The sequence below is a fragment of the Nicotiana sylvestris genome, chromosome 2 (assembly GCF_000393655.2).
Source record: "Nicotiana sylvestris chromosome 2, ASM39365v2, whole genome shotgun sequence".
Classification (NCBI taxonomy): Eukaryota; Viridiplantae; Streptophyta; class Magnoliopsida; order Solanales; family Solanaceae; genus Nicotiana; species Nicotiana sylvestris.
In genome coordinates this window covers 155,293,700-155,365,788 of record NC_091058.1, presented here as the reverse complement: position 1 = coordinate 155,365,788, position 72,089 = coordinate 155,293,700, and the positions used below count along the sequence as shown (strand labels likewise).

The window sequence follows — 72,089 nt, the reverse complement described above, 5'->3', positions numbered from 1 at the left end:
CATCTTTTTGCTTCAAAAACAATGTGTTTTTTATTCTCGGACCTTGTATTTAGCAGTCTTAGACCGTCTGTGACACTGTGACATCAGGTTTTGGGTGATTAAGGCTTAAGTAGTTGTAATAGCTACAGAATCAGATATTTTATTTTTTTCTTCCGCTTAATTAAATATTCAGATGTTTATACGTTATCGCTTTATATCTGTTAACAAGAATTAATTGAATAATGGAGTAATTAGTTTAAAGGATTGGCTTGCCTAGCTCACATTAGTAAGCGCCATCACGACTCTCGAGGGTAAAAAATCTGGGTCGTGACATAATGTCTTCTCAGGTAGAGTCTCCTCATGTCATTTATAGCCTATTTGCTCAATTTTTTAAAATTAATCTATTTTGAGAAGTACTTTTTAAAAATATTTTTTTTAACGAGAAGTAATTTGTATGTCTAATTAATTTGTAAAATTCTTTTGAGGAGTAATTAGTATTTTACTTTTAAAAAATACTACGAAGTGTATTTTCTCAAAAGTGCTTTTTAAAAAAAATACTTTTGGGAAGTTACTTTTCTCAGCTTCTCAAAAATAGCTTCTGCTTTTATTCAAAAAAAAAATTCCTTCTAAAATCTTGGACAAAAACCTTAACTTTGAAAAAAAGCATTTTTAACTACACCAAAAAAAAAACTTTTAGCTCCAAATTTTTTTTACCAAACAGGCTATTATTTTTATTTGTCCAAACTTTGGTGGATAGAGTTTTCTGATACTTGTACTAGTAGGAAGTGATAAGTATTCTATTAAATTAGTCGAAGTGCTCCCAAGTTGACCCGAACATTACAATTATCAATAAAATTATGTTATCAGGGTCAAATCAGAACATCTAACTGTTAAAAGAAAATACTTGTTACTTTCTCTTTTTTATTTTAGATAAACTTATTCCCATTTTAGTTTGTTTAAAAAAGAATAATACCTTTTTAAATTAAAAAATAATTTAGTTTAAATTTCTCATTTTACTTTTTGTAGCTATACAATACTTAACAGCTTGTTTGGATGGTTGGTACACATCATTTCATAATGTATGGTATTATATTGTATTGTATCGTTTGATGAATACAATGTTTGGATAGATTATATCGTTTGTCGTTGTTTCATGATATCATGCACCAGCAATATGAAGAATAAATTTGTAATATTATAAAAAAAATTATGATGCGGAGTAAATTTATCATATAAAAAGGTTGGGTAAATGATAAAATAAAATTATTTAATAATAGTGAAGGGTGAGATGAGAGAAAAAGACAAGATAATGCTGCAACCACACCAAATCGGTCGTTACATAAAGTGGCATATTTCGTTGTTACGTAATGACGGATTTAATGATACGATACAATAAAATTTAAGTAACAACCAAAACAAACATCGTATTTAAAGTAACAATACGATACAATACAATAGGTAACGACCATCCAAACAAGTTGTAAGACAATAAGTTTTAAAATTTTATAGCCACATAAATATATATGTAATGAAATATTTAAAATCATAAATTTTAATAACTTTTATTTATTTCTTTATCCGTGCACAGTTAAATAAATTCATAATTTTTTATAAATTGAGAATATTTATTTATTTTTGATGTGTAACTAGGGCTGTGCACAGATCGGATCGGATCAGATCAGATCAGATTTAGCACATTTCAGATTCGAATTTCGGATTCTAGAAAATGCAATCCGAATCCGATCCGAATTATATCGGATTAGATCATATTTTAAAGTTTGAATCGGATCGGATTTCAGATCGTATTATTATTATGCCTCAACGGCAATACATTAAGAAAAATTTATGTTTATGCAATTATGAGAGTAATATGGTGCCAATATAGCTAAATCTAGCAATTGTAAAGGTAATAACTTGGATGTTGATGTAAAAGAAGTACTGACTATCCGAAATTAAAGTGTAGTATTACATGCCCTAATAATTTCAGATTTCGGATCGGATCGGATTAAAATATACCAATCCAAATCTCATCCGAAATCCAAAATTTTAAAAAATACAATCTGAAATCTGATCTAATCCGAAATTCGAAATCTGATCTAATCCGAAATTTGAAATCCGAAATTGAATGAATCGGTTTGGATTTCGAATATCCGATCCGAATGAATAGCCCCACGTGTACCATTAAGAAGTGTTCGGACCAAACAAAAAGCATTTAGAAATATGATTTGGTGAAGGGTAGATAGATGATGATGAATTTATAGTTGGGCACAGATATTTTGGAGGGTGGACCCTTAAGAGAGTAGATATATAGGTCATGATGTTTTCATAAGGAAAGTTAGGTACTGATATTTTCTTTTTAGTGTGTGTGGACCCCCTAAAGAATGACAAATTGATTCTGATGGGATTGAAATCATCATTATCTCTCAGATTGTATATTGACACACAGCTTTCTGTATTCTTGTGATTATTATTATTACAAAAAATGACCAAATATATCTGTTACTATTAGAAAAGGTTTAAATATATTCTTTTTATATTTTAAGTTCAAATATACTCATGTTGTTATACTATTGGTTCAAATATATCCTTTTTTCGTTAAGTTTATCCACAGTGAACATATAATCCTACGTGACACTAACATTTGATGAGGTGGATGCCACATGGCTTGCCATTTCAGCGCCCCTAACCCATTTTACCCCTCCCCTTCTATTTTTTTCCACCACTAAATTTTTTTCCCCTCATTTTCACCATTACCACTATCATAAAAAATATTATATTTCAAATTTTAATCTTTTATATATGGATTAGGCATGTCATGTGACATTCACCTCATCAAATATCAGTGTCACGTATGATTGAATGTTCATATTGAACAAACTTAACAGAAGATGGGTATATTTGAACCAATAGTATTATGGTAGGGATATATTTTGACCCAAAGTATAACGAAGAATATATGTAAACCTTTTCTTATGGTACAAGAGCATATTTGGCCATTTGTCATTATTATGATTATGAAATTCTTATCTCTTCCATTATTCTGTCAAGGGAAAAGGGTCTAAACTACCCCTATCATTTGCTAAATGGTTTACAGATACCCTCCATCCATCTATCCATCTAAAAAAGCACACGACGTTAATTAGATTAACAAAATTTCCCCCGCATCTAACGGTAGAATTTGTGGGCATTTAATTTAGTGGCGTGACAGTTTCTCATTGGGACACGTGGCAATCTCGGACTGAAACAAAAAATTAACCTTATTTTCTTACCCGGATCATAAATACATTAACCCATCCGACAAACTCCCATGTTTAAATTAGAACGACCCGTGTTTCACTAAGAAATCCATACTCAAGATTGTTTTTTTGGGAAATTGATGGAGGGAAAATCTAATTTATAATTCTGATTTCATCTTCACACCAACTGAAATTACAAATTGAGCACTAACACTTTTTCCCTTAAATCGAAATATACAAGCTTTATAAATGCTTGCAATAGTGAGAAGGTTCAAGATCTCAGAGACAAATTGATCAATTTTATGGAGGATTAGTGAGTGTTCCAAGCTTGCACAGTCTACCATGCGCTGGATAGTTCACCCGGACGAGGAGAAATTAAAGGAGTTAGCAAAACGAGTAGGCCAGTAGAATCTGTGGATACCAGTGAGTTTGCAAGGATTTTTTTTTGGCTTAAAAGAGATTCTAGAAGATTTTATCTTTTAGATATCTATGAGATACATTATTTACACATTATGCAGTTTGATAGTTGCACGGACAAGAAAACTGATATTTGGCCGCAGAAGCGACGCTCTAGTCGAAAACAAATTCGATCACTTATTAGGTGCAGGCTTTCAAATCTTGTGTATGGATATTTTTGTAAAATTATGGGTAAATGTATTATTTTATGACCTAGTTAAAAAACCTTAGATCGAATTAAGTGGGTCGAAATAAGACCCATTTTTTGTTTCAGCTGAGATTGTCACGTGACCCAATAAGAAACTGCCATGTCACTAAATTGAACGCCCCCAAATTATGCCATTAGATACGAGGACAATTTTGTTAATGTAATTAACATTGTGTGTTTTTTTTACGAATAGGTGGATGAATGGTATTTGTAAAGTATTTAATAAATGATAGGGGTTGTTTAGGCCTTTTTCTGTTTTGTCAATGACGCAGGGAGTGCAGAACCAAAATGTGGTTTTTTTTTACTCATAATACGCAAATAAGTGTAAAAAAAAAGTTATCACTATATATAACGCCACAAATAGTGGCGCTATACAGTAACGTTAACTGCACCGTTACTGTATAGCGCCACTATTTGTGGCGTTATACTGACACACCTTACATAGCGCCATTAATAGTGGCGCTATACCCCTTATTACCTGAACACATAGCGCCATTAATAGTGGCGCTATACGCCTTAATAAAAATCCTCCGTCTTCTTCTTTTTCGTTCTATCTCCCTCATTTCTCATTTCTAGTCCCCCACCACCACCACCACCACCACCACCACCGATTCTGCCCCAATTTTTTTTTTAAAAAAAATTTTTTGGGTCCCCCCGTCACATAAAAGTTGAATATTTGTGGTCCCACTGTCGAGTAGAGCTTCGTGTTATTGTGGATTCACTATTCCGGAGTCAAAATTTCGATCTATTTACATTCCGAAAATTCTAAATCGAGGTATTTCGATTTATTTTAAGTTGAAACTTTTATAACAATGCATATTACTTGATTTGTATGTGTTCTATTTCGGTTTGTGTTTATTTTTTCCGAAACTAGCATGTTAAATTTTATCCGGATTTAATTTTAGTGTTGTATAAAAATATGTAAATTAGTCTAAAAAATGTGTTTGTTAATATCCTCATGTATATTTATGTATTTTTATGCCGTTTAGTTTAGATTATTTTTTAGCGTAGTAAAACGTAGACCATTTTAGCGTAGTAAAATGTAGAGCCTTGTAGCTTAGTATTGTGTAGTAATTGTTTAATTATCTTATATTCTAGCACGAAACCGATAATTATATATATATATATATATATATATATATATATATATATATATATATAATTCTTACAATTAATTTATTAAAAAATATGAATAAAAATTATAAAAAAAAACATAAAATTATTAATGATAGTTTGGTACTACTGGGCCTCAGAAAATCTAGCACGAAACCCATAATTATAAAAATTATATATATATATATATATATATATATATATATATATATATATATATATATAATTTTTACAATTAATTTATTAAAAAATATGAATAAAAATTATAAAAAAAATATAAAATTATTAATGATAGTTTGGTACTACTGGGCCTCAGAAAATCTAGCACAAAACCCATAAGTATATATATAATTTTTATATATATATATATATATATATATATATATATATATATACATATAATTTTTACAATTAATTTATTAAAAAATATGAATAAAAATTATAAAAAAAACATAAAATTATTAATGATAGTTTGGTACTACTGGGCCTCAGAAAATCTAGCACGAAACCCATAATTATAATATATATATATATATATATATATATATATTTACAATTAAGTTATTAAATAAATATGAATAAAAATTATTAAAAAAACATAAAATTATTAATGATAGTTTGGTACCACTGAGCTTCAGAAAATCTAGCACGAAACCCATAATTATAAAAATTATATATATATATATATATATATATATAATTTTTACAATTAAGTTATTAAAAAATATGAATAAAAATTATTAAAAAAACATAAAATTATTAATGATAGTTTGGTACCAATGGGCCTCAGAAAATCTAGCACGAAACCCATAAGTATATATATAATTTTTACAATTTAGTTGTTAAAAATATGAATTTAAATTATAAAAAACACACATAAATTTTAATGATAGTTATTAAAAATTATGAATTTGCAGTTGACGACATGGATGCACCTATACATCCCGACCCTCGGACGTCGGAGCTACTACCCCTACAGCCCCAGCATAAATCCGAGCATATATTGGGGGGAGAGTTGCTTACGCAGACTTTTCGGGGCAGGAGAGTGCATTTATTGTGGGAGTTTTTGACTCCTCCCCGCATTCTATATCCCCGTGTGGTCCATCACCTGGAGGAGATGGGATTATATAGGATCATTAGCATTGGCCGGATACAGCTCGACTATGTTTTGATCACGGCGTTGATTGAGCGGTGGCGACCGGAGACGCACACTTTCCATCTGCCCATCGGCGAAGCCACCATCACACTCCAGGATGTCGAGATTTTATATGGCCTGTCCACCGATGGCTTGCCAGTTTTACTGCCTGGGAATATGAGATATTTTAACCGGGATTCATATATGGATATGCTGCACAGGCTCACGGGCTTCAGGTCCGAGGACGCAGATGTAGCAATTGGGAGCAGTCGTACGCAGTTGGTCCCCATTAGAGACCACTTGGTGCAGATCCACGATACTATCACCGACGACTTAGCGGAGGTGGATGTGGAGAAATATACGAGGCTGTTGTTGCTCCTTCTATTTGGGGGGGTCTTGTTCCCGAACACTTCGGGGAACCTACTGAGCCTCCGTTTTCTGCATCATATTGCGGACCTCGATGATACAATCAGCTACAGCTGGGGTGGTGTTGTCCTATCTTTTTTGTACAGGCAGATGTGCCGGGCATCCATGGGCACACAAAGAGACGTTTCTGGCTTTCTGCCACTTCTACAGGTGACAACTTATTCAAATAATTTGTCGTTTAGTTACAATTCTACCTAGTTATAGTTAATCTTTACGTCAACTTTGTGTTTTTGGTTTGGGTGTGGGAGCGATTTCTGCAACTTCGGCCACCTCTACCACAGCTACCGGCTAATGTACATATTCTTGATCTCCCTCTAGCTTGTAGGTGGGTATTGCGTCGTAGACTTGCACGAGAGTATCATGGCCATCACAATCTCCCCTTCTGTAGGGATGTGTTGGATTTTCTGGAGGATGCACAGGTGAATATCTAACTAAACTTACCAATTATTGTTTAACTAGGTGTTGCGCATACTAACGGTTTGTGTTATTATTTGATAGTTCATCTGGACGTCGTACAACGAAGAGCTGATAGGTACCTTGCCAGCGTATTGCACGCACGACCGCCATATTTAGAGGGCTTCCGTCCCTCTCACGTGCCTCGATATTGTTTAGCATCATGCCTCAGAGCGAGTATTTCGTCAGTTTGGATTTCCGCAGTCTATACCGACTCGGCCTGCATGGGATCCTTTACATTATGACAGGGATGATCGGATGAGAGTGGACGACACATTTATTGATTGGCTGACAGCGCAGTTGGGTATTTGGGACAGCCGAGGGGACTTGACCCCAGCTCCGCAACACTTTCCTATCGAAGTTTATATGGCATGGTACCGTACTGTTTCCCGACATTTTATCGGGAACCCAGTTCATCAGGTAGATGGTCGGTACGTCTCATACGCCGGGAGACATGAGGCTCTGGTATGTTTTCTGTTATTATTAATTACATTAATAGTAATTTCTAGTCAAATACGTAGTTTATATTAAAAACTTTTGTGCAGGCGATTGGATTGCATACCGTATATCGTATGGGGCAGGAGATGCAGAGTTATGTCCATGATCCTGTGATCATGCAGGACTATAGTCGTCGCTTAATGGATGTGGCTGCCCAGACACTGCAGCGAGGCCGATCGGATCAGCGTTTGGCACACCAGCCAGATTATGTTGACCCAGCCACGTACCAGCGAGGTCGTGGTATGCCACGGGGTGGTGGCCGACGAGCTGCTGCTGCTCCACGACGACCTGCTGGTGTTGGACGACGTGGTCGTGGGCGGAGAGGAGGTCCCTAGCAAGGGGGCTTTGAGGCTCCTGCTGATGATGTTGCTGCTGATATGGGAGGTGGCATGCATGAGACCGACATGCCGTCTTACAGCCTTGGCATTTATGACACTCCAGGGACGTCGCAGGTGACCCCATCGGGTCAATTCTTGATCACGGGCTCGGATTTTCAAGGAGTGGAGTTGGGTAGATATTTCCCTGGCCCGTCTACCACTGATGAGTCTCGACCGATCCGAGATTTTGATAGTGGGCACCGACTGAGTTATGGCAGCTCATCACATGCGCAGGTATGAGTTTATTAGTATTAATTTTATTACTGTTTTTACTATAACTTATTTATTTTCTTTAACTTTATTAATTTACTTTTTTAGGCTTCATGCGATGCTGCGACAGATGACTACATTCAGGATCCAGACACGATTATGGTAAGACAATATAAATTTTTGTGAATTGTTATGTAGTTTTCTATACTAAGTTTGATATTATTATGTAGCCTTCTACTGGACCTGACAGCACCACCGACACATGTCATCCTGTACCGCATCCGGCCATAAGGAGACGACTTGATGATGATGATCCTAATAGCGTACCCGGGCGGCAGGGGATGCGCCTCAGGCCAACGACTACTTTGAGACACACCGGATGCGGGACACATTGATTCGGTCTTCCATTTTTATGTTTTTTTTGTGTAAATAATATTTTTGTATACATTAACAACAATATTTAGTCGAATATGACAATTACTTTTTTTTAGTTCTCATTTCGTTTTATAGTATTTGGTATAGTAACACAACAACTTAAACTTAACTTCCACTTAAATTAAAATAAAATTTAGTACAACAAACAAGGAAAACATTACTACAACACAAACACAAACATAACAGGCCAACATAATAAAAATACATGACATATGAAAATGACACTAAACACATACACGCCAATGCTCCATCCTCAGTTGTCATTTATTCTTCGCTCCAACCACTTAAATCGTTCTTCCATTTGTTCTTTTTCTTCTTCTAACTCTTTCACTCTCGCCTTCACCTCCGCAAGTTCCCGTTTATATTTTTCGTTGCGTTCCTTGTGTGCTTCACAATTCCATTCTGCTCTCCATTTTTTATCTTCCACCTCCTTCAGTTTCTCCCTCATTTCTGTAATAATTCTATCTCCCTCCTTTTGTATTCTATGCTGGTATAACCACATATTATGAAATTCCTGTAATCTATCCCTGTAGCTTTCCTGATAACATGGTTCCTCAGCCCATTCATCAAATTCACAAGTAGGTTCGTCGGGTTGCTTGTACAACTTGTTCATACAGCACCAATAGCGGCGTCCAACGTTAGCACCTTCCCACCCACAATCCATCATGCATGGTTTTCCACATAAGCAAATTGGTGGATGACCAGGTTGAGCCATTTGTGAAATATTTGCTTATAATAAAAATCTTACTTACTTTTAATGAAATATTTCTCGGGGAAAATTTTTAGCACACAAAATAACTACAATGACCCCATTATTTATAGGCTAAACAACACACATATAGCGCCATATCTAATGGAGCTATATTAGATAGCGCCATATCTAATGACGCCATATCATGATGTTGACAAGACGACTTTATGTCAGCCGGTCACACATATCTAATGGCGCCATATCATGATGTTTTCAGCTTTTTCAGTTTGACAAGACAAGACACACATAGCGCCATATGTATATTTTGTGTATTAAATATCGTGATAGCGACAAGACAACACACATAATAAATATACCGATAATTATATTAAATTATTATTTAAATAGGTAAAAAGGGAAAGTACAAATCATAATTAACAAACAAGAAAATATTATTTCATAAATACTTAAATCGTATACATAACAACTAATTATTACAACATGAACTCATGGGTAGTTAGGTACAATAGAAGAACACCCGCCCTGAGCTTGATTATTGTTGCCACCCAAAGGACATTTTCTACGGTCGTGGCCTGTTTGCGAGCATATACCACATTTGCGTGCATATACGATATCACTAACATCCATTTGGTTCCGTATACGCGTTCTCTTCTGCACCTGTCTTTTACGCAAATAGGACTTGTTACACACCATTTTAAATGGTTCTGGGGGCCAGTAATGCTCAGAACCCACTGGTTGCAACTGACCACTATATGTGTTTAGGTATTTGGAAACACTATATTGTTGATCAATATAGTTGGTCTCCGCATAACCAACACGTTGAAAACACTTGATGGCATGTGAACAAGGCATGTGGTAGATTGACCATTTCCCACATGAGCATAACCTTGTGGATTCATTTACAGTATGTACATTATTACCCCGATTATTATGGATAGCGGTGCGAACTTCAAAAATACCTCGTTCGTTATCATATTGCAAAAAGGAATGCCAATGTGCTCGCCGTCTGTATTTCTCTAATCTCTTCATAGGCACTGGCATAAATTCAACACCCCTTTCCATCAATTCCGTTGCAGCTGCAGACCGTTGTACAAACCTCTCCGCCATCTGCTTGAACGACATACGCACCATGGCTGTGACGGGCAATCCTCTTGCCGACTTTAATAACCCGTTGAAGGATTCTGACACGTTTGTAGTAAGAATTCCCCAGCGTCTGCCACCATCTGCATGCAACGTCCACTTTTCAGGATCATGTCGCATTAACCAACGATATGCTGCATCGTCTTCTTGCCTGATAGAATCCATATGCCTCCGGAATTTATGTTGTTGGTGGTCTGTTGCTGCCATCCACATCAAATCATGTAGATCTTTTTTGGGATGTGCCTTCTTGAAATTGGCCTTAAAGTGCCTCACACAGTAACGGTGGTATGCATAAGGTTCTTGCCAGGCAGGAAGGTTCTCCACAGAACTTAATATACCTCCGTGCCGATTAGATATTAGACAAATACCTGAACGATGTTTGACAACGTGCTCTTTCAAGTGGTTCAAAAATATTGTCCACGTCTCTGTGCTTTCATTTACACAAATAGCAAAGGCTAGAGAAAATACCTGTCTATTAGCATCCACTGCCACGGCTATCAATAGCTTGATATCGTACTTTCCATAGACATGAGTTCCGTCTATGGATATTACGGGCCGGCAATACGGAAAACCATCAATTGCTGGCTTAAACGCCCAGAACACGTAATTGAATATATATTCTGGTTTACCCGGACTCCGCTCAAGCTTCCATTCAATAACTGTTCCGGGGTTAAAGTGCTGCAGTGCAGCCATGTAGCTAGGCAGATCTGCAAATGACTTATCCCAGTTACCATAGACTATTTCAAACGCTCTTTTGCGCCCAAGATATGCCTTTCTTTTAGTAATTGTGTGGCCATATTCCTGGTGGACTGCTGTAATGCACTCTTTGATTTTATACCTTATGGATGCTTCGATGTGCGGAATAAGTACAAGAGATATCAAGTCAATATCCAAGTTGAAGTGATTCCCGTTGAAAGTGTCCATTTCGCATGTGTGGGTGGGAATGTATTTACCCACTTTCCACATACCTGTTTTCTTCTTCGACGCACGCAACATCCAATTACATGGCCAAAACCACCTGCGGCAAATAGCCTTGTATACCGTCGGACTTGACTCCGATACCTGCATCTCACGACACTCTTTAACATTGTGCATTTTACAAGCCCTGCTTACGCGTGCTTTATCAGGAAAAAGCATCCCCTTTGCAAGCACCGTTGGTCTAGACTCATCCCACATTGCTGTCCGGATTTCATCAAAATCCCTTGTGAGAGCTTCCACATCCGGCACGGTAGGCAAGTTATCAATATAAGGAATCTCCCTTGAATGAAACGGCACTTCAGACTCATTCACTTTTCGTCTATGGGGGGCTCTCTTCAAATCGGGTCCTTCCTCCTCGTCCTCTTCATCACCATGCTCACGAGCAAATGGTGTCTCGTCTCCCGATTCATCGGCATTGTTATCGTAATCGCTGTTCTTTTCCTCACTCTGTTCATCTGCCAGATCCTGATGTAATACGTCGTTTTCGGGCAATTGAGTGAGTACGGGTAGTTCAACTTGCTCGTTTTCACTGCACATTTCAACAAAAATATAAGCTACTAAATTAATAAATGCTTTATATATGGCTGTAGCTTTTCACTTACAAGTCGTAATGTGATGACATTCCATGATGGACGTTTTCAGTTAGGTGATGACTACCGGATGGGCCACTTGTAAAATTCATATCCGGCCGGTACCCCCTATTAAATAAATGAGCGTTAAAATTAATTCAATACGCAAAAATATACATAATTAACACAAATGAAAATTGAAGTTTACCACTCTTCTTGTGAATTATGGAAAGCAGGGTATAAATTATTTTCTCGCTGCTCATTCGCCGACGGTGATAAATTTAAATCAAGAAAAAATCTTTCATCCGGAACATGTCCGGCAAAAACTGATCCAGAATAACCACTCGATGACTGGGGGTTATCTCTACTACGCACAACCTCATTTTTTGGAACGTCTTCGACCTTCACGTACATCTCCAACATTGTGATTACAAGAAATTCCCGGCATTCGTCCGGAGTCCTCAAGAAATCACTCAAAGTGTCATCATCGTCGATGTTAAACTCTGAGTAAAAAGCAACCCCTTGCGGCGTAACGGAATACGGATATCTTCCGGTTACTTTGAGTATCACTGAACGTTTTCTCACACTCATTTTTTTGCATAACAACGATATCAATGTTTCGTACTCCATTGAAAGTGGCAATTTAACATTACACTTAGCAGGTAAACTGTAGCCCACAGAGTTATTCTCCATCACAACCTCACCCCCCCAATATAATGATACTCTTATTCTACGTTCTTCAGACATAATGAAAAAATGCTGGAGAATTTAACAACAATAGAAACCAACAAGAGTTAAAAAAAAATTTGAATGAAGTTGTGGCGATTCTACGATGTTTATATAGGAAATGACTAGCCGGGGTTTTTTTTTTTTGTATATAGCGCCACAAAAATTGGCTTTATACGCATTTAAATTATTGAACCCAGAAATTATTGGTGGGGTCAGGTAATAAGGGGTATAGCGCCACTATTAATGGCGCTATGTAAGGTGTGTCAGTATAACGCCACAAATAGTGGCGCTATACAGTAACGGTGCAGTTAACGTTACTGTATAGCGCCACTATTTGTGGCGTTATATATAGTTTGGTAACCTTTTTTTTTACACTTATTTGTGTATTTTGAGTAAAAAAAACCACATTTTGGTTCCGCCCTCATCGTTGTTTCTTTCGGGGCCATAAAGAACAGAAATAAGACCACGTGCGCTCTTAATTTCTTGACTGTATAATTAGGAAAACCAAAAAGAGAAAATGCTCGTCTTTCCATTTCTTTTCAAGTAAGATTTATACTGTAACGCAAATTTAATCATTTGAGTTTAAATTACATATATTTTCTTTTATAATATTAAGCCACTCAAAGAATATTTACATATGAGTCCTTTTAAATTATAAACTTGTAATCTTGAAAATAAGACAGTTTGCTAGACAAATATAATCTAATGGTGTAAAATTTCTTATGTTGAATATAAGTGAAACTCATACTTGTTGAACAGTAATTATTTGTAGAGATTTTTAGTTATCTATACTACTTTAAACTTATTCACCATTACTATTGAAGTTTTTAACTTAATTGCAAGTTGATATATATATATATATATATATATATATATATATATTAATTTGTATATATATCTTTGTATGTTCATTCCTCAACCTCATTTTTCTTCATTTGAATTAAAATTGTCAATCAATAAACTTTGAAGGTGTTCGACGCTCCACCATTGACAGCCATTAAAAAGCTTAAAAGCTTTGAATTCGAATTTGAATTTTTAAAAAATATTATTTGTTTGGATTGGGTGTTGTTGCAAATGATTGGGAATATTCTTTGGAGTTTATATCTCAATTTGAGGGTGTTTGGTAAAGACAAGAATTGATTCTGGTTGAATTTCAGATTAAAAGCATGACATACAATATACATGCAAAATTATATTAAAGTTATATTATAGTTATTTAAGTTGTATTCTATTATAGTTATATTTTTTTTTATTTGAATGTTGTATGAAAGTTGAAAAATTATATTAAAGTCATATTATAGTTATTTAATACTGTATGAATCATTGTGTGTGAAATTTGTATTTAACTTATAAATAATGTTTTTTCACATAAAGTTGTTAATATGTATCAAAATTGTATTAAGAGAGAAAGTTTTGATTGGAAATTCAGAGAGGAAGAAGAACGCATCATATACAAAATATTTACAAATCATATATATACAAAGACATTGTATAAAATTTGTATGAAAATTGTCTTTAACTTGTATGATGTTGTAGTTGTATTTAACTGGGTAAAAATAATTTATGAAAGTTGTAGATAAGTTGTAAATAAGTTGTATACTGTATACTTAGTTGTATGAAATTTATTTTTATTTTGCATGTTGTTGTAAATGTATCAAATTTATACAAAATTTGTTTTTAATTTGTATTTTGTTGTATCATACATTATTCTTTTCTTATTCGATTTGTTAAAGAAAGAAAAGTAGATAATGAATTCCAGATCGACTTATGTGCACTGATTCATATTTGTTTGAACTGAATTTTTTTAATATTGATAGGAACTAAATGATTTAGGTGAATAAATTTTGAATTTCACATTAAAAGCGTCATCGTCGAGTTTCTACTGCTGTTGTTGCTGCTACATCGACGGAGGCGGAGAACAAAGAGTGGTAAATTATGAGTTATGCACTGACGGGTGTTTCCAATTATGGGTATCTTAAGCTACACACTGTGAGTTTATCGCTGAGAGATAATTTTATTCCAGATAGATATATGTGACATTCCAAGTCCTATATGTCTCCATTGATCCATATGTACGCACTCAATTAAGGGAAATTTGAGAGAGAGGCGGCAGAAAATAGAAAAAGAGGAAAGGAGAGACAAGAAAAAGGTGTAACTAAATTTCCTAATTTAATACACTAATAATAGATTGTATACAAATTGTAAAGAAAATACAATTATAGCGGGTGAATTTAAAACTTTAGAGAACTTTTAGATAAGTTTGAAATTTTTAATTCTGGTAAAATGAACGAAAAAATCCCTTATTTGTAACTTTAACTTCCAAATATTATGTGTGCATGTCACTTCAATCTAATGGGATAAGAAATATTATGTAGTATTAAAGCTTAAACTCTAAAAAATACTTCATTGTTTTAATTTGTGTGTCTTACCCTTTTTTTAGTATATGTTAAAAATATCCTTTTTTCATATTTGGTAACTTTTTAGTTTTACTATTTTCGTATTGGAATGACATGACATATGTAATATCATAAGATTTAAAGGCGATTTATAATATATTATAATTTTTTTAATTAAAATTATAAGATTCAAAATTCTATTAAATATTCTCAAATTTAATTATGGTGCCAATCAAAAGATATAAAAAGAAACGGAGGGATTACTCGTCAAAGGATGCAAGATGAAGAAAGGAAGTGCAAGAATATAATAGGCACTACCACTATCACACTATACCTTCAACTGGACTCATGCGATACGGTATCAACTTAATTAAAGCTCCAAGTCACTCGCTCATTGCCATGGTGGAGATCAACCAAACAATTAACACTCATCATAATCTTGAAAGCTGACGAAATTATAACAGAAGATGTTGAGGACTGTGGGTCCCATGCATTTTAAGTGTATAGTTAGTTAGATAGTTAGTTATAACTACTTAGTGAATAGTTAGATAGTTAGTTAGTTGTTAATCTCTATAAGTAGTGGCAGGTGTACTATAAATATTTAGCTGTATATTTCAATATTCAAAAAATGGAGCAGTGGTTCTTCTCCACCATTTCCTTCTTCTCTCTATCGTCTCTGTAATTTCGCCATAGCCAGAGCTCTTCAATATGGTATCAGAGCTCGGTTAATCGAGTAATGATCGCTCAGCTGTGACGAAATACTATGACTCTGTCTCAATTTCTGCATTGTGCAACTGGTTGAACCAATGTTTCATCTGAATTTCGCCTACTCAAAGCTAGGGTTTGAAATTTGGGTGTGATCTGCTCGATTAGATTAATATTGGTGGTGAGCAGTCTGTGCATGTGCCTATAGCTACATTTATGTTCGTCGATTCAAAATTCTCGAAGTTTTTCTCAATTCTCAATAATGTCGGTTCATGAAGATGATACCGATACTCAGTTCACAACATTGAATGCATCTCAATCAGTTGATCAAGTAGATCATCATTATCCTCTGTACATATATCCATATGATACGCAAGGTTCGGTTCTTATCTCTATTCAATTGTAAGGATCTGAGAATTACTCGATCTAGAGTTGGTCATTGAAAATTGTACTACATGGAAAAAAATTAGGATTTGTTCTAGGCACCTGCAAAAAGAGTAACTATGATGTTAGCCTTCATGAACTATGGGATAGATGTAATGTGATTGTGCTTGCGTAGATTATAAATACAGTATCTCTAAATCTGGTTAGTACCGTAATATATGCATCAGACGCCTACACTGTTTGGGAAGATCTTAAGGAAATATTTGAGAAAGTAAATGCCTCTAGGGCAGCTTACCTGTATAAGGAAATAGCCACACTAACACAAGGAGTATCCTCTGTATCTGTTTATTTTTCTCGTCTACGAGAACTTTGGGATGAGTATGAAACATTAACTCCTCCTCCTACGTGTGGCTGTTCTGAGTCAAAGAAGCATGTCGAGCACTATCAGCTTCATAAACTCTATCAATTTCTCACTCGGCTTAATGAATCATATAAAAATGCTTAGAATCAGGTGTCACTAACTAGACCTTTATCTAATCTGAATCAAGCTTATGCTATAATTATCAATATTGAAAGTCAAAAGATCAATGGCAAGTGGTGTATGGTTCGAATGATGTCAATGAAGTTGTTGCTATGATGAGTAATAGGCACTATAACAACAGTGGAGGCTTCAACAAACAATGGAGGTCCTACAAATACTGGATATACTGGAGGCTACACAACTAAAAGTTCCTTTAATAAGTCACCAGTTTACTGTGAGTACTGCAGGTGCAAAGGACATACCAAGGAAAATCGCTTCAAATTGCTTCAACCAAGTGATTTTAAAAACAAGAAGAGAGGAGGAAACTTCAATGCTCAGTCCAACAATGTAAGCAACTATGACAGTCAATCTTCATAAGCACAAAGCAACTCCTTGGGAAGCTCTACTCTCAGCTAGAGTCAGTTTTTCAATCCAGAACAGTACAAACAAATACTACAGATGCTGAACAAAGGCAAGGATGCTGAGCCTGTAGCTAATTCAGCAACTATAGGAATAATAGGTAACATACATGCTTTTATGTCTACCTTTGTAAATCATAAATTGATAATAGACACAAGAGCTTCTAATCACATGGTACATAGTCTAAACCTATTATATTCCTATAAGGAGTTATCATAAACAGAAAAAACCAAGTATATCTTCCTACTGGTGAGAAGGCTACTATTACACACACTGGAATCTGTTTCTTTTTTAGAGATAAGAAGGTTCAGAACATATTACGTATTCCAGAATTCAAGTATAATCTACTCTCAGTCTTTAAGATCATAAAGAACTAAGATGTATGGTGGCATTTTTTCCTGATTTCTGTGTCTTTTAGGAACTCTTCAGTGGGAAGGTCCTGAGAATTAGTAAAAAAAAAACTTGGCCTCTACATTCTCAAGGATAAAGATAGGCAATTTGCTGAGCCACATTTACCACCAACTATAAATACCATTGTTAGTAGTACAAATAAATGTGCTAGTAAGAGTAACACACAATCTGACAATAAGTTTGCCCTGTGGCATAAAAGGTTAAGACATGTCCTCTAAAGGTGGTGCAGAAACTACATAGCTTACATGATTTGCATCTGACTGATGATCATTGTAATGTGTGTCCCATTGCAAAGCAGTCAAGACTTCCTTTTTATCTTAGCTCTTCATGTTCTGCTTCTGTCTTTGATCTTGTGCATGCAGATGTGTGGGGTCCTTATAGGATTCCTACTCATGCTAACAAAAGATACTTCTTGACCTTGGTTGATGATTAATCAAAGTATATTTGGATCTTTTTTCTAACCACTAAAGCTGATACTATTGTAGCATTGAGAAATTTCCTAGCAATGTGTCACGCCCCGAACCTGGGGGGCGAGACCGGCACCCGGTGCCTCACATATTCTTGCGTACCAACTTGCAACTAAGGAACTCTGAACATATAATGTCATACTTTGGCCATGAGCCACATTGCAAGACAACTGTGAATGCTGAAATAAGTTGGGCCGACAAGGCTGTCGTAACTGCTACAGCTGGCAGACCAACAAAATATACATAAAAGGCCTACCATCCCAACATACTGCACTAACAGACAGTATATGTCTACAAGCCTCTACTGGTGGATATACTTTGATCGGAACAGCTCCCCGACATACTCATAACATATATACATATATACATAAGATGTACATAAAGCTCTAGACCCGGCGACTCTGAAAGGCATGGAGCTTACCGATCAAGCTGAACTCGGGAAACACTAAATGAGGAGGTCTACCCATCTATCTGTCTGAACCTGCACGCATGAAATGCAACGCTCCCAGAAAAGGGACGTCAGTACAAAATAATATACCGAGTATGTAAGGCAATATACTGAAAGCTAAAACTGAACTGATAATATAATAACTATAAGTAGCTGGGAGTTAAAGATAATCTGAAGATATGCTTACCTGCTGATACTGACTCAACTCTCTCAATATAGTAAGTAAAATAGCTGTCCGGCCCTATAAGGCTCAGTATATTTATATAACTGCTCTGCCGTAATAGGCTCGCTCATAGGCGCTTGGCCATACTAAGCTCTGTATCTCAACCAACTAGGCTCTCTCATAGACGCTCGGCCACAATAGGCTCGGTATATAACTTACCATCTAATCAGAGGTTGCCCAATAGGCGCCTGCCCATCAATTATAGCTCGATGGTAATGAAAATACTTTTAATACTGTATATATGTAAACCCTGTGTTCTCTTGACTGGAAGAATGAAATACTCAACTGAATATGAAGTCCCCATAAGGAGAATATGGTAATTTACAAAACTAAGAAAATATACGTAACTTGCGAGACTAGCAAAATATACGTAAATTTCGGGATATGAATTTTTCTTTATGACTCATTAACAAACTTGTGTAATTATAAGATCATGCTAAAATGAAGGAAGAACTTAGCCTTAACATACCTTGAGTAGGGAAAATTCGTGTGATGTCCTTGGAAAAAGTTACACCGTACTTCTTTAGAACCCAAAAATTTACGTTGCTACAGTCCTAACAATTCTCGTTGGAATTGTTTTGTTGCAAGAAATTTTGTTAGAAAGCTTTCTAGATTGATATAGCATTTGTCTGAAATTGTTGAATTAGGAAAATGTTGGAAAGCTTGCTAATTTGATGTAACGTGTGTTTGAAATGGTTGAAAGGAAAAAGATGGTAAGTGCAAACAACAAAATACGTGAATTACATCTGCTTTATGATACCTTAAACGGAAAAGGGTCAAACACATCCCTCTACTATGCGAAAAGGATCATATATATCCTCCGTTATACTATTTGTCTCGAAAAACCCCCGACGTTATAGTATTGGTACCAAAATACCCTTCCTCCGTCAAGACCTCTACCATGTCCAACACGTGGCCTAATATTTTGATAAGGTCGACGCCATGTGGCAATGCCACTCACTGCCCCAACCCCATTTAGCCCCCTCCCCGTAACCCTTCTCTCTGTAATTGCAAGAAAAATTCCTTTTTGATTCTTTTTTCCTTTGGCCTTTCTTTTATTACAGTACCATCCAAGAAAAATAATAATATATGTGTGCTACATATCCTTCAACAACAATATGTGAATCATATTTAAATTCCTATTTCATTTCTTTTTGTTGTTCAGTTGTACATCCGATTAATTTGTCTGTTCTACTGAATTTGTACTTGTTTGTAATTAAGTAAAAATTCAATCTCTACTTTTATTCTTCCAGTAATCCTCGCTTAGTAGTCAATTTTATTATTATATTATTCCTTTGGCTCGTAAATAGTGAGGTTGGAACTCTGCGTCTAAATCATGATGAATACAGTTGTGATTTGGATAAAGGGTTTTGTTCCTAAAGCTTTAAGAAAGGATAAGATGATTTAGCAAGAAAAAAAAAGAACGGATAAGAAAGAACTTGAAATTAAGCCTGCAAAATGTGTTAATTGAATTTGAACTTTATTATTATTATTATTATTATTATTATTATTATTATTATTATTATTATTATCTTTTAGTTTGAATATGTTTAAAGTAAATTTTTTATCATAGAGCTCCTTAATATATTGTTGCAGATCGATGGCTTCGTCTACTTTAATTTGATACTGAGTCCCGAAAGAGTTGAGTAAATAATTTTGCAATAAAACTATACTATGTGTTTTAGGCTATACGAACAATGTAAATAATATGAAATTTCTGTTACAGAGAGAGAAGGGGCAGCTGATGGAGGTTTGTAGTGGTGGTAATGATTATGGTGGTTGGATGATGTTAATGACATTGGTTGGGTGAAAGGGGAAGGTGGTGGTGAAGGAAGAATAGGGGGAGGGGGTAAATGGGATTGGGGGTGGTGGAGTGGCATTGCCACGTGACATCTATCTCACCAAAATATCAGGCCACGTAGGATGATGTTGGATATGGTGAAGGTCCTAACGGAGAGATGGTATTTTTGTACCAGTTTTATAACGTTAGGGATTTTTATGGACAGATAGTATAACGGAGGGTATATATGATCTTTTTCGCATAGTAAAGGGATATTTTTGACCCTTCTCCGTACCTTAAATGCTACTCAATGTTAAGGTCAAAACCATACTTATGATCTTAATATTATTTTCACTAAAAATGCCTCATATTGAATCTGCTTCTAGTTGGGAAACTAATAAGGAAATGAATAGTAGTTCAATCTGTTCCAGAGTAAATGAGAATCTTAAGAGCTAAATAAATTGGAAAGAATCTTACTTTGTTTCTTTAAGTCCAATGAAGCCCAACACCAAATGTCTTACACGTAACCACACAAGATGCCACATTTCAATTAATAACATTAGTCACCTATTTTAATGGAGGGGCTGCCACTCATGCCACTTAGTCATTATCATATATACCCCTAATTAATTAGATAATATACCGTTACCCAGTAATTAACCAATTACCCGCTAATTAAGAATTGTCTCAAATTACTTAAAATTCTACTTATTTTTAATACACTTTATACACCCTACTATCATGGTCGTATGGTACCTTGTATGGTATTAGTCTATAAATATCGAGTATTATCGCTCGGTCCGTATTTTATCCCAACATACCAAACTTGGACGAAAATTTATTTCTTTGACTTGCTTCCCCTCTCACCTTCACGAATTTACTTATCACTTATTTGAAATAGCATAATCCTTATAATCTCCAAATAATATTTTTCTTGGATTGATGTCAATTACCTTACGACAAATTCAACGTACAATACCACATGGTGAAACATCGTCGTAATTTAATACTACAAAGCGTAACATCAACGTAATGTAATACTGCAACGCATAACATCGTCGTAATATAATACTGCAAGATGTAACATCATCGTAATATAACACAATGATTACAAATCAGTTCAGAACTTCAGTTAAATGTCTTAGAACAGATAATGACACTGAATTCATGAATCCAAATGACTCTCTTATTGCAAATCTTAGAATTCTTTATCAAAACTCTTGTGTGTACACACCTCAACAGAATGGAGTTGTTGAGAGAAGTCACATATCAATTCTAGATATGACTAGAGCACTAGGATTTTAGGCCTATATACCTTTGTGTTCTTGGGGTGAGTGTGTGTCCACTACAGTTTATCTACTAAACAGGTTACCTGCTATCATTCTTCAAGGAAAGACTCCCTTTGATGCACTATTTCAGAAAGTTCCATCCATTCAGCATCTCAGAGTATTTGGTAACTTATGTTATGCCACTAAAGTGTGGAAGGTGGACAAGTTCAGTCCCAGTTGTCCTCATGGGGTACTCCAATTTTCAAATTTCAAAAGGGCTATGTTCTATATAATCTTCACTCCAAAAGTTTTTTTGGTGAGTAGAGATGATGTGTTCAAGGAAGATATATTTCCTTTTAAGAAAATGAAGTCTGGTATTCCATATCTATTTCCTATCTTGAATTTACAGATTCATTACACACCTACAAGAGTAATCAACAGCCACTCTCTAACCATATTTCTCAGTCATCTCCTACATCTCAGCCATTTTTTCCTACACTTATCAGTGATGATCCCTCAACATGTGTGCCTGCGGAGGTTTCCACCGACCACTCACCACCAGTACTTAGGAGGTCTTCCAGACCCTCTAAACCTCATGTGTGGCTCACTGATTATGTGGTACAACCTAAGAAGTCTACTTGTCCATATCTAGTCTCACAGTTTGTGTCCTATGATCAACTCTCTCCCTCTTATTAAGCTTCTTTAGCTGCTTACTCTGCCATTATTGAACCTCATTCCTTCAGTGAAGCCAATGTTGATCCAAAGTGGATGAAAGCTATGCAAGCTGAGATCTCAACTTTGAAAGAAAACAACACCTGGTCTATAGTAGACCTGCCTCCAGGAAAGTAAATGGGTTTTCAAAGTCAAGTATAACTCCAATGGTGAGGTGGAGAGATACAAGGCCAGATTGGTAGCCAAAGGCTACAGCTAACAAGAAGGCCTAGACTACATAGAAATATTCTCACCAATAGCCAAAGTAGTTACCGTGAGAGCTGTAATTGCTATAGTAGCTACTTCCAGTTGGTATGTCTTCCAGATGGATGTGCATAATGCATTCTTGCAGGGTGACTTGGTAGAGGAGGTTTATATGCATATTTCATATGGCTTTTCAAGCCAGGGGGAGTATTAGCAAGTGTGCAAATTACACAAGTCCTTGTATGGGCTAAAGCAAGCACCCAGGCAATGGAATCTCAAACTGACAGAAGCACTCTTAGGTATGGAGTTTGTACAAAGCCATTATGATTATTCCCTCTTTACTAAGAATATAGGGATAAAACTGGTGATAGTGCTAGTATATGTGGATGACTTGTTGATCACATGCATCAATCTACACCTTATCAGACAAGTCACAAAGGAACTACAGGAAAGCTTCAAGATGAAGGATTTGGGATAATTGAAGTACTTTCTTGAGATTGAATTCTCAAGATCTCAGAAGGGTATCTTGATGTGTCAAGGAAAGTATGCCTTAGAACTGGTTTCTGAACTTGGCCTAGCAAGTGGAAAACCAGTATGTACACCTCTTGAGTTCAATCATAATCTCACCTCTGTTGAGTTTGATCAGGAGGTAAATAATAATGCTTCTGAAGATATAATACTTGAAGATAAAGGCAGTTATCAGAGATTGATAGGAAGATTACTGTACTTAACCATGACAAGGCTAGACATAGCCTTTGTAGTACAAACTCTTAGTCAATATATGCATGCACCTAAAACTTCTCACATGGATGCTACAAGAAGGGTAGTAAGGTACATTAAGTCCACACCAGGACTTGGTCTTTTTAAGCCTACTGGCAGCTGCAAGCACCTTATAACCTACTGTGATTCTGATTGGGGAGCATGTGTGCAGTCTAGAAGATTAGTTACCGAATATGTGGTACAATTTGGCGATGCACTGATCTCCTGAAAATCAAGAAAATAAGGAACAGTGTCCAGAAGCTCGGCTGAGGCAGAATTTCAAAGTATGACAACCACAGTTGCTGAAATTGTGGGGCTAGTTGGACTATTCAGAGAATTAGGAGTGGGTATCAAACTACTTGTGCCATTGCACTGTGACAGAAAAGCAGCTATTCAAATTATTGCACATCCAATCTTCCACGAGAGAACTAAACATATAGATATTGATTGTCATTTTGTAAGGGAGAAACTTGTACAAAGACTAATCCAAACACACCATGTTGGAACAACAGAGCAAATCACAGACTTATTAACAAAGGCACTATGCAAACCACAACATGACTGCTTACTGAGCAAGCTGGGAATGAAGAATGTATTTCATCCCTCAACTTGAGGGGAGTATTGAGGACTGTGGGTCCCATGTATTTAAGTGTATAGTTAGTTATAACTACTTAGTGAATAGTTAGATAGTTAGTTAGTTGTTAATCTCTATAAGTAGTGATAGGTGTAACGTAAATGTGTAGCTGTGTATTTCAATATTCTAAAAATGGAGCAGTGGTTCTTTTCCACCATTTCCTTCTCTCTACCGTCTTTGTAATTTTGCCATAGTCAGAGCTCATCAACAGAAGAATACAAACTAAAGCCAGTTGTGATTCGCCAAACTAACATATATAATAATTGAAATTAGGGGTGTACAAAGAAAACCGACAAAATGCATCAACCCGATAGTCCGAGTCAAACCGAGAAAAAATCCGACTATGGTTTGGTTTGGTCTTGGAGAAAAAACCCGAGCATACTTGGTTTGGTTTGGTTTTAACTAAAGAAAGTCAAACCGAAACCAAACCAACCCGACATTACATATATAGAAATTTTAGATATATTTAATATATAAATATACTTATTGTGATGTAATTTATAAATATTTCTTAAACTTTTTCATAATTTTATCTTTTAAGGTATTATTTCAAGGTTGGACTTAGAATTTTTGAATGTTCCAATAAGTTTTATAGCCATTAATATTAGTAGCTTAAATAATGCTAACAAAATCCCAAACCAAAATCAAATCAATACTAGCAAAAGACATTCAATTCAATACTACGAACAACAATGTATTGAATATCTACTTTGTGTTTTGCAATAATTTAATTTAGATAAAAATGCATAATCTCTTTTTACTTTTTCTTTAGCGTTTAGTCATGTAATTAATACTCCCTTATTAGTCTACTTATTTTAGCATGACTTAGTACTTTCAGATTATGTTTATTTTTATTATGACTTTTTAATTAGCAATATTTATATTACATAATTTTATTGTCTTTATTGTTGAATATTTTAGGATAACGCTATGACACATATCATATTTTGTATTATTTTCTTGGAAAATACTTTATATAGTTGTATCTTACTAGGGTTAAAGAAATATTTTGAGCACAAGTGATATGTTTTGTGCTACAAAGATTTTACCGGAAAAAATTTCGAAAAACTTAAGAAAAATCGAGATTGGAAAACCCGAGTTTTATTAGTTTGGTTTGGTCTTTAGATTTAATAACCGACACAATTGGTTTGGTTTGGTAATTGCAAAATCCGAACCAACCCGACCTAAGTATACCCCTAATTGAAACTTACAGTACACAGTACATCGAATAGAAGTATATATATAATAATAATCCTGATAAATACTAGCAAACCGTCCTGTCCTCCAATGTTTTCTTACTCTGGGGCACTACCCACTCCAAAGACGAATGTGTGGAAAGAACCGTGAAGTTTCTTGTCTCGTATAGTTTGGATGATCACGTTGCCAAAAAGTAACAACTACCTAATAGGGTGACATACTAATAGATAAACGTAGAACATACGATCGAGTTAAGTGTAATTGTAACTTGATTTTAATGGATCCTTGTACCAACTGATAGATTGGAGTGCATAGTACTCCTTCATTTTCGATCAGAAATCTCGAGTCCAAGCACTGAATATATAATCGTCTTTGTTAAGGAACAGTTTACTCCTAGTAGGAGAGTTTTTGGCGAATTCGAATTAGTCTAGTCCCAATATATATACTAAACACCGGATAGGAAAATGAATTATCCTTGAGCCCCACGATTCAATCAGATATTCTGGCTCTCCTGTTGCAGTCTCAACCATTTTAATTTGTGCACAAATTACTCATCAACTTGGACAAGGCGACCAAACAATCAGTTCCTTCCCCTCGATCGAAGGTAGTTAAATGATTCCTTGCAAGACTTATTTTGAGTGTTGAAAAGAGCATATTCATCTGATCCCTACACCCTTTGCCATCAAAGTTTTTCTCAAATAATTAATTAAGCACTTGATTCTTTCTTAGAATGAGTAATATTTCTACTCCTGGTATTTAATTAAGAGACTAATCATCAAATTATTCGCACCGTATACTTTGAAAATGCCATGTGGTTTTTGAGATATGGTTGCTTTTATTATTGTTTTTCTAAGCAAAGAGTGACATATATGCATGCTTGACGTCTAATTCTTTTCTTTTTTTGAGTTTCACTATTCGATATTTGAAATTCACCTAATTAGCATTCGTGGAGAGAGTAAGCCCATTAAAGGAGTATAATGCTCCATAATGAAAGCACTTTTTACTTGATAATATGTATGTAGGGACAAAAAAGCTCATGCAGGACTTCCCGTGTTAAATTTTTAGAATATATTGAAATGAATCAAATAACTTACATAATTCTTAGATCTTCGAATGTCGTTTCTAAAAGATAATTTCACTTTGAAGTTCAACCTTAGAACAGTTGGACAAATAATACGTAAAACTTTAATCGAATGAGTACTAGATATATAATACCGTCTTGTAGTACGGCTACAAAACTTTAGAAAGATGTTCATAGCTCAAAAATTGTTTACCTTAAAATCGGATAACAATTGAATTTATACGTGATTTTAAGGACATATGATATAATTTGATACAAATTAAGAGAATAGATTAATATTGAAATTGACAATAAAAGAATAAATGCAAACTACACAAATCGAATAGCCTTGGCCCTTGAGTTCAATCACCCTTGAACCTAAGATGTTTCCACTGATGTATGAGCGAAGTGACAAGATAATAAAAGCTAGAAAATAAAAATATATTGCTTTATGTTGCGTAAATATGATCCCTTTTACAAATGATCAGCCCCCTTTTACATAGTAGGGAAGTCCTACTCTTGATATAGTTCTATATGAGGTAAGAAATCTCATGATTAGCTAATTAATTGGCCCATACTTAATACGTGCCGAGATTTCCGCCGTGATCTACAACCGATCACAGATATTTCATCCTTCTGTTATTCGGCTTGGCAAATTTCCGTCAATCTCGCCTGATCTCGATTTGTTCGGTTACAGAGTCAAACTTAAAAATATAACCTCGCACCTTGATTCGATTTAATACGAGGTTTAACCTTAACCTATCATATTCCAGTCTCGATTAGTCACACAAGAGGCAAGCCCGATTTTGACCGTATACAGATAGTCCCCTCGTTTCTCGGAGAGAAGATGACGAGAAATGATATGAACTCCCGAATCCTGTCTTGATGGGCCATGACGTAAGCGACGAACAATCACTAAGACACCCGACTATGACATAAGCGACAAATGAATACCAAAACATCCTATCGATCCAGTTACCAAGGTATTAAATGCCTATCAGTTGATGGTCGACTACTATGGGTTCTGAATCGTCACTAGCAAGCTATAAGTACCCTAACTTCCCTTTATTCAAACTTTACGTTCAAAGTTCCTCGTATTCTTGTTTTTTCAAATATCCATTTGCTTTGCAACTGTTGCACCCCAAATTTCTTGAACTTTTAGCAAATCACATACCATCCTAATTCCCTTTTCTTATGTTCCACAATGACGAAAACTTTTAAGACTGTACTGCAAAAGGAGGCCGCCTCTTCATCACGACCTGCCGATGACGGGGCTGCAGCGGAATCTCACCCTGAGGAATTCGTTCTGATAGGGTTCCCTAGTGTTCCCAATTTTAAGGTTAAAAAGACCTCTTCGGTACCGGGTCGATGTGAGCAGGTCTTGAGGTACATATGCACAATTACCGATGATCTCCTCACCAAGGTTAAAGAGGATTGCAATTGAGTCAATAAGCATGTGGTGGTACCTTCGCCCGAGGAATAGATCACTACCCACGTGGAGGATTTTCTAAGTGTTTACACTTACTCCTTCACGTTAGGTCCCATAGACCCTATCATTATTACCTTCTGGAAGAGGTACGATGTGACTCTTGGCCAGATCCACCCTTCCTTCTGGAGAATAGTGATTCTCCTCCGATTCTTTGTAAGAAAAATTGAGGGATGTCCCTTTACCCTCGATCACCTTATACGCCCCTACAATCCTCGACTCTATTGAGGGGGGTTGATCAAGCTTGCTCTCCGGGCCAGTAGGTCCCCATTCTCGAGTTTAGACGAGGCTCGGGACCGAGGTTGGATGGGCTGATTTGTTCGAATAAAGACTTCGGACCTGATTCTTGCCGAAGACATGCCGTTTCTCGAGAAATGGAACATGAAACATAAGTATTATTTCGCCTTGAAGGTTCAATCTTGTTGTTTTATCTCTTATCTGCTACTTTATCGATGTTTTTGGTGTTGAAGCAGTGGCCCAGGTGTCAGACGCAGTTCCTGAACTCAAGGAATAGGTTGAGGGCCTTGTGTCATACAGACCATATTCTGAGCATGCTTTGATGAAATTATCGAAGGGTCGATGGGAGGACCGTAATCATGGTAACTTTTCTCTTTTGATATAATAATGTTTAATTCCCTCCGTGTGCAGTCGAATTCTTATCGGTTCTGTTTTCTTTTGTAGGTCCCCCGGAAGATGTTGATGTGAGGCCTGCATCCGTTGATGAGGATATGCCTTTCGAGTCCCCTGCTCTGAGGAAGGGTGATGAAAAGAAGAGAAAAAGGGCCCCGAGTTCCCTAAACTTGGAAAAGAAGAAATCAAAGAAGAGGTCGCGCAAGCCCAAGGGAAGTACCGATGCTCTATCCTCAGACTCAATCCACCGATTAAGGGGCGAGTTCGAAGAAGAAGAAGAAGAAGAAGAAGAAGAAGAAGAGGTCTTCTGAACCGATGGATGTTGAAATCGGACTGTCCCGACATGAGGAGGTCGATGAGGGAGTCTTAGCTGAAGCTCCCGAACTAGAAGGAGTTGAGGCCACTCCGCCCCAAGCTAGGGGGGTCGAGAGAGAGACTGGGGGCGATGCTTCTCGAGTAAAGGTGCCCCGAGCGGCGAGCTTGGGGCAATCGCCATTACCGAGTCCCCTCAAATTTTAGATGCCATGATTCGCGAGGCTGGTATGTTAGAAATCCGTTCTTACAAGGGGCCTCAAGGGGCGAGTGATATCCACCACTTCTTGGACGGATTTGAGTCCACTACTTCGGAAGATGTCACCGGGCTTGGTGACTTGCCGGTGCTAAGGAAGGTACCATCATCGAGTGACACTAGGTCTTCATCGAGCCCAAAATTGGTGGGTCAATTCCCGGCCCTAAGTGTTAACCCTGACCGCAGGTGGTCGATAATGTTTTCTTTCCCGGAGGATGCCCAAATTTTCTCTGCCCCCGTGGGGGTTTCTAGCTACCTCAGTTGCTTGGTGACCGAGGAGGACCAAGCCGTGATGACCGTGGTGGAAATGCCTTGCCTACTCAACGAGGCCCAACAGGCTTTGAATCGGGTAATCTTCGAGTGTCACTTCATTACTTATTTTAAATTTTGAAGTTGTAAATAATCCTAACACCTTTATTTGTGCTTGCAGGCCTCGGTATTGAATCATAAGGTTTTCCTTTGAATCCGGGAGGAGTTAACCCAACACGAGGTTGAGGTTCGGGAGCTCACTAAAAAAGGGATACTTACAAGCTTCTGAGTGAGAATCTTCAGGCCGAGTTAGAAGCGGCTCAGAGTGAGCATGCCGAGATGGTCGAGCAGGTATTTTGAGTGCTTTACGATAGTGAAGACGAATTGAAGATAGTGACTAACGATCCGATCCTGCAAGTCCGGGAGAGGCTTATATAGATCGAGCAGCTTCAGGCACAGGAAGATACGATTCAAGCTGAGGTTGAGGAGTTCAAGAAAAAATTATGGACGTCTTAGCCTCGAAAAAGGAAGCTGTCCAAGCACAATTGCAGTCGGTCAAAACCCAGCTCCGGGCTACAAAAGAGAAGGCCTCAGTGCAGGTCAAGAAAATCGAGGAGCTTCAATCCCAATTGGACTTGGCTATTTCTGATAAGGAAAACTTGTCCAATGAAATCGAGGCGGCCAAATCTGAGGTGGCCATGGCTAACACCAAAGCCGATGCAAAAGTGGCCCAATTCAAGGTCACATCGAGGCTATCAGGCGCAGGCTAAGAGCATGGTGGATCATGCAAGGTGGCAAGCTCTAAGGGAAGCCCTCGAGGGAGTCCATGCTTAAGACTTCGATATATTGGCTGAAATCGAGAATGCCAAAGCAGAAGAAGCCAGGGCGTAAAAGTTGGCCTTTCATGAGGAATATTCTGAGAGTTTAAGCGAGTCTGAAGGCGAAGAAGATCCCGAGTGTAGAGATGCTTCCTCCGATGAAGACTAGGACACTTAGGCCTTTATATGTTTTCATCTTTTATTTTTTTTTGAATCTTTTTTGGGCCATTTTGGCCATAGTAGATTTTTGTACTAGGCCATTCTGGCCTTTGTAAAAAGATTATCGGCAAATATATACAAGGCTTTATTTCCCTTTCGGCTTGCAAAATTTTCCTTTACTTTATTACTTGTATTCATAAAGGTCGGAATGCCTTAGCATAAAATAACTTAGGTTGTGAAAGTTCGAACAACCCCTGTTTTCACATTATTCTTATTTTTGAGGCTTCTTGGAGGTTCGGTGTTACCGAGAACCTTATCCCAAAGTATGTAACTCAGATTATAGTTTGGCGAGGGTAGCCTTTAAAACCAGTTATGAAAATTTCAAAGGCCTATTTTTTGTTCCAGTTCTCAAATGTCTCCGAGCAGTGTTAATATGGTCGTAGCCTTTTAATTCAGGCGTAGCCTAGTGAGCTTGCTTTCCCGAGTTATCCAGGCTTGCCTAAGAAAACAGTCCCGAGTAGGTATGGCCGTGGCCGTGGCCTTTAAAATTCAAGGGTTGCCTAATAGGTCTTGTGTCCCTGATGTTTAATAGCTCGATCTGTTCGAGTTTGTTTTCGGACGACAGTCTCCGAGTGAGGGAATGATCATCCTAATACTGGTTATGATCGGCCCTTGAGCTCGTTTATCTTAGGAGATCGAAAGTACTAAATTCTTTAAGGGATGTAAAGAGGAAATTTTTAAACATAAGATGACTGCAAGCAAAGTACTTCTCTTTAATCTTATGCTAAACAGGTATACATGCATTCAAGTTTTATGCCTAGGCTTAAGCAACCTATGTGGGCACGGTTCGTTTGATCGTTTGACCCTCACAACAAATCCTACCTATCGAGACCTTTCTATTAGTAATTTCCTCGCAAAAGTCAATATCCAAGGTTAATGCCCCCCAGTATTCGAGGTTGATTATAGAGGAACCTCGGATGCTGTTAATTCTATCTTTGACAACGATTCTTAATCGGCCTTTGATTCTAAGTTAGCACGATCCATTGTTGCCTCGTTAAAAACCTTGCCGAAAAACCCAATTAGGACAAAAATGGTTCAAGGGAAAAAGAGTGCAACGCGTGCTTTCAGACCTAAAGACTTTGTGTTACTCCTTGTTAACCACCTGAAAGTGTTAGTCCGAAAATAAAACGAAATGAGATGGGGTCGTACCTTATCAGTAATATCGTTTTAGGTAAGTTACGTTCCAAATATTCGGTAGTTATTTTTTGTTTGTCATTCCGAGCATATAGGATCCTTTCCTAGTTCAGACCCAATTTATTTTCGTTCGGATTTCAGGTGCTTAGTGTGACCTTCCTTAGTACTAAGTCTACGACATTGAAATATCGAAGGTTGGCCCTTCGATTATAATACCTCTCGATCCATTGTTTTTGGGCGGCCAATCGAACAAGGGAGACTTCGCGCCTTTCATCCAATAGATCCATGCTTGTATTCATGGCCTCGTCATTTGATTCCTTTGTTGAATATCAGAATCTAATACTCAGCTCCCCGACGTCGACCAGTGTTAGAGCTTTGCGCCGTAAACCAATGAGAATGGGGTAGCCCCGGTACTGGACTCCGAGGTTGTCCGATATGCCCAAAGAACTTTAGGCAGGATCTCTTTTCATTTTCCCTTAGCATCGGTCAACCTTTTCTTAAGGTTTTGGATTATTGTTTTGTTGGTCAATTCAGCTTGTCCGTACTCACTAGGGTGATAAGGTGTCGATAAGATCCTTTTCATCTTATGATCTTCGAGAAATTTGGTCACTTTGCTGCCGATAAACTGTTTTTCATTGCACATACAATTTCGGATGGTATCTCGAACCAACATATGACGTGGTCCCAATTGAAGTCGATGACTTCCTTCTCCCTGACCTTCTCACATGCCTGTGCTTCAACCCACTTAGAAAAATAGTCAGTCATAAATAAGATAAATTGAGCCTTACCTGGTGCCCATGGAAGAGGGCCGACGATGTCCATCCCCCACTTCATGAATGGCCATGGCGATAAGACCAAATGCAACAACTCCCTAGGTTGGTGAATCATCAGAGCATATATTTGGCACTTGTCACATTTTCGCACGAACTCTTTCGTATCCTTTTCCATATCAATCCAGTAATAACCGGCTCTGATCACCTTTTGAACCAATGTTCGGGGATGATTTTCGCAAGTGCCCTCATGAACTTCCCTTAGAACATATTCGGTATCTCTAGATCCCAGACATATTGCTAGTGGGCCATCGAACATTCTCCTGAACAAGGTTCTATCCTCGGACAAGCTGAATCGGGTTGCCTTTGTGCGCAGGGCCCTCGATTCCTTTGGATATGAGGGAAGTTTCCCGATCTTCAAATACTCTACGTATTTATTTATCCAATCCAAGGTTAAGCTTGTGGAGTTTATTTTGGCATGACCTTCCTCTACTATCGAACTCATGAGTTGTACAACTGTCCCCCAGTTGATCTCGTCGTCTTCGACCGATGACCCTAAGTTTGCAAAGGCATCGGCCTCACTATTTTGATCTCGAGGCACGTGCTATAAAGTCCACTCTTTCAACCGATGTAATGTTATCTGTAACTTGTCTAGGTACTTTTGCATTTGTTCTTCTTTGACTTCGAATGTTCCGTTAACTTGGTTTACTACAAAGAAGGAGTCACACTTAGCTTGGATCACCTCCGCCCCGAAGCCTTTGGCCAGTTTGATACCTACAATCATGGCCTCATATTTGGCCTCGTTGTTAGTCAATTTTGCAGTTCTAATAGATTGTTTAACTATATTGCCTGTGGGTGGCTTCAGTACGATGCTACATCTAGACCCCTTAACGTTTGAGGCACCGTCCGTAAAGAGGATCCAAATTCCCAAAGACATTCTCGAGTTTACCAACAACTCTCTTTCGACTTCGGGTATTAGGGCTGGCGTAAAGTCGGCCACGAAATCTGCCAAAATTTGAGATTTAATGGTTGTTCGGGGTTGATATTCAATATCGTACCCGCTGATTTCTACGTCCCATTTGGCTAATCGTCCCGAGAGTTTGGGTTTATGCATTATATTTCCTAAAGGGTATGTTGTCACAACACATATAGTATCGCACTAAAAATATGGTTTCAGTTTTCTAGAGGCACTTAGCAAAGCGAGTGCCAATTTTTCTAGGTGAGGATACCTAGTTTCGGCCTCACCTAAGGTCCTGCTAACATAATAAATTGGAAATTACGTACCTTGTTCTTCCCAAACTAGGACTCCACTCACCGCTATTTCCGATGCTACTAGATACAAGTATAGTCGTTCGTCTTCCCTCGGTGTGTGAAGCAATGGTGGGCTCAATAAATATCAGCTAAGTTCTTATAAAGCCCGTTGGCATTCCGGGGTCCATGTGAAGTTGTTTTTCTTCTTCAGCAATGAGAAAAATCGATGGCTTTTATCGGAAGACCTCAAGATGAATTGCTCCAGGGCTGTAATGCGCCCGATTAGCCTTTGTACGACCTTAACATTATCCACTACCGCGATATCCTTAGCTTTGATCTTGTCTGGGTTGATCTCGATTCCTTGGTTGGACACTATGAACCAGAGGAATTTACCTAATCCGACTTTGAACGCACACTTTTCTGGATTCAGTTTCATGTTGTACTTCTTCAATACACTGAAGGTTTCCTGCAAATGCTTTAAATTGTCCTCTGCTCGCAGGAACTTCACTAATATATCGTCAATGTAAACTTAAATGGATTTTCCTATTTGTTCTTCGAACATTCGGTTTACTAGGCGTTGGTAAGTGGAACCAGTATTTTATAATCCAAATGGCATTACATTATAGTAGTATGTGCCATACTTGGTGATGAAAAAGGTCTTTTCTTGATCATCCGAGTTCATCCGTATTTGGTTGTACCCGGAGTAGGCGTCGAGAAAACTGAGGATCTCGTGATCTGCTGTGGCATCGATCATGTGATCGATGTTAGGCAAAGTGAAAGAGTCCTTGGGGCATGCCTTATTTAAATCTTTATAATCCACACACATTCTTAGTTTGTTCCCTTTTTTAGGAACTACTACTATATTTACTAACCATTCCGGGTATTTGACCTCCCGGATGGATCCTATTTTATAGAGTTTAGTTACCTCGTCCTTGATGAAGGCATGCTTGATCTCAGACTGGGGTCTCTTTCTCTGCTTTACCGGATGGAACTTCGGGTCCAAGCTCAACTTGTGAGTAGTGATCTCCGATGGGATCCCTGTCATATCGAGATGGGACCAAGCAAAACAATCCATATTAACTATAAGAAATTGAATGAGCTTTTTCCTGAGCTCGGGAGTTAACTTCATGCCTAGGTATATCTTTTGATTGGGCAGATATTCGATCAGCATGACCTGCTCCAGCTCTTCAACCGTTGATTTGGTAGTGTCGGAATCATCGGGAGCTATAAAGGATCAAGGAACCTTGTAATCGTCGTCTTCGTCAATACCTTGTTTATTCGATTGGGTCGAGGCTGGCATCGGTGATTGCTATTTGGCTTCCTGTTTTGATTTCAAACCTGAGTCCTTTGTCGATGAGAGTGCTGATATCGGAATTACTTCATCGATGACAAATATCTCCTTTATGGCAGGTTGCTCCCTATAAACCGTCTTTATCCCTTCTGGTGCTGGAAATTTTAATACCTGGTGAAGGGTCGAGGGCACAACCCTTATGTTGTTGATCCATGGCCTCCCGAATAGGGCATTGTACCTCATGTCCACTTCGATCACATAAAACATGGTCTCTTGGGTGGTACCGGCTATGTTTACCGGTAAGATTATCTCTCCCTTAGTAGTTTCGCAAGCCATGTTGAATCCGTTTAACACTCAGGCCGCAAGCACGATTTGGTCCTGTAGGCCAAGTTATTCTATGACCCTCTATCGAATGATGTTGGCCGAACTATCTAGATCAATTAACACACGTTTAACTTGAGTTTTATTCATGAGTACAGAAACCACCAGTGCATCATTATGAGACTGCATGATTCCTTCCACATCCTCGTCGTTGAAAGATAAAGTTCCTTCTGGACATAATCTCGGGTCCATTTTTCCCTTGTGATTGACACTTTGGTACACTTTATCATCGGACCTTGAGAAACATCGACCCCTCCAATGATCATATGAATGACGTGCTGAGGTTCGTCTTGTTCATTTTGTTTGTTAGAATCCCTGTTTCTGAAATAATTCTTGGCTCGGTCGCTCAGAAATTCCCAAAGGTGCTCGTTGTTGAATAACCGGGCTACTTCTTCTCTCAATTGTCAACAATCCTCCGTTCTATGGCCATGTGTGCCATGATACTTGCATATTTGGTTGGGATCCATTTGGGATGGATCGGTTTGTAAAGGTGGAGGCCACTAGGTATCTTTGATGTGTCCGATAGCCGATACAATGGCAACTGCATCAATATTAAAGTTGTACTCCGATAATCGTGGTGCTTCTTTAGGTCCGATAGGTCTATCGAAGCCTCTCTTGCTCATGAGCCCTCGAGAGCTCTGGCCTCGATCATTTCTCCTTTCATTTCGTGTAGAATTTCGCCCAGATCCGTTGTTCCTTCGATCTCCATTGCACGCCTGATATCTGATAAGTGGGGATTTTAACCATTATTTTCTCTATTTTACTTGTGTTATGGGATTAAAATGCGTAAAGGTATTCCCGAAAACTAACCTAATATGCTTGCTTGCAGGGAGTGTTCACAATGAGCCAAAGTAGCCATGATCAACTCATAAAGGAGTCAAAACATAAACAAAGACCAGGACTGGGCCAAGAGCTGTAGAACGCGGACCGCGACAGAAAAGCGCGGCCTCAAAAGTGTCAATGCGGACGTGGTCATGAATTCGCGGACCGCAAAAAGGAGAATCAGAGAGGTGGTTTTTAGGCACAGACATGGACACGAATCGCGTCAGAAATTGGCGGTCACAAAAATACCACCGCGGCCGCGATTGGAATTTCACGGACCGCGTTTGCTAAGGTTCAGAGATCTCACTAAATAGGCAAAAATGTTAAGCGCGGACCACATAAAAATTACACGGCCGCGGAAGGCTCTCACGCGGACGTGGTAACAATTATGCAACCCGCAAAACAAGGTTCAAACCAGTCCCAGATATGATGAAACACGGACAGCAATCTAAATTACGGGGCCGCAAAAGCAAAAGTGCGGCCGCGGTCAGAATTACGCGACTGCGAAACCTCCGCAGGGGCATTTTTGTCCGTAAATTTCAGCCTAGTATAGATAAATCTTTTTCACATTTTTATGTTATGTTATGTTTTGCTGAGCACGTGAGACGGCTAGTTTTTCTTATTTGGGCACTTTTGTATAAGATTTACCTTATAACATTAGATTTTCATCTTTTAATTTAGCATTATGGATTTTATCTTCTCTTTATCTTTGATATATGCTATTATCATGAGTAGCTAAACTCATAGCTAAGGTTGTGACCCAACCCTAGTATGGGTATTTGATGAGTCTTGAATTTTAGGGCTTGAATGTGTTTGGGTTGGTGATTTTTAGCCTAGTTCTTGCCAGAACTATTGAATTAGTGGTTGCAAACACTGATTTATGCCTTTATGACTTAGTCTCTACTTGAGAAAGAACTAAGTCTAGGAAAACATGGCAAACAAGAAATTGGGGTGAACTCAAGAAATTGATATCCCCAATTAAAGGGTTAAATCTAGTGATAATGATACCCGACTTGAGCTAAAATCACTTGAATTGCATGAATACCCATTTGGACTTGAGAAAGCCAAATTGGGAAAAATCACTCAAACTACCGAGAGGTATAGAGTGAGTACCCGAGTGTGATAGCTATATTATGACCCAATTAATCATATGATTGCCCTAGATTCTTGCTACACGTTAGATATCCACCTAGGCGGAAGTCACTATCCTAGTCCCTTTAAGTCTTTGAAAATAACCAACCAAATCATTGTACTTAGTTTCAAATATTTCATGCTATAAAATAGAAGTAGAAGTAGAAAACAAACCAACCATTTGTGGAAGTGCAATTAAGAACAAAACCCGCATCTCTACTTGGTAATAAACCTAACTCCAAACAAATTAACTCCCTGTGTATTCAATCCCGACCTTGCTGGGTAAACTGCATCGACCATCCTCGCTACTTAATAGTAGTGCAGGCTTGGCGACGTTGCTAGGGAGTTAAACGGTTTTAGCTATATCTCCGAGTATTTGTGTGTTTTGTTTTTCTTTCCTTCCGTTTTTTTAATTTGTTTGTGAATTGCTTTTAGGTACCAAATGACTCTTAACAATGATGCCCTTGGAAATTTGCCATTGGGGGAGGAGGTAGATGATGATAATGTAGATGAGATTCAACCCGAACCTCAAGCACAAAGGAGAGGTCGATCGCCTCATGATAATATTCCAAACCCTCGCGCCCAACGAAGGATACGCAAGTGCAATAGTCATGCCCCGGATATGGGCGGACAACTTTCAGATAACCAATGTCATGCTTACTCTCTTGGAACATAGGGTTTCTTCACCGGAGCTCCACACCAAAACGCCTACAAGGATCTCAAAAGTTTTGTTGATACATGTTGGGGGAGCAACCAAACTAACGTTTTTGAGGACGCGTTAAGGTTAAGGCTTTTCCCATTTTCTCTAAGGGGGAAAGCTTTGGATTGGCTTGAAAGGTTGCCCAACCATTCCATCACCATTTGGGATGAGTTGGCCGAGAAATTTATAGCAAAGTTCTTCTCTCCGGGGCATATGGCGACGCTAAGAGATGAGATACTCGCTTTTAAGCAAGAGCCAAATGAACCGCTTCATGAGATTTGGGAAATGTATCGGACGATGGTTAAAGAATGTCCGAACAATGATATGACCGAAGCCATGATCTAACAAACTTTCTACCGTGGCATCAACACTACCAACCAATGTGTAGATAACCAACTCGCCGGGGGAAACTTCATGAACGCGGCTTATGCTAAGGTGTGTGAAATACTTGATGAGATGGCAGATACTTCTTCGGCATGGCAAAGTCAATCTAATGTGCCACAAGGTGATCCCAATGTCATTCACCTACACAAGGAGCTCCACGACCACGACCAAGCAATAGCCAAGTTAACTACTACAATGAACCAATTGGCCAAAGCTTAGTTGCAATAAGTCAAGGGCCAAAACAAGTGAATGCCATGGAAGGGGTGAATATGATGGTCAACAAGATGAGGCAACGAGGTCAACAAGTTCAAGGAAATTCGGATCAATTTGAGCCAAGTGGTAGTGGTTACAATCAAGATGATGTGTATGATGATCAAAATAAAGAGGTTCAATATGTAAACAACTACCAAGGTCAACGGGGCAATTCTCCGAATCAACAACAATGGAGATCCCAAGGAAATTGGGGAAATCAAAATCAACACGGAAATTGGAATAGTGACAATAACAACAACCAAAGCAACTGGGGGAACAACAATCAAAATTGGGGCAACCAAGGAAACCAAGGCAATTGGGGTGGCAACAATAATAGCAATTGGATAGGTAATAACAACCAATGGGGTTGGAATAACAATAATCAAGGGAATCAGGGGACGGGATTTCAAAGGCCTCCGATGTATCAACAACCAAACAACCCGCCTCCATATCCATCACAAGGTCCTATCTCTTCCAATAATGAGATGGGACAGATAGAGACAATGTTTGAGTAAATGATGAAGAAAAACACCTACTCCGATGCCCAATTGGCCTCCCACAACACTTCTATCCGAAATTTGGAAGTCCAACTTGGCCGAATTTCTCAAGCTTTGAACACTCACCCTAAGGGGGCACTACCAAGTGACACGGTAGTAAACCCGAAGGGTGAAAACAATACGGGCCATGCTATGGCGGTGACTACAAGAAGTGGTAGAGGTGGAGTTGCTAGTACCTCTAATCCAAGAAAGATTGTGAGTGATGATGTGTTGGTTCAAGAGGATGATGAACCAAATAATGAGTTGCAAGTTAATGATGAGAACGTGAATGATGAAGTGAGGATAGACATTGATGACAATGTGGAGGATACACAAAATTATGTGAACCCGTCTAGGGAACACGTGATAGACATACCAGAAATGGTAGTGTCTAAAGCCAAGGCTCCCTTGCCTAGGCCTCATCCACCATATCCTCAAAGGCTCACAAAGCAAAACAATAAGAATCAGTTCAAGAAACTCATTGATATGATGAAAAGTTTATCCATAAATGTGCCTTTGGTTGAAGCTCTAGAACAAATGCCGGGATATGCCAAGTTCATGAAGGACTTGGTGACGAAGAAGAGATCAATGAACTGTGAAACAATCAAAATGACACACCAAGTTAGTGCTATTGTAAATTCCATGGCTCCAAAGTTAGAAGACCCCGATGCCTTTACAATCCCATGCACTATTGGTAGTGCCAATTTCGCCAAAGCTTTGTGTGACTTAGGGGCAAGCATTAACTTGATGCCATATTCTGTGTTCAAGACATTGGGGATTGGGAAACCAAGACCCATATCCATGAGGTTGCAAATAGCGGACATGACAATGAAGAGGCCATTGGGCATTATTGATGATGTGCTAGTTAGGGTCGACAAGTTCATACTTCTTGCGGATTTTGTGATACTTGACTGTGAGGTGCTGATCATATTAGGGAGACCTTTCCTAGATATAGGGAAGGCCTTAGTTGATGTGGAAGCAGGGGAGCTCACCTTACGGGTGGGTGATGAAAAAGTTGTGTTCCATGTTTGCAAGTCAATGCGGCAGCCCAATAGCAACGAAGTATGTTCAATTGTGGATCTTGTGACCGAAGTGATTGTTGAAGACACAAATGCTGTGATTAAAGTGGAAGGCCCATTGGAAGCTGTGTTGTTGAATCATGATGTAGATGAGAAGGAAGTCTTGGTTGAATATGTCAATGCTTTACAAGGAATAGGTTCATATACATATGATCCCTAGAAACTTTCCTTGGACATTGAGAACCGGAAGACTCCACCAACAAAGCCCTCAATCGAGAAGCCTCCCACATTGGAGTTGAAGCCTTTGCCTTCACACATCAGGTATGAGTTCTTAGGTCCTTGTTCCACTTTACCTGTTATTCTTTCCTCGTGCTTAACTAACGTGTAGGTAGATGCCACCTTTGCGGTGATCTAAAGAAGGAAGAAGCCAATTTGATGGACTTTGGCTGACATTCGGGGTATAAACTCCGCCTTTTGCATGCACAAAATTATACTAGAGGATAATTCCAAACCCTCCGTGGAACATCAAAGGAGTTTGAATGAGCCATGTAAGAGGTCGTCAAGAAGGAAATTATCAACTGGCTAGATGCAGGGGTTGTGTACCCCATTTCGGATAGTTCATGGTCTTCCCCGGTACAATGTGTGCCGAAGAAAGGGGGTATGACTATGGTCACAAATGAGAAAAATGAATTGATCCCCATTAGGACTGTCGCCGGATGGAGGGTATGCATGGATTATCGAAAGCTGAACAAAGTGACCCGTAAAGATCATTTTCCATTGCCCTTTCTTGATCAAATGTTGGATAGACTTGTCGGGCGTGCCTACTGTTGCTTTTTGGATGGGTACTCAAGATACAACTAGATTCTCATTGCACCGAAAGACCAAGAGAGAACCACCTTCACATATCCCTATGGCACATTTACATTCTCACGGATGTGGTTTGGTTTGTGTAATGCACCGCCTACCTAGAAAGTGTATGATGGAAATATTTACATATATGGTGGAGGACTTTCTCGAAGTGTTCATTGATGATTTTAGTATTGTGGGTGATTCCTTTGAAGAATGTTTGGGCAATCTTGATAAAGTCTTGGCATGTTGTGAAGAGACTAACTTGGTGCTTAATTGGGAGAAGTATCACTTTATGGTTGAGGAGAGCATTATCCTTGGCCATAAGATCTCCAAGAATGGTATTGAAGTGGATAAAGCAAAAATTGAAGTGATATCAAAACTTCCTCCTCCTACTTCCGTCAAAGGAGTGAGGATCTTTCTAGGGCATGTGGGTTTCTACCATCGATTCATCAAGGATTTCTCAAAGGTGGTGAATCCCTTATGCAAGTTATTGGAAAAAAGATGCCAAATTTGTGTTCAAGGATAATTGCATTAAGGCTTTTGAGCTACTCAAGTATAGGTTGACGACCACTCCCATCATTACCGCACCAAATTAGAGCTTACCATTTGAGCTCATGTGTGATGCTAGTAATGTGGCGGTAGGAGCGGTATTGGGGAAAAGAATCAACAAGATATTCCATCCGGTCTACTATGCTAGCAAGACCATGAACGACCCCCAAGTTAACTATACGGTGACCGAGAAAGAACTCTTAGCCATTGTCTTTGCCATGGAAAAGTTTCGCCCGTACCTCATGGGTACCAAGTGATTGCTTATACCGATCATGCGGCGCTTTGTTATTTGATGACAAAAAAGGACTCTAAGGCTAGGTTGATAAGATGGGTTATTCTGCTTCAAGAGTTTGACCTTGAAATCATTGATCGAAAAGGGAGTGAGAATCAAGTGGCGGACCACTTGCCCCGCTTAGAAGAGGAGAGGAGGCCCCATGATGTCCTCGAAATTAATGATTCATTTTTTAATGAACAGCTCCTCTCCGTGTCTTTGAATGGCATGCCTTGGTTCGCCGATGTGGCTAACTTCTTTGTGACTAGCATTTTCCCGAGTGAGCTCTCTTCTAACCAAAGGAAGAAGCTTAAATGGGACAGTTTGGATTATTATTGGGATGAGCCACATCTTTTCAAGATTTGCAATGATGGTGTGATCCAGAGATGTATTCCGGAAGAGGAGCAAATGAGTATTCTTGATGCTTGTCATTCCTCGCCCTACGATGGTTATAATGGTGGGGAGAGAACTGCTTCAAAGGTTCTCAGCTATGGATTTTATTGGCCTACCCTGTATAAAGATGCTAGTGAGCTTGTTAAGAGATGTAGTGAGTGTCAGACAACTAGTAGAGTTTCCAAGAAGGATTAAATGCCTCTCACCACTATTCTTGAGATTGATATTTTTGACGTGTGGGGCATCGACTTCATAGGGCCATTTGTGAGTTCGTGTAGTAACACTTACATTCTGGTTGTTGTTGATTATGTTTCCAAGTGGGTTGAAGCTGTGGCTTTGCCCAACAATGAGGCACAGAGTGTGGTGGCGTTCTTAAAGAAAAATATCTTCACAAAGTTTGGCACTCCAAGGGAGATCATTAGTGATGGGGGTTCTCATTTTTGCAACAAGGCCTTCGATACTTTACTTTCCAAGTATGGTGTTACTCATAAGGTTTCAACACCTTATCACCCCAGGCTAGTGGACAAGTTGAGGACACGGAGATAAAGAGCATATTATCAAAAATTGTCAATGCAAACCGGACGGATTAGTAAAGGAAACTTGACGATGCTTTGTAGGCTTACAAAACTACGTACAAGACTCCAATTGGTATGTATCCATACCGGTTGGTATTTGGGAAAGCATGCCATTTTCGGTTGAATTAGAGCATAAATCCATGTGGGCACTGAAGAAGTTAAACCTTGAGTGGGATGTAGCTGCCAATCTCCAGGTAGAGCAACTAAATGAACTTGATGAGTTCCGATATCATGCTTATTCCAACTCATCCTTGTATAAGGACAACGTGAAATACTTACACGACAAATATGCCCGACATAAATAATTCAAGGAGGGTGACTTGGTTCTTCTATTCAACTCTCGGTTACGACTGTTTTCGGGAAAGCTCAAGTCAAAATGGAGTTGCCCTTTTGAAGTAGTGCATGTAACCCCGTTTGGTGCTCTTGATTTGAAAAATAAAAATGGTGAAATCTTCAGATTTAATGGGCACCAAGTGAAGCACTATCTTGACAAGTTTGATAACAGCCTCGTGGTGGCCTTGATCAATTTTAAATGATGATGGTAACATGCGTCGTGTCGCGACATTAAATTATGCACTTCTTGGAAGGCAACCTATGTGTTTTTCTTCTTAGTTTAGGCTTTGTTTTGGACTAATTGGTTGTGCAGTTTGTGTAGGAAGTGTTTGTGCAGTACAGGACTTTGGCTGGAAAAATTTGCCCAAGTGTGGGGAATTTCATGGAACGCGCCCAAAATCTCGCGGTCCGCGTTAACAATATGCGGTGGCACTTTTTATTCGCGGACGCGTACTTGAAGAGCTAAAAATATTAGCTCTATGAAGTTGAGTTTGCGTCCTCGTTCATAATTTGGCAGACCGCAGTGACTTCCCCGGCCGCGCCCATTTTTCCGCAGACCCCATCCAGGTTTTCGTAGCAGCCCTGCATAAAGGTAAAAAGTGCGGACCGCGTTAGAATTTCGCGGACCGTGCTCAGGTAAGGCAGTGAGTCCCCATCTATTTGTTATAAATTGAAGGTCCTTAACACTATTACACTTTTCGAACCTCAAATTTTCACCACACTATAGCACTGTTCACCTTCATCTATTTGACTCTCAATCTCATTTCACACTAATCAAGAGTCCAGTTCCACTAAATTTCACAACTGGTGTGCTCAAATACTTGCATTGATTTTATCTCTTTTCTTCTTTTCTCTTAGTTTTAATTTTTTTTCTTTTTAGTTAGGGTTTGAATACTTGCCATCATCTCGAATTGATGCTTAAATTCTTGTGGGTAATTTTTACATGCTTAATGGGGGGATAGGATTATTAACTATGCATGTTAATTGCACTAATTTTGGCACTTAGTGAAAACCCTAGGTTTCAGATGTTCATCAATGCACGTTTTGTTTGAACTTCGCGGTCCCCGGTCTACTTTTCGCGGTCCGCTTTCCCTAATTTATGAGAACTGAGTATAATTGCATGTTCGTGGACACGGTTACTTTTCCGTGGTCCGCATTTGAATTTACACGGCCGCGTCCCAAATTTTGCGGTCCGTGCTCTTGAGCTTCCGAGACTCTGTTAACAGCTTTTACGGTCGCGTCCACTTTTATGCGATCCGCGCTTGGGCGTTTGCGGCCGCGTTCATTATTTTGGGGTCCACGCTCAACCAGGATCAGAGAGTTAGTAGTCCGAACTTAACCTCTACACGGCCGTAGCTACTTTTTTGCGGTCTGCGATGAGCACTTCGGGGTCGCGTTCACTTTTTCGCGATCCGCAGTGCCTGGTTTTGAAAAGCAGTATTTGCATTTCATTTGCACTGTTTTACCATATGCTTGAAGCTTTATTCTGAGTGTGTTTCATTGCTTGTTTTCTGCAGACAATGGTCCGATCTAGAGGTAGAGGTGATACATCTAAAGGGAGGGCATAACCCTCCCGAGGCAGGGGTAAAGGAAAGACCAAAATACCCCTAGCAGTCCAAAAGCCAATTGGCAAGATGAGAGCTACCATCAAAGTTACGGATAGAGCAATGAACCACTCAGACACTAGCGAGTATGTCCCTTCTTGGGAAGCTTCGGAAGGAGACTCTGTGCCCACTCATGTCCCCACACAGTTCTAGGGGAAGTTCCCGTTGTGTGATGAACCTACCTCCTCTTCTGAGTCGTCTGATGGCTCAGAGGAAGGTAGTGAGGCTTCAGCACTATCTTCCCTGCATGCTACAACTTCAGCTTCACCAGCTGCCCCTATTTCTGTGGATGATGATGACGAGGTCCCGGATGACGGGAGAGGGAGTGACACCAATATTGGGGGTTGGTTAGATCCCAAAACGCCAAGGTGCGGGCTGACAGATTTATGAGTGGATTATCCTATCAAAAGTTCCGAGAATGGTGGCCCCAAAGGTCACTCACCCTTGAGAGACAATTCATAGAGAGAGACCTCCTTCCCCACAATCCAAATGTTAAAAGGCAGTTCGAGGAGAGAATTTGGTGGAAGTTCTTTACCATCAAAGTTCCGGATGCGAATGAATATCTTGTCAAGGAATTCTATGCAAACATTGCCCGCATAAAAAAGGGCACCACTGTGACAAAGGTCCGAAATTTGAAGATTCGATTTGATGGCCACACATTGAATGAATGTGCTGGTTTTGAGGACGTGGAAGCAATGCAGTACTTGGAGAAGCTGGAACTTGATGAAGCAGACCTTTCATGGTTGGTGGAGATATTAGCCCCAGGGACGACACCGGCATGACTTACAGCTGGAGTACCAATATATAGATATACCCTTAGCTTTGAAGCCAAGGGGTGTTCCACCTTTATGTGTAGCCGGCTGGATCTGTGTCAGCATGAATATGTCCTCCCACTCACCTGATGTGTCATAATAGCCTCCATCATGGCGGGGTATCCTATCAATATCGGGAACCTCATGTATTATCACATCACAAAGGCGGTTGGAAAAGAAGAAAGATCATACCCCTACCCCAACTTCCTCACCATGTATTTCAAGGACCAAGGAGTTGAGAAGAAGATCTATGACACAAAGACAAAGCCAAAAAAACCCTTCTCGTGGTATAACACCAAAGGACCGGACAGCCCTAAAGCAAAGGGTAAAGCTGCTATCTCCACTGGCCAGTCTGAAGAGCCAAGGGTAGTAGCCACCGGGTCAGAGCCTTCCACAGTAGGGGATCTTCAACTTCCATACCTCCTCCTTCATCCGAGTCATCTATCACCATGCCATTGTTTGTGCCCTCTTCTTCCACTTATCCTCAGACTGCACTGCGGGTTTCTCAGACTTTATCCAACATCAACAACTGGATGCAGGAAGCTACATCAAAGCTGTCTGTCTTATCCAGTGTATTAGCAACACAGTCGGCCCTGGTACAGTCCCAAGTGCCTTCATCAGTAGAGGAGTCATTAAAGGAACTTCTGGGCAACCAGAAGAAGCTCCTGGACAACTAGAAGAAGATCATGGATACTTTGGATATTCATGGAAGGGCTATAAAGGATTTGGGCAAGCAAGTAAAAAAGATAAAAAAGACTCAGGCTTCAAAATAGTCAGTGGAGCAGTTGAAGAAGGATGTAGAGAGGTTCACATCTGCTGGTGATATCCCACTGGATTTGCTCATGTAGGAGCAAGTCCTAGCAGTACATGCAACAAAGCAACATGCACCAGCAGCTGGCCAGTATGAGGAGCCAGTTGCCGCTACACATAGTGCTGCGGAGTTGATCCAGATGCTCCGCAACCCCGTAGTCCCCCAATTAGATTTGGAGATCCAGTTAGAGGACCCGGAAGGAGCTGTTGATCCTATGCAGTCCGAGGACCCCTCTCATGTACCAGACCCGATGCAGACCACATAGGGAGTTTTCTTTACTCTCTAACCCTTCCCCTGATCTTATTTTACTATTAGCATTGAGGTTAATGCTATCTTTTATTGGGTGGGGGGGGTTGGTCTATTTTGATTTGGTGATAATTTGATAACATTGGTATGTAATAACTATGAGACTATTTTTCTTTATCTTTACTTCTCTTTGTTTTACTTTTGGTATGTATATATTCGTAACTTTCATATTTGGTATGTATATATTTTTACCATTTGATGTATATATCCATTTTCATTTATGTAAATATTCTCTTTACTTCAATTTTGTATATATTCAGTTGATTTCCGTAACTTACTTCATAGCTTCTTATTTCCTTTAGTGGTTTCTTATTAAGTTGTTAGCTTCTTTTTACATTTTATGTGGACAATAAGCATTTGATTTTCTTAATGCCATGATTCTTTCCAAAGGTAGATGTTGTGTGAACCGGGTGGATCTTCCCAATGATGGATGGCGTGACAACCTTTTTAAGGGATTGAGTCCGTTTTTTTATGTTTTTGTGTAAATAGTAGTAATGAATAAAAGTGTCTCAGGCAAGCTTCACTTGGGCCTAACACATTTACCTTCTACCTTATGGTTAGAAACAAGTTGATTGGCAAAGAATAACTCTAGTTGTGATTTTTAGATTCTTGTGTTGACTAAGCAATCATCGACTGGCTTCTTGGACCATTTATGATGCTCAATCTTAGCTAGGGTTATTGTGGGCCCTTGACTCTATTCTCTTTAACAATCCTGCAGATTGTGAGGTGAGATATCGAATTGCAAGTCCAAGTCTCGTGCCAATAAGACTAGAACTTGCCTGAATGTTTGTCTAAGCGAAATTCTAAGTGTAGCTCGACTTGGGAAATGATTATAGGATCTCCTTGATCAAATGTCAAACTTGAAAGCTTCTGTAACCTACTAATATGATATCCCTAGTCAACCCCTTTGAGACGAAGCCCTTTTTCTTTCAATAACCACGATACAAGTCTTTATCCATTCTATAATGACCCTCTCTTGGCACCCGATCTTTCCTTAGCATTCACAATTGGCAAAATCATAAGTTTGGGGGAGAGACGAGGAATGTGAAGGTGATAAAAGATACACAATGAAGAAAAGGGAAGGCAAAAGAAAAGAAAGAAAATCCAAAAAGAAGTATGTCAAAAAGAAAATGAATAAGATAGAAAAGTAAAGGAATTTGAAGAAAGCAATGATGAAAGGCATGGAATAATTAGTAAAGGAGAAAAATGATCGTAATGAGCAAGAAAGAGTGACAGTGTGTCTCTCTAGTCCCCCTAAGGAAGAATAAAATGACTCTAAGAGTCAAGAAAATATAAGTTGAAATGAGGAAATGGAGTGCTTAAGGAAAGATGAAACCATCATGTGTCAATAAGTCCTACCTTGATTCAAAAGACTTCATTACATTCCCGTAAAAGCCCTATATGATTTCAAGTTGAGTGAGCTGACATTAGTGGTGATTTACATAAGGGGCAAGCTTATGGTACTTAGAGTCGGACTTGTGGCATTTCCTTGAGAGAGATGAGCGTACTACTCCAAAATTCTTGTTTTGAGTGCTACAATCTAAAGTGAGATTTGCTTATGGAGAGTAGAGGAGGAAGAGTTTGGATTCCACAATGACCTGCGTAGTAGAGAGAGATCCTTGATACTCTTGATGCTCTTGTGTCGCACTAGAACTATGGTACTCAAAACGTTGTGTGTTGTTGATAATTCATTTGTGTTAAGGGCAATTGTTAGTTCCAATTGATGCATGTTTGATTTGCATTAAGGCAGCTGAAATATCATTCTGTTTTGTTGAAATGGGGTTGGGAATTACCTTATTTTTTTGGAGTTGATAAGTGAGGATTTTAACCATTATTTGGTCTCTTTTTACTTGCGTTTTGGTCTTAAAATGCGTAAAGGTATTTCCGAAAACTAACATAATATACTTGCTTGCAGGAAGTGTTCACAATGAGCCAAAGTGGCCATGATCAACTCATAAAGGAGTCAAAACATGAACAAAAACAAGGACTGGGCCAAGAGCTGTAAAACGTGGACCGCGACAGAAAAGTGCGGCCGCGAAAGTGTCAACGCAGACGCGGTCATGAATTTGCGGACCACGAAAGGGAGAATCAGAGAGGTGGTTTTCGGGCACAGATATGGACGCGGACCGCGTCAGAAATTGGCGGTCACGAAAATACCATCACGGGCGCGACTGGAATTTTGCGAACCGCGTTTGCTAAGGTTCAGATATCTCACTAAATAGGCAAAAATGGTAAGGGCCGGCTCTCATGCGGACGTAGAGACAATTACGTAGCCCGTGAAATAAGGTTCAACCCAGTCCCAAATGTGATGAAACGCGGGTCGTGATCCAAATTACTTGGCCACAAAAGCAAGATTGCGGCCGGGTCAGAATTACGCGGCTGCGGAAACTCTACAAGCGTATTTTTGTCAGAAAATTTCAGCCTAGTATAAATAGATCTTTTTCATATTTTTATGTTATGTCATGTTTTGCTGAGCACGTGAGACGGCTAGTTTTTCCTATTTGGGCACTTTTGTACAACATTTACCTTATAACATTAGATTTTTCATCTTTTAATTTAGCATTATGTATTTTATCTTCTCTTTGTCTTTGATTTTTGCTATTATCATGAGCAGCTAAACTCATATCTAGGGTTGTGACCCAACCCTAGTATGAGTATTTGATGGGTCTTAAATTTTAGTGCTTGAATTTGTATGGGTTAGTAATTTTTGGAATAGTTCTTACGAGAACTATTGAATTAGTTGTTGCAAACACTGATTTATGCCTTTATGACTTAGTCTTTGCTTGAGAAAGAGGGACTAAGTCTAGGAAAATTAGGCTAACAAGAAATTGGGTTGAACTCAAGAAATTGATAGCCCCAATTAAAGGGTTAAATCTAGAGATAGTAATACCCGACATGAGCTAAAATCACTTGAATTGCATGAATACCCATTTGGACTTGAGAAGCCAAATTGGGTAAAATCACTCAAACTACCAAGAGGTATAGAGTGAGTACATGAGTGTGATAGCTATATTATGACTACAATTAATTACATGATTGCCCTAGATTCTTTCTACCCGTTATATATCCATCTAGGCGGAAGTCACTACCCTAGTCGCTTTAAATCTTTGAAAACATTTAAGAAAAATATTGTACTTAGTTTCAAGTACTGCATGCTATAGAATAGAAGTAGAAGTAAAAAACAAACCAACTATTTGTGGAAGTGCAATTAAGAGCAAAACCCGCATCTCTACTTGGATATAAACCTAACTCCAAATAAATTAACTCCATGTGGATTCGATCCCGACCTTGTTGGGTAAAACTACATCGACCATCCTCGCTACTCAATAGTAGTGTAGGCTTGGATCCGATCAATATATTTCTCTATTCAACCTTGGTTCTCGATCAATATCCCTCATGATTCTATCGACGGGTTTGATAGAATAAACGGACACGGAAGGGGCCCCAAGTTGATCATCTTCGATCCTGATCTTCGATTGGTACCGATTATGCACATCGGCCCAAGTAACAGTAGGATACTCTATTAGATTTTGCTTCAACTGCTACGAAGCCACCGAACTTCGAACATTGAGTCCTTGGGTGAAACCTTGAATAGCCCAATCATCAGCGAACGGTGGTAGATCCATCTATTCTATTTGGAACCGAGACACGAATTCCCTGAGCATTTCATTGTCCTTCTGTCTTACCTTAGAAAGGTCTGATTTCCTGGTTTCGACTTTTATGGCCTTAGCGTGTGCCTTTACGAAAAAGTCTGCAAGCATAGCAAATGAGTCAATAGAATTAGGTGGTAAATTATGGTACCATATCATATCTCCCTTTGACAGTGTCTCATCGAATTTCTTTAGCAGGACAGATTCAATTTCGTCATCCTCTAGGTCATTCCCTTTGATATCACATGTGTAAGAGGTGACATGCTCATTTGGATTGGTTGTTCTGTTGTACTTAGGAATCTGGGGCATACGGAATTTCTTAGGGATTAGTTTTGGAGCCGCGCTCGGGAGGGGGGAAGGTTTTTGCACAATTTGTTTGGAGTCCAGTCCTTTCAATATTGGTGGTGCCCCCGAGATTTGATTGACCCTAAAGTTATAAGTTTTCACCTTCTTGTCATTTGCCTCGATCATCTTTTTCCACGACTCGATCCATTTTATCAATTCTTCGAGCATATTATCATTGCAGGATTGGTCTCCGATTCTTTCTCCTTCGATTTCCTTGAAACCGATTCGGCCATGTGAACAACTTCCTGAGATGGCTCGGGCTCGATCCTACTCGGTGGGTGATTCTAGTTTTGTAGTTGGACGATCGCTGCCTGTTGAGTTGGCAACATTTCGAAGATCAACCATAGGCTGATCTCGCCATCTTCGCTGCCATGAGTGCTTTGAGCAGCTGATCGAACATCTCCGCAGATGCTGCCCTCGGGATCGATGGTAAAATTTGCGTTAATGTCCACATGTGAGCTGGCATCGATTGGATCTACAGCTGGAACTCTATCGAGGCCAACTGGGGTATGTCGTTTCCTGATTCTATATTATCATTTTTGTCGTGGTGGCCGAAATTATTGTCAATATGTAGAGGTGCTGATTGAGAGTTTGACATTTTGTTTCTTGAATCAAAGATACTCCAAAGAACAAGTGTAAAATAGTGTGTGTTACCAAAGATTGTACCAGGTAATCACTATTATCCTTAGTCCCACGGTGGACACCAAACTGTTTATCCTAAAATCGAATAACAATTGAATTTATGTGTAGTTTTAAGGATACATGATATAACTTGATACAAATTAAGAGAATAGATTAGTATTGAAATTGACGATAAAAGAATAAATGCAAATCACACAAATCGAATAGCCTTGGCCCTCGAGGTCAATCACCCTTGAACCTAAGATGTTTCCACTGATGTATGAGCAGAGTAACAAGATAATAAAAGCTAGAAAATGACAGTATATTGCTTTATGTTGCGTAAATATGATCCCTTTTACAAATGATCAGACCCCCGTTATATAGTAGGGGAGTCCTACTCTTGATACAGTTCTATATGAGGTAAGAAATCTCATGATTAGCTAATTAATTGGCACATCCTTAGTATGTGTCGAGATTTCCACTGCAATCTACAACCGATCGTGGATATTTCGTCCTTCTGTTATTCGGCTTGGAAAATTTCTCTCGATCTCGCCTGATCTCGATTTTGTTAGGTCCCGGAGTCGAACTTAAAGATATAACCTCGCACCTTGGATCGATATAATACGAGGTCGAATCTTAACCTATCATATTTCAGTTTCGATTAGTCACACAAGGGGCGAGCCCGATTTTGACCGTATACAAAAATAATCTTCTATATTGTGCGGCTAAATTGCACTTACGTTTGGGTGCTAATTATGAATTAAACTTTGAGATAATTTGCTTTCGAGTAATTATTGCGTAAATGTTGCTTTTATAACCTTTTGATTTCATACTTTCTTTTCTTCTAGTGATAAGACAATCGTATGAAAACTACTAATCGGAGTATATCGTTATGTCACCACTTTGATTATCACACTACATATAAAACTTTATAATTATCACAATCTGTTTTGAACATTGGCATTCAATTAAACTTATCTCCAGAAAACGTTTTGGCAGAGTGGCGCTAGTTAAATGAGTGTGTAATGTGTATGCTTTGATCTTTTAAAATTCTTTTGGGATTTCAGAGAATAATTGTAACGATCCTGTTGGTCGTTTTGAGAATTAACGCCCCGATTCCCTATTAACTGCTTCTCCATTATCTATTTCTGCTATTGTGACTTGCTAGGATGATTCGTTTTGAGTTTCGGAGTGTGTTGGGACACTTAGTCCCTAAATAAAAGCATAAGTCTTAGAATTCGGAACGTTGTCGGAACAGTGTGAAGACGGCTCCGGAATGGAGTTCCATCGATCCTGTCACGACCCAAAATCTAGTAAGGGTCGTGATGGCGCCGGACACACTGTCAGGCAAGCCAACACCAAGAAGTTAATTAAATTCCAATTTTAGTATTTGTTGAAATCATTTTCTTTATACATTAAACAATAAATAGTGAAATTCACAGAAATAAACAAGAGTCTTTAACAAACTTAAAATTGAATAATCTCATAATCATCCCAGAACCCGGTGTCACAAGTGCATGAGCTATCTCTAGGAAACAATGTAATACAACAACCGTCCGAAATACAAATTGGACAGAAAGTAAATACAGTAATTTGAAAGAGACTCTGCTGGCTGCGGGTCGTCTCGAGAAGTGCAGCTCACTTAAATCTCTGTATCAACCATGCTGCTACGCCCAATAGGTCATTAGAGATACATGTGCCCGTGCAACAAAAATGCTCAGCAAGTGTAGCATGAGTGCAAAAATAATGTGTACTCAGTAAGTATCTCGTCTAATCTCAAAGAAGTAGAGACGAGAGGTCGACTTTGACACTTATTAATGGTCCAATAATAATAATATCAATAATATAGAAAATCGGGGATTTTCATAAAAATGACTTTAACTCAATAGCATGAGGCAAGTAAATAATTCTTTTATTAATATGAAATTTCCAAATTTGTTTTGGTCATTTATACATTTATCTCAGGACAGGGAGGCAATATCATCATTTATAGATTTGCAAGTCAAGAATACAAGCATGCGCAAACCATGCCGAGGTTGTACGGCCCGATCCAACAATAATTAAATTGTGCATTGCCAAAGGGTCGAATGGAGTAAATCATAGATGCATCTATTTAACCTACCGAGGCATTCGACCCGTTCTACAATAGATAAACACATTAAGCAGTCATCAAGAATTCATCAAGGAGCAATTATTTAAGAAAATGCAATTTCCCTTTTTAAAAAGCAAGAAACGATGTCTAGTCATTTAGAAATTCATTTATACGTTCGATATGTTTTAAGCATTTTAAATTGTCAACAAGATTGCAAATATTACAAGTAAAGCATGCTTTTGGGTCCTAGACTACCCAAACTTAAGCATAATAGTAGCTACGCACGGAGTCTCGTCACCTCGTGCATACGTAGTCCCCACAAATAGAAGCACATATCCAATTAATTCACTTATAGAGACAATTTCCACTTACAAGGTTAGAACGGAGACTCACCTCGCTACAAAGTTCCAAAACTGGCTTCCAAGCCCTTCCGACGACTCAAATCAATGACCAAATGCTCCAAAACTAGCCAAATAACGGGCAAACCAATGAAAATATACCCTAATACTCATAGAAATTCAATTTATATAAATTCTCAACTCCGCTCGAAAAGTTGACAAAATTGCCCCCGGGTCCACGTGCCCGGATTCCGAAATTTTTAAAAGATAAACTTCATCCATAACCTCACGAACTCAAATATACAATTTGCACTCATTTTCATGCCCAAATTTGTGGTAAAAATCCAAAAATATCAATTTCTAGGTCTTCTACCAAAAACCCACAAATTTTACTGATTTTCATATTTAAATCCTTATAAAATCGATGTATTTGACTTACAAGGGGTGGAATTAACTTACCTCATGTTTGATGATGAAATCCCCCTCTTCAAAGGCTCCAAAATTGCCCAATTAAAGTGAAAATGGGTGAAATAACACAAACCCCGCTTTTAAAACATTCTGCCCAGCCCAAGTCCGCCCTTCTTCGTGAACGCGGCACTGCCCTCGCATTCGCGAAGGCCAAAAATTGTTTCCAACATTTCCTCTTTTGAGAACGCGAGACTCGTCTCGCGAAAGCGTAGATTCAGCTGGCAAGACCTTCGCGAATGCGACCCCCTATTCGCGAACGCAAAGAGTAATTTCCTAGGTCCCAGTTGTTCCACCTTTTCCTCTTCGCGAACGCGCTCAGCTTCCACTGGCCAACCTTCACAAACGCGAACTCCCCCTTTGCGAACGCGAAGAACAATTCCTCTTCCTGACCTATCTACTCTTCTCGAACGCGAGCTCTACTTCACAAACGCGAAGAACAAATATCTGCAACAGAAAAACCAGCAAAATCTGCCACTTCTCTAAGTCCAAAAATGACTTGTTGAGCATCCGAAACACACCCGAGGCCCCAGGACCTCAACAAAATATACCAACTAATCCTAAAATACCATACGAACTTAGTCGAGCTTTCAAATCACATCAAACGATGTTGAAATCACGAATCACCCTTCAATCCAAACTTTCAGAACTTGAAACTTCAAAATTTGATAACCCCAAACCATGTCCAATTGACCCCAAATTTTGCACACAAGTCATATTTGACATTACAGACCTACTTCATCTTTCGGAATCGGATTCGACCCCGATATCAAAAAGTCCACTTCTGGTCAAACTTCTCAAAATCTTCAAATTTCTATCTTTAGCCAAATGACTCCAAAATGACCTACGGACCTCCGAATTAACTTCCGATCTCGCTCCCAATACCAGAATCGCCATATAGAGCTATTCCCAGACTCGGAATCCCAAATGGACATCGATAACACTGAAAGACACTTTAACCCAAACTTATGAAATTCTTCCAAAAATGCTAACTTCCACAATAGGCGCCGAAACGCTCCCGGGCCGTCCAAAACCCGATCCGGGCATACGCCCAAGTCAAAAATCACCTTACGAACCTGCTATTACCTTCAAATCCCGATTCCAAGGTCGTTTACCCAAAAATCCAATCTTAGTCAATTCTTTCAACTTAAAGCTTCCGAAATGAGAATTCTCTTTCCAAATCAACTCCAAACTTCCTGGAATTCAATTACGACCATGCGTACAAGTCATAATATCTGAAGTGAAACTGCTCATGGCCTCAAACCGCCGAACGACGTTCTAGAGCTCAAAACAATCGGTCGGGTCATTATATTCTCTCCCACTTAAACATACGTTTGTCCTCGAACGTGCTAAGAACTATGCTGGAGTTGCCCGAAATCACTGTTTAACACCTCGCGCACCTACTCGTGCTACAAAAACTCAGTTGAGCACATTAGCTCAAGCAAATCTGAAGATATCCTCTTTTATTTAGCCAAATGAGCCTTAGAGCCTAGTACCAACATCCGAAATTCTTGCTAGGCTTGCTTCTAATATATGAACACCGCATCAATCACTACTACGAGGTACCAGAACATGACTGCATACCTTTGTTGAGTTTACACCTTGCACCACTCTATTCATAGAACCAAAATAACATTCTCTGATCATAATAGCCGAATTCCACGAATCTGATGCTCCCAATGCATCTCATGACCTATATACCTCTTGTATCGACTTTTGCATGCTCGCCATGACGGAAGAGATGTGTAGAATTTCATAACAAGCTGCCGAGTCAACAAATCCTTGAGTCTATACTCCTGGCAAGAACCATTACCTCAATCTGAACCAAATAATGATCTTTGCTCTTTAATATACTTCATATAACCTGATTGCACCGATCCTAGATCCAATAATCTCGTCTCACCCAGTATGAACTTCTCAGGCAATAAGCTACCACGGACATGATCAAAAGTCCCATATGATGCCACAACGTGCAAATAAGCTATAAACTCGAACGTGATACATGAAGAAAATGAACTCTAGAATGGACTACTTAACTCGCGCAACTAATATGAGCTTTCCTTAGAAAATGGGGAAACAAAACACACAAAATATAAAATAATAAAACTGTATTCAACATCACACTGTTGCGGCGTGCAACCCGATCCAAACAACATACCCATGGCGGCCTGCCAGCCGATCTACACATAAAATTTACATAAGGAGATACACACCGAGCTAAATTGCTTATTACTACAAAATACCGAATATCGGTCACACGTATGCTAAGTGCACAATACCATCTCTAGGGAGACAGATAGTACCATAAGCTACAAAAACTCAAGCACAACTAAGGTGCGATATATGATCTGAATCTCAAGAGCCATCTCGCTCACATAACACCATCGCTATGCGGAACCTCAACACATAAGAAATTTATCCAGCCATTTCACAACTCACACAGTGCAAGATGGAATTACATGAAACAGCTGATGACGAAATAACACAAAACGTCCGAATACTCCTCCATAAGGAGCGCATTGCTGAAATGAACACATCCTGCCTGATATAGAGCCCACCTTCATGTTCAAATCCATCCACAAACCTCAAGTCGATTCTGATCGTACCGAACTAGGCTAATAACCTTTCCTGGGTCCATAATAACCCCCTTTTCTCATAACACACAAGAACAACCATCATAGCCGTAGCAATCCTCCACAGTCCACAACCCAATAAACCGAGTGCCCTCCAGGCATGAATTCTCTAATTAGTGATATTACCAAAGTCTTCATACTTGGTTTAAATTTCCAATCAATCAAGTGACTACATGTCACGTTTATACAATCATCCCTGTCAATCCTCCTTTTTACTACACCCGTAAGGGTATAAAGAGTTTTTTTAAATATAAGTGACAATCGAAACAAGATTATTCAGAATCTCCACTTGGGATAATTTATGGTGTCCCAAGTTGCCGGTTTGAAATCTCGAATTGAGAAAATTTGACTCTTATTTATGGTCTACGAACACAGAAATTCGGGTAAGGAATTCTGTTAACCCGGGAGAAAGTGTTAGGCATTCACGGGTTTCGTGGTTTTAGAACGATCGCGTTGATCATACTTGGCTTAATCAAATTGTCTAATTACTCATTTTAGAACCTATGTGTATTTACCTCTTTTAATTAAGAAATTATCTTAAAACTGGTCGCGCGTACGTGTATCCATTTGTTTGGCGCGCCAAAAATTATGTCACGCGAATGCATCCACAATTAATGACGCTTTATTATTATTAAGAAAGTTTGATCGAAGTTGCGCGAACGGATACTCCAATTTTGTTTGTAGAATCGTAATTATGTCACGCGAACGTGTCCACAATCACAACAATATATTAAGCTTTCCTAAAGCAAACTACGAGTATTTATTTTAATATCTAAGTTATAATACTTAATAAGAGGGCCATAGGAGATTTAATTAGGATTGCACACCTCAATCTATTTTTAGAGAACTACACTTAATTAAGGAGGTCTAATGATATTCTTATCTTGAATTGGTGTGAGCTTAATATATGTAACCATTAGTTGTAAGAAAGTTTGGGATATATGCTGGACCTTTAATTATTTAAACCAATTCTGGTATGAGCCTAGACCCAAGACTATTTAAAAAGGAAACTGAGCTCGAAATCGAGTCCAGAAGTGCAGCCAGGCAGATGGTCGCCTATCTCAAGTGGGCCAACAAGTCCAGGCCCAATTCTACGATATTCACAATAAGTTGTTTTCGAAAAGACTATATGTTGATGAAGGTTGGGCTCAAGATTGAGCCCAAAAGAGAAAAACATACACAACTGGAGGTCAAACAGGCCTGGCCATGATTCCAGGAAGCCCTATTTGGGCTAGATTCAACCTCAAACCTTGGCAGGAGTATATCAAAAATTAAGGCCCTACTAGAGGCCCCAAATGGCCATAATTCACACGCAGCAACAGAATATGCAAATCCTAAAATTACAACACTAACAACCATATTATAAACCTTAAAATTATCACATTGCTATTAATGCTAACAACATGAACGTGAACTATGAAACTATTCATTAACTATACTACTACATATACGACTGTTCTATCAAGTTAAAATTCTAAAAATATACACATGCTGAGTACTATATTTCAAACATGCTTGAGCCAGCATTTTTTATTACAAATAAACTATTAGAACCCTATGATACTTGAAGTTCTACATATTTCATAACAATAAACTGTCAGACCTTCACATAGAACATTTTCCACTAAACAAATAGCCATCAAACATATCCTAGAATAAACCACATGAATATTGCAGAAAACTGAAACTAATAAAGGAACTAAATGAACTTGGGAGAAACATGAGAATAAAATTAAAAGGGGAACATTTAGCATTAGATCTTCAACTTCAGCTACATATTCAAATGGAAAGACAGGCTTGCACTTCAAAGATCATTTAGGGTCCAAGAAGTACCTGGATATTAAAACAAAGCAAAAGGGAATGAGAATTTCAGCAAGGTCAGAAGTGTGAGTAAATCAGCAAATCAACAACAATATTCAGCTCCCTTAGACCTTCTTTAAACCCAGAAAAAAACAGAAATCCCTCAAAAACTTTTAATTTCTTACTAACAGAGAAAACCAAGGAACAATTCCAACCAATTTTCAACCAAAATAATGCAAAAACTTTGAGTATTTTTCAGGGTATGAATGTTTGATTTTTGTGTGAAGGAAGGGGTATATATATAGCCCTTAAGAGTGTCATGTGCTGCTGAAAACAGAATGGGAATTATTCCCTCACATGACATCTTTTTCTAACAGAATTAGGACAGCTGGCAGCCTTTGATTGGCTCCAGCATTTGTGCTGGCCAAAATTGGGCCTGCTGCCCAAGATTCTAGAAGCTTCCCTTCTAAAAATTTGATTTTCTATTCCCAAATTAACCTCCTAAGTTTCATCTATTCAATTAACACCCTAAGAGTTTTTAACAGTTTACAAACCTAGGCAAACAGAAAACGAACAAACAAATATTTAACAAACGGATTAAAAGCAAACAAAAACTTCAAAGTTAAAAGTTGAGCATCTGAAAACTGGAAAATAAACCTAAAACTCTAAAATAAAACCAATTCATAATAAACTCTAAATTAATCATGAACTAAGCCAGATAGTAAACCCTAAATGAAACTTGCACAAACACAGGAATAATTCTGGAAACCCAAATGAATAAATTGATGCACTCTAGAACAAAATTATTAACTAAACATGTTCAAATAACCAACATAAATGCAATTGAACCTTTAATTATACCTAAATTCTTCTAACATAAACTGAAGTCAGAAATTACTATTGGAACTTTAAAGATAAAAACAAAGACTAACTTAAACGGGGTACTAAAACAAGGCAAAATAGAATTATTTCAAGCATTAAGCTAAAATTGACATTAGACTTGTGATGAAATACTAACATGATATTGACTAATCAGAAACCCTAAATACAAAAGCAAAACAAACAACACAACAACAACAACAACAACAACCCAGTAAAATCCCACAAGTGGGGTCTGGGGAGGGTAGTGTGTACGCAGACATTACCCCTACCCGAAGGGGTAGAGAGGCTGTTTCTGAAAGACCCTCGGTTCAAGATAATAAGAAGACAAAAGGAGAGAATATTAGATTCACTACGGAGATCATAGGAAACATAGGAACATAAAATGCAGAAAAGTGCAAAGCAAAAACGATGGCTAGTAAATGGATCCTGCGTCGAAAATAGAAAATAGTAAGACACGACATTGCCCCTAGCTATCTCAGACAAAACCCTAGTGTACTAGGCTCACAAAGGTACAAAGTAACGCAAGACTCAACTACCTCATATCCTACAACTGTAATACTCGACCTCCACAACTTCCTATCAAGTGTCATGTCTTCGGAAATCTGAAGCCTCGCCATATCCTGCCTGATCACTTCTCCCCAATACTTCTTAGGCTTCCCTCTACCTCTTCTCGTGCCTTCCACAATCAGCCACTCACACCTCCTTACTGGAGCATCTAGGCTTCTCCTCTGTACATGCCCGAACCATTTGAGCCTCGCTTCTCGCATCTTGTCATCAATGGGAGCCACGTACACCTTCTCCCAAATATCATCATTCCTAATATTCTCCATCTTAGTGTGCCCACACATCCACCTCAACATCCTCATTTCTGATGCTTTCATCTTTTGGATATGTGAGTTCTTAATAGGCCAACACTCAGCCCCATACATTATGGCCAGTCTAATTACCGCTTTATAGAACGTACCTTTAAGTATCGTTGGTAATATCTTGTCATACAAGACTCCAGATGATAACCTCCACTTCATCCATCCTACCCTAATACGGTGTATGACATCCTCGTCGAGCTCTCCTCCCCCTTGGATAATCGTACCAAGGTACTTGAAGCTGCCTCTACTTGGGATAACCTGTGACTCAAGCCTCACATCCACATCCACTTATCATGAAGAGTAAACCAAGAGAAGGAAGAGGAAAAGAACAGAGAAAAACAAATAGAAATAAAGAAAAATAAAATTACCTATGTTTAATTTGGGTCCAACAAAGAACATCCGACCACTTTCTTCAACAAAATGAAATGAACCTTGACTAACATTAATCGATTGTCCTTAACAAGGAACAATCGACTAATGAAAGTTTGTGGTTCACCTCTTAAAACACCAACTGGAAACCAAAAGGTTAGGGTTCAAAGGATACTAGATATAAAATTCGAAGAAAAGGGCGAGGTTTTTTGGAAAGTTAATTATAGTTTAGGGTTCAATGGGTTGTGAGGAGTGTGGGGTGTGATTTTGGGATGATTTGGATGAACTAGGGTTTTGGGGTCCGATTCTTAGATCTAAAATCGGAGGACTTGGGTGGGGATTTTGGGGAAAGGGCTTGTGGATTTGGAAAGAGGAAGGGACTAGGGTTATGGGGCGTTAATTCGAGGGTGTTTGGAGCATCGGAACCGCCATGAGGCGATTTCCGGTGGCGGTTGGCGGCGGAGACGGCGGGGATTTTGGGGCGGCTAGGGTTTGTTTCTTTAGGCTGATAGAGATAGAATGGGGGGGGTCGAATGGGTATGGGGGAGTTTGGACAGTTTTATACGAGAAAGAGGGCCAGTTCCCATTCGTTCGATCAAAAAAGATCAAAGGATGAGATTTGTTGGTCACGAAACGGTGCCGTTTGGTTAAGTGGGGGGTTGAACCGGGTAGCTTGGTTTTGGGCTTGGGTCGGAATAGGTAAAGAATTGGGAGATTGGTTTGGATGGTGAGAATTTGGGCTTAGGATCAGTTGGGCCAATTTTAAAACAACCTTTTCAATTTCCTCTTTTCTTTTGTTTTCTTTTCTCTTTTTTTTTCTTTTTCTTTAATTAAAAATTCTAAATTAATATAAATTGTAAAAGTAGGCTAATTATCTAATTATAAATTGTAAACAATTACTTGATCTTAAACTAAAAGAGAAAATCACTAATTTAAGAATTAAACACAATAAATGTAAAAATGAGCCATTTTTTTGTGATTTTCATTTTAGTAAAATAATTAATTAACTAATTAATCCTAAAAACATGAAAACAAAATCTAAATGCAATACATGATATTTTTTTGTATTTTTCATGATTTTAATAAAAGTAAACACGCACAGAAATGCAAACAATTAACACAAATTCCTACAAAAATCCTATAAAATTGCAAATAATTGGGAAAAAGTTATTTCTTTAATTTGTTGGAGTATTTCACATAGGGCAAAAATCACGCGCTCACAATCTCGTGAGACACGCTCCCACGACCTTCCGCACCAGATAAGAAGTCTGCACATCCATACTATCGGCCGCACTAACGCTGTAAAGCAAATCATGAATCCGCAAACCAATACACGAAGCCTCTTGCACAAGGCACTGATCTCAGGTGACGCTGAGGATAATACCAACCTACTTTAAACATCCAAACTCCTTTCCTGCTCATCCGAGCTCATGACATCCTTGCCAACACCGAACCGCAACCTTGATCCTCATTTTCAAATTCCATACCACTCACTGCACCTAACATGCCAATATGCGATAACACCAGAATTTCGTCTTAACTCCTGGACCACTAATAGGTTAATACTTTACCATATAGAAACTTTTCACTTAACTCATTTAAGGGGAACTATAGCAACACGCGAATGAATCCTCATAACTGTAGAACATGCAAATCTTCAAGTGGTGGTCTAAACCGCCATAATCCTTTCGGGATCCGCCTACCCATAACAGGCCATAATACTTAAATACTTTCAATAAAATCAATCACGGCGGTCGTCAAGCCTTATACGTACCGTCATAAGTCACATGCATAACCTAATCACGCTGAAGGAACTGATCACTACTACCACTATGCCAATTCAACCATGGTTAACCAATCCAACCTTTTCCAATTTATCTTTAATTGCCTTAGAGATAATAATAACTCCATTCAATACATAACACACTCAACCCGCACTCATCGCGAGTGGCCTTGCAACACGAGGCCATGATGTCTCTAATTCTACGAACCATTTCATACCTTCCTTGCGTGCATATTCGCATCCTCAACTGATACGCCCATTCTGATAACTCTCCTACAAATTCGAAGTCATTTTCTCTCTTTCCCCCAAATGTTATACTGCAAGCCAAAGATATCATAGAACATTCAAAGCCTTCTTTCATAATCCGCTGCATAAACTCGATTCTTAACCATACTTATGGACTTGAAATCCTTAGACACCACACTTTAACCTTTAAGTCCACTAGGACTATTATTGAGAGCCACCCACTCTGACTTGGTCTCGAATATAATCAACTCCAAGAATCTTCTAGAACATGAACACCCTTTCGACAAAGCACCCGGCCGAATCACTTTCCTCAAAACCCGTATCTATACAAAGCATAAATCCTGAACCTCCCCTAAAGCCTGAACATGATACAATAAGGCCAACTGTAGTACATCTTCATCAAATCCCTTGCCTCAAATGACCACTTATGTTCTTTTCCCTTAGCTATAATAACTCGCCAATACACTGATAACCCAAGATCTCACAAATAGAAGACTACGCAATCCAACCGTAGGTGGTGGGACTCTCCCACTTAGCTTGAAGACACTATTACACCACTCTAGAGCCTGCCAAGATTCTTTATCTCTAACTGACAAGACCTTGCGCAATCAAAGCGCCAAATTCCTTGAAATCCTTCCGTTAGCATTTCATGAACACTATGAATCTCTAGCAACATTCGCATATTCGACCTCTTACTGGATAGTCAGTGAAATCCTTTGCAGAAGCTTTGCCAACCATGCGACCGCTGACCTGCTCATAGGAGATAACCCACTGGTGGAAATTACCTACCGACATCTTCCAACGTCGCTGCACGGGGTACAATTACTATGACACCAATAACCCGTCCTAGGCCCGTGCTCATCCACCAGCTGCACAAATCCATTCACTCCTCATGGATATCAACTAAATGTGCGATAAATCTTCCTATCTAAAGTCATGTTGTATCCTTCTTCATATCAAGCAAATCCTTTCCACCATATCCAATCTCCCACCGTATACCAGCCTACTTTTCGAATTGAGCCCGTAGACCCAATCACCGTCCACTAAAATTCCCAAATCATTACAAACTTCCCTCAACGTGTGCAATTATCCTGCCACTAAACCCATATGCTTCTCTGTCACTCTCTCAGGGCCAAACCCTCTTCTTTAAGCAACTATTTGATTTTTGCTTCTTACACCTGGCTTCCTTAGATTTTTAACCACCACATGACACCTCCCACTTGTCCCTCCTCATCCCTTACTGCCTAGTTGTCGCCTTAATTTAATCCCTATCTCTGCAGGATTTGAATCAACAGATCGCTACTAACTTTAAATCTCCCCGAAGATCATCTTTCTCGAGCCATCAACACTAGAAACACCGGTTCAATCCTTAACCACCGGACATCGCGACTCACAGTCGTTTCCCATCATTTCACAATACCATGCCCTAAAGGCGAATTGAAGAAAACCATCACACCGGCGAATTTAACATATTCAATCGAGGACGACAATACCACGTCGTGGATGAAAATTCCACTACACTTGAAAACACTGAGTCTCGTTACTCCATCAACCCAACCTAAACATTCATAGTCCGATTTCCCTTCCTCTACCAAAAATAAAATACCGAAGATCTGAATCATGAACTGAGTAGACCTCATTTCAAGTTTTTCCCTGTCCCAACACATAGGCAAGTATCCTACCATCACGTCAATATTGCGCGAATAACCGTTCATGAGCATCATAACAACCTGTGCATAGCCTGAAAACTCTTAGAAGTGTAGCTACCAAGCTGAAATGACCAAATATCCTTCTGCAAGGCGGCAACAATAGCCCAATCAACTATGCTGGGAGAACATCACGTACCACATTTGTAGTATCATTACAGTTCCTCAGTTCCCAATTTGATAACAAGCGTGTCACGTCGCGTAGGATCGAATAGGGAGGAAATAAGGGCATAAGACTCAAAGGAATCAAATCTCACAATGAGGAATCAAGAAGGGAAGTGCTCATAACAGCACTGTAGCCTCTCGAAGATAAGTACAAATGTCTTCACACCGATCCGCAAGACTCTACTAGACTTGCTCATGACTCGTGAGACCTAAGAGAACCTGGCTCTTATACCATATTTTCACGACCCAAAATCTACTAAGGATCGTGATGGCGCCGGACACATTGTTAGGCAAGCCAACACTAAGAAGTTAATTAAATTCCCATTTTAGTATTTGTTGAAATCATTTTCTTTATACATTAAATAATGAAATTCACAGAAATAAACATGAAGCCTTTAACAAACATCATATTGTATAATCCCATAATCATTCCAGAACCCGATGTCACAAGTGCATGAGCTATTTCTAGGAAATAATGTAATATAACAACCGTCCGGAATACAAATTGGACAGAAAGTAAATATAGTATTCTGAAAGAGACTCTGCTAGCTGCGGGTCGTCTTGAGAAGTACATCTCACCTAAGTCTCTGTATCAACCATGCTGCTACGCCCACTAGGCCACTAGAGATACATGTGCATGTGCAACAAAAATGCACATCAAGTGTAGCATATGTACAAAAACAACGTGTACACAATAAATATCATGTCTAATCTCGAAGAAGTAGAGACGAGAGGTCGACTTTGACACTTACTAGGGGTCCAAAAATAATAATACCAATAATATAGAAAATCGGGGATTTTCATAAAAATGACTTTATCTCAATAGCATGAGGCAAGTAAATAATTCTTTTATTAATAGGAAATTTCCAAATTTGTTTTCGTCATTTATACATTTATCTCAGGACAGGGAGGCAATATCATCATTTATAGATTTGCAAGTCAAGCAATACAAGCATGCACAAACCATGTCAAGGTCGTACCGCCCGATCCAACAATATTTAAATTGAGCACTGCCAAAGGGTCGAATGGCACAAACTATAGATGCTGTAAGCACGTGATTTTTGCCCTATGAAAGAATTACTCCCAAAAAATTCAAAATAAAACGATTTTCCTTGGTGTGCAATTTTGAGAATTTTTGTGTTATTTTTCTTGTATTGTTTGCATTTGTCTGCGCATGTTTATTTTATAAATTAATAAAAAATATAAAAAATACGTTGCATTTGCATTTAGGATTTAAGTTTACAATTGTTAGTAATTAAGTTTGTTTTACAAAAATAAAAATTACAAAAATAGGCATCTTTTGCATATTTAACATTTAATGTCCAATTCTACAATTTTATGCTTAATTATTACTTAATTATGTGTTAATTATTATTGGGAGTTAATTTGCATTTTTATAAATTAATTTAGTTCTATATGATAATTTAAGGATTTTTAGAATTTAGTTTTAGAAAAATAAAAGAAGAAAAGAGAGCAAAAATATAAAGAAAATCGGAATTGGGCCTCTTCTTCAATTTCAAGCCACAGGCCCAAAATATACCCAACCTTCCCCATGACCCGGTCCACTTCAAACTGGGTCGACCCAGTCCATAACCCAAATACCCAACACCCCGATCTCCCTATCCTACATTTCACAAAAAAAAACAAAAAAAAAGGACTTAGACTTGGAAGAACTTAGAGGATTTTTGGGGAGAACATTTTTGAGAGAGGAATAAATTCTGAAAATCTAAAGAGAGTGTGGTAGAGTTTAAAAAGAGAAAACAAAAACAAAGTGAGAAACGAGTTTAGTTTCGGGTTTAATACACGCATGGGTTGTTGCTATTTAGTTTTTCTTTACAAACTTTTGGGTTTGTTCTATTGAGTTTGTTTGGGTTTTCTTCAAAGTTTTTTGGGCCTTGAATCTGGTTCGAATTGCTACTGTTGGGTTGCTGTTGCGTTGTTGTGTTATTACTGCTGCTGACTCCTGCTTCTTTTCTTCTGCCATTTCCAGGTACACATTTGTACATTCTCGGCTTGAGGCGAAATGAAGTATTAACCAGGCTTTGTTCCTGTTGAATTCCTCCAGTTTAGATTTGTGTTTGAATAGAATTTTTCTTTCTTTGTATAAAAATGTAGTTGATTGACTAATAAGTAAAGGGGTCACATATGTATAATAACTCCTTCATCTAATAATGTTAGTTTAAATTAATCAAAGAATAGTTAATTTGTTTTGATATTATTGTGTGTCAATCTCATGTTCTAGTGTTATTAAATAATAGAATATAGAACGAAAGCAATCTCTCTTTGTACAAACTCGATTGCAATTTTCCATTTGCATTAGCCGTAAACTAATAACTAATAAGTTACGTCTTTTTTAGCATGTAATTAATTGAGGGATTTTCTTTTATTTTAGAGCCGAACTTAATAGAAAAAATGTAGTCACTATAGGTTTATCCTTTTAAATAAAAAATGAGACCAGCCTCACCAAATAAAACGCACAGATTGCGGGGCCCTCACAAAATGTATGTGTTAATTACTTAGAACTCGGGATCGGCCGCTTAGCGAACTCCATAGCCTTACCCCAAAATAATAACGCGATAGTCTCTTTAGGCGCGTGTTTAATATTTTACTTTCTTAAGCCTGGGTGTGCATTTCATGCGACCCGAATCCAAATCCCAAAACATCAAATAAAACGTGTTCCGGATTGTGGGTGCATTTCATGTAACGCAGTCCAAAGACGTGTTTTAAGCGATGTTCATATTTCTTTTAAAAACAATAATAATAAAGCGGTTAAAAGATAAAATTTGCACATAAGTTCATATTTGTATAAAATCAGATAATCAAGCCGAATATAACAGTTGAGCGACCGTGCTAGAACCACGGAACTCGGGAATGCCTAACACCTTCTCCCGGGTTAACAGAATTCCTTATCCGGATTTCTGGTTCGCAGACTGTAATACAGAGTCATTCTTTTCCTCGATTCGGGATTAAATTGGTGACTTGGGACACCCTAAATCTCCCAAGTGGCGACTCTGAAACAAATAAACAAATCTCGTTTCGATTGTCCTTTAATTGGAAAAACTCCTTTACCTCTCGCGGGGGCGGAAAAAGGAGGTGTGACAGCTCTGGCGACTCTGCTGGGGATAAATAGGTGACTAGAACCACTGGTTCAAGGTTAGAAACTCGAGCTTAGATAAATTGTTATGTTTAGTTTTATCTGATTTTGTTACATGATCTCTGCTTAATGCGTTAACTAACTGCTTTTACCGCTTTGATATTTTGTGAACTGTATATAAACTGTGCCGAAACCCATATCCTCTCTGAGTCTTCTGAATCATGAAGAAGGGTGTACTTCGTACGACTTCTTTTCTGTATAGTGTCAAATCCCAATTTAGAACGAGGTTCGGACAAGTTGCTAAGCCGGTGAAGCTTCTGTATTCCCGGTACGCTGCCCCCCCTCGGCTCGAGCTGTCCGCTCGGGTAAGCCAGGTCTAGAACAAACACCCAGGTTCTGAACCTAGAATAACTCAACTTCATGCCGGATCCCTAGTAGGAACGCTTATCTGCATCATGTGCATTTTTGACTTAGGGGACTCAACACAGGGGTTGAGTCCGTCTAGGAATAGCAACCCGAAATAGAAAAGACCATCTTGATGCATCCTACTCACTGCTTGTGCATTTATTTGCTTTGGGCTTGCATGATGACCGGTTTTTGAATATTGGAAAAAAAAATTTAAAAAAAAAGAGAAAGAAAGGAAAATAGCAGTGTATAGGGTTACTCTTCTGTTTTGAAAAAATAACAATGTCCAAATACTGGCGAAATTCTGCCGAAACTTTGGAAAAAATGAAAAAAAACATTTTTTTTATATAGTTTGTTTCACTCAAAAAAAAAAGCAAAAGAAAAAAATAGAAAAGAGTCTCTTATTTTTAGGTTGAAGAATAGGTGAGTCATTTTGTTGAAACGAAAAAAAAAATCTTCACTTTGTCTTGTTTTCAAAATGAAAAAAAAGAAGAAAAAGAAAAATAGTTTGTCTTGCCATGAAAAATGAAAATAAAAAACGAGTCTTATTTTTAAAATGTTTTTATTTATTTATTTGTTTATAAAAATGCCAAAAATGAAAATAAAAAGAGTCTTGCATTGAACGTGGTTTTATTATTTGTTGCAATATATATATATATATATATATATATATATTATATATAAATCCAAAAAGTATTTTTTTTATTTCCTTTCTAGAAAAGTTTTTTTTAGACCCCCAATTTTCAAGAAAAAATCCAAAAATATTTTCCATTATTGATGTCTTTAGAAAGTCTTTTTAATTGTTTTTAAAAAAAATAAAAATAAATAAAATATTTTCTTTTAATTTCTTCCAAAAAATCCGAAAATATTTTCATTCTTTTTTCAAAATTGAAAAGAAAAGTCAAAATTCAAAAATATTTTTTAGAAGCATTTCTTTCATTGAAAGTAAAATTCCAAAAATATTTTCTTTCTTCTTTAGAAGTTTCTCTTTCAAAATTCAAAAAATAATTTCTTTAGAAATCCTTCTTTGAAAAAATGCTCCCTTTCTTCTTTATAAGTTTTTCCTTCAAAAAATAAATAAAAATAAAAAAATAAAAAAATAAATAAAAGTTAGTTTATTTACTTTATTCATGATATCCCGAACTACGCGGGTTTGATTCTCACCGGATGTGAGATACGTAGGCAACCTTCATCGGGTCCAACCTCCCCTTTTGCTAAAATAGCCAAAAACAAATAAATAAACAAAAAAAACATGTCATAAATAAGTCGGGTGATGTCCCACCTCCCCTTTTGCAAAAAATAGCAAATATATATATATATATATATATATATATATATATATATATATATATATATATCAAATTTTAATTTCATCATAAAGAAGTGGGTGACGCTGTTTTGTCAAGACATAGCTGAATGTTCCCGAAAGGGACGCCGGAAGGCTGACTTTGCATAAACAGCCACCTTTTGGGTCATGTTTAAGATTTGGTCCAGTTGACCCACACAGCCTTAAAAATCTTCGTCCCCGAGGCGTTGAAAGGCCGTGTTTGCAATATTGAGTTTTCTATTTTGAAAAACGATAAAAAGAGTCATAAATAAGTCGGGTGATGCTGTTTTTGTCAAAAATAGCCGAATGTTCCCGAAAGGGACGCCGGAGGGCTGACTTTGTATAAACAGCCACCTTGGGTCATTTTTTTAGGATTTTGGTACAGTTGACCCACACAGCCTTAAAAATCTTCGTCCCCGAGTCAGCGGTCAGGTGAATACCGTTTGGATTTTTAGTCAAAAATAAGCCGAGCCAGCTTCGGCCGCGTCTTAAACCGTTCTTGCCGAAATAGCCTTAGAGTATCTTTCAGTTGTCGAAAGGCTATTTTCGTAAAAGAATGGACAAGTTTGTAAAGTGACATAAAATAATCCTCCCCGGCCTCAAAATTCATGTGAAATTTGGAAGGGGCCACATTTGCAAAATAACCGTTTGGTTGCATTTGTCACACGGAGAAAGGGAGCTGGCCTTTTGTTTTTGAGTTTGTAAATCTTTTGATTAGAATATGTGGGTTGTTTGATTTTCGAGTTTGTAGGTCATCTTTAAACCTTTGAAACCCAGTTTGTTTTATTATGAAAATTGATAAAGAAAAAAAATGTTTCATTGTTGTTACCTTTCATTTTGTCCGAACTACGCAAGGTCTGATTCATGCTGGGTCATGATACGTAGGCAATCTCCATAAGATTCGACCACAACAAAAAAAAAGAAAAAAAATCGAAAAAAAAAGAAAAAGAAAAAAAAAGAAGGGAAAAAAGATGTTGTTAATATTGAGGACCGACTGAGTCCATTCTAACATGTTTTGTTTTGAATCACAAAGAAGGTTAAGGTGGTTGGTTTGTGGTAAGCCGGAAATACAAGATCCAGAAGCACACTTTGCGGGGATCAGGCCTGATGACAGAAGCACTCGAGTCCTATTGGGAACTTGTTGACTAAGGTTGATGATATTGAAGTTGGTAATGGTCTTGGCAATACTAATGCGAGGATCAGTGGCTAAAATGCCAGTTTTGATAAAGTGAGAGGACGCTCCGTTCCTTGGTTAGCAAGAGAGAAGCTTTTGGTGGCTTATTTTGTTGTCATTTCTGTTGTCCGGATTATTCTTATGATTGTAATACAGATGTTGTCTTGTGTCAAATCCTCTTATCTTTCCATTTTTTGTCATAGCGGTTTGTGTAGTTTTGTCCAGGTTTGTTTTAGGATTTTATTCTGGTTTGTTTTGTTTGTTTTGTTATTCAAACCATTTCACCATTAGTCTAAAGCAAATCCGGTCTTTTATTATTTCTAGTCATCTTTTTGTTTAGTCCTTTTATCATTTTTATTCAGCGCCGATTCTAGTGACATGACATGCGCACACAGTTTGGGCCTAATCTTAAAAGTTAATCATAAAACCCCGGAAAGGTGATCAGAACATTTAAAGAAAATAAGGACGGTTTGAGATTATTCGGAGCTCAAGTCATGTGGAACTAGGGCAAGTAAAACACAAAGAAAACCATTAAAAGCAAGATTCGCCAAATTGGCATGAGGGTCGTTCATGATAATGAGAGTGAGAGTGTCGCACAACGGTGCTTTAGAAATGACAAATGAAAAAGCAAATGTGTGAATATAATTGTCAAGTCCAGCACCATTAGAAGAGGCTACAAATCTTTGTTTAATTGTGTTGTTTGCACTTGGCATGTTTTGAAGACTGGAATGACGAAGACATTTTGTTCTGCTACCTAAACACTTTATCCTTCGTTACCCCTTTTGAGCCTTATTTATCTTTCTTTCGTACCCCTCGTTCGGAATCAGTAGCAACGACTAGAAAACACAAGCATGACAGGTAAAGAAAAAAAAAGAAAAAAAAAAGAAAAAAAAAGAAAGAAAAGAAAACAACAAAACGACAAAAGAGAAAGGAGAAATGATGAAAAGAAAGAAAAGAAAAGAAAATAATAGGTAAATGAAAAAAAAAGAGGAATTAGGAACTACGTTTGACTTGATTCCTCAAAGAGGATACGTAAGCACCTCACGACTCGGTCATAGTGTAACAAAAAATTTTAAAAAAAGAAATAATAATAATAATCCCAAGCAAGAAACTGGGGCAAGGGTTGCGCTTGTTGTAAACAAATATGGTTCCGAAAGTTGTAATTTTGAACCCCAAATTGATTTGTTTTTTAGCCTTTAAAACCCTTTCTTTCTAGCCTATCCAAAACCCCACATTACGGTCCAAAGAAAGACCTTCTGATCAGTCTTCAAAAGATGCCAAGTCAGACAAATGAGAGTCTTACCGGTGAACATAACACTCTGTTCCACAGCAGAAAGGACTCTAATCCCCAGTAGAGAGAATCATACCGGCAACACTCCAAATCCCCAGCTGGAAAGTGATACAAATGAGAAAGTCTTATCGGTGAAAATCTTTACGGACACCATAAGGCGATGAAAGCTGAGAGAAAAACCAAAATGAGAGAGGCTTGATAGTAAAAACCCTTCGGGCACTACAAGTCGAATAAGATTGAGAATCAAATGGAGAATCGCCAAGTGAAGATCTTGAAAGACGGTTGACGGCAGAGGATATGCCACATGTGCATGTCATGATTATTAGAGTCGGTATTTGCGTTTGATAGGCTTTTATTTATAGTTTCTCTTGTTAAAGAGTCATCTTTTTCCTTTGTTTTTTATTCGGTCCCTTTTCGTTTTGTTTATCTTTCTCCTTTCATAGAAAAATTCC

General features: G+C 38.4%; 2 protein-coding genes across 2 annotated transcripts; both read left to right on the top strand.

Moving 5' to 3' along the window:
* The first annotated feature begins 39,016 nt into the window (after positions 1-39,016).
* On the top strand, positions 39,017-40,102 carry LOC138885824 (uncharacterized). The gene has a single exon (XM_070166808.1). The coding sequence runs from the start codon at positions 39,017-39,019 to the stop codon at positions 40,100-40,102; it is 1,086 nt and encodes a 361-aa protein (XP_070022909.1).
* A 1,470-nt stretch (positions 40,103-41,572) lies between these two features.
* Positions 41,573-42,139, top strand: LOC138885823 (uncharacterized). Its single transcript, XM_070166807.1, has one exon. The coding sequence runs from the start codon at positions 41,573-41,575 to the stop codon at positions 42,137-42,139; it is 567 nt and encodes a 188-aa protein (XP_070022908.1).
* The last annotated feature ends 29,950 nt before the right edge of the window (positions 42,140-72,089 follow it).

Coding starts and splice junctions, on each gene's coding strand:
- LOC138885824 (XM_070166808.1), top strand. CDS start 39,017: ATGGCGGTGACTACAAGAAGTGGTAGAGGTGGAGTTGCTAGTACCTCT.
- LOC138885823 (XM_070166807.1), top strand. CDS start 41,573: ATGACAAAAAAGGACTCTAAGGCTAGGTTGATAAGATGGGTTATTCTG.